The 72089-nt window shown below is 40.0% G+C and overlaps 2 protein-coding genes across 3 annotated transcripts; one reads left to right on the forward strand and one right to left on the reverse strand.

Moving 5' to 3' along the window:
• Window positions 1-11756: 11756 nt before the first annotated feature.
• Window positions 11757-14454, reverse strand: LOC107775233 (uncharacterized). The gene is made up of 4 exons (XM_075253169.1): window positions 13930-14454; window positions 13295-13626; window positions 12302-13046; window positions 11757-12218 (listed from the first exon to the last, which is right to left on the reverse strand). Exons 1-4 carry the CDS (start codon window positions 14452-14454, stop codon window positions 11757-11759), a joined length of 2064 nt encoding a protein of 687 aa, XP_075109270.1.
• Window positions 14455-15523: 1069 nt separating this feature from the next.
• Window positions 15524-49147, forward strand: LOC142181280 (uncharacterized). Of its 2 annotated transcripts, XM_075254234.1 has the most exons (3): window positions 15524-16048; window positions 37626-43716; window positions 48527-49147. In XM_075254234.1, exon 2 carries the CDS (start codon window positions 39619-39621, stop codon window positions 41485-41487), a length of 1869 nt encoding a protein of 622 aa, XP_075110335.1. In that variant the 5' UTR covers window positions 15524-16048; window positions 37626-39618; the 3' UTR covers window positions 41488-43716; window positions 48527-49147. The 2 variants fall into 2 exon arrangements, 1 of the variants encoding a protein (XP_075110335.1); XR_012709953.1 differs by lacking the exon at window positions 37626-43716.
• The last annotated feature ends 22942 nt before the right edge of the window (window positions 49148-72089 follow it).

The following is a 72089-nucleotide window of genomic DNA, read 5'->3' on the forward strand; positions in this document are numbered from 1 at the left end:
TTCAGAAAACTCTAATTAAGGAAATAGTCAGTAAGAATAAAGTACCACAACAGACAAGGTAAGCGAATAAGTTAATTTGAATAGAAAGGGTAGAAATTGAGGGTTTAAAGGAAAGTCTTCCAATCAAACCATGAAATAGGGAATCCAGAATCAATCAAAGAGAAAGTCATGATTCAGTATCCAGCATATAAATAGAGTAAGATAAGAATAACCAGACATAGCAAACATGCAGGTTAAATAACACTGATAGAAAGAGGCAAGTCTGAATAGTCAAGATGAACATAAGCACATAGAGGTGATATAAGTTAGGCTAAAAACTCAGTAGAAACATATCCGAAGCAAGATAGTCAGAGAAACTCAAACAAGCAACGATCAGTTATGCTAACACACAGAACCAAACGAAGAAAATCTAGAAAATTAGGGCTTTCAACATAGGCGAGTTGAAGAGATAGTAAAATCACAAAATCAGTTGAAATATGCAATAAATAGAAGTTTAAACGTAGAAAATCAGTTTAAACAAGGTTTAAAAAGAAGTTCCGAAACCCTAATTTTTGGAAGAAGACGAAAACACTTGAAATCACATGATTCTTGTAAAGAGTTCCAAGGACAGTGTAAAACATTAAGGAAACAAACACAACTTATTCCAGATCTATACAGATCTAGGAAATACAAGTAGAAATTAGGGTTTCAGAAGAAACCCAAAAAGAGATGAGAGAACCTGTCTAGAATCCCAAGGATCGTAACAAATATAGCATGATTTTGCTCGAAATCACACTGGAGTAGCCAAGAACAGACAAGTGACGAACCCTAGGTGCAAGCCGGCGTGGACCTGGGCCCTTGAAGACCTTAGAGAAGGCAAGCATGACATGAGAGAAGCCATTGGAGGCTTAGGAGTGGATGAGAGATCACCGGAGAAGACCGGAGAAGAGAGGTCGGTGGTTGAAGAGCTAGGGTTTGATTGAGCTGCTGAGATAGGATAGGAGATGAGAGAATATAGAGGCGACGGGTTTGGGAGAATAAATTAGGGTTAGGGGTCGTTTAGAGTTAAAAGAGGCAAGATTTAATACGGGCCGTTGATCTCTCAGATCAACGGCCATGATTTAATGGGTTCTGGGTCGGGTAAGTGGGTTTAGGGTTTGGGTCAGGTATTTTAGTCTGAAATTGGGCTGGGTATTGGGTTTGATTGAGGCTATGATTGAAATACAATCTGGCTATATTTTAAATGGCCAATTTATCCCTATATTATTTATAATAAATAACAGATAATTTTTGGAAAATAATTTTGTATACTAAAATGATTTGAAATAGATATTTAACATTTTAAAAATATAGAAGATAAATTTTATGCATATAAATGTAATATACATTAATAAGGCTAATATTGCAATTATATGTAGTTTAGCTTTAAAAATGCACAATGCAATTATAAAAATGCACTAAAAATATTTTAACAATATTTTGGCATAAATATAGAATTTAAATGGTTAAATCACTTCAATAATAATTTGAGGGATAATTATTGCGGATTTTTTGAGTAAAAGGGAAGGAAATAAATCAATTTAAAATCTTTAAAATTATAGGAAAATTATACAAACCTTGTGCATGCTTATATATGCATATAAATATGCTATTTTAAAAGTATTCATGCATGTTAAACTATATAGGGAAAAATTAGGTATCAACAACCCTCCACTCTAATCGCGATACACCTAGAATAGCCAGCATCACGGTCTTGGTGTGACAATCAAGAATAGCATAATGGGGCAACAACCTGTCACGACCCAAACCGATGGGCCGTGACAAGTGCCCGAGTCCTACTTGTCGAACACCCTTAAGCATACGTTTAAGATATAGAGATGAATAACATATGCGAGGGAAACTTGTCCAAAAGACATATGTACATATACATGCAAAAAATATAGTGGGGCGAGCCGGCAAGGCTTCTTACTATCCAACTATACATAACTGCCTGCAGGCGTCTAATAGAAATACAACTACACAAAGACGGGACCGATCCACGTCATACCCATATATCTATATATAAACATATCATACCAAAATTAAAAACAACTTTGGATCAAGTGGAGCACGCCAACTCTAGCTGATCAAGGATCCTAAGAAGGGGGACCATCGACTTGCCTACCTATACCTGAGGGTATGAAGCGCAGGCCCCGGGAAATAGGGCGTCAGTACGAATAATGTACTGAGTATGTAAGGCATGAAAAACAGTACTTGAGAGACATAGATGAAACATAGAATAAAGAAATCCATCTGTAAATCTGAATAAACTTTATAAATTCTGAAATATTTATAATGTCATGCATGTGCATATAAATGTCGTATCATGTATAGGTATAGGTGTACATAATATCATTAAGCCACTGAGGGCATCCCATCATATCATCTCGGCCACTGTGGGCAACATCATCAACATATACCAACTGATCAGGTGGTGGTGCGTATATAACGCCGTAACCTTTTCCCCATATCACACACACACACACACACACACACACACACATACATATATATATATATATATATATATATATATATATATATATATATAACGCCATCTGGTCATGGGTCAATGTGCCTGTATAAATGCATGGAGTACATAAGAAATATCTTAATAAAATTTTCTCGAAATGCCATAAAAATCAATATACATTTCGGATAAACTTTATCAAATATGTATTTTTTTGGGACTCATGAACAGAAGATAATAATTCGCATGGGGAATCAAGATTATGGACACCCCTAGTATTTTTATAAATAGAGTCATTTATGAAGGTTGCATATTTTGCTAGTTTTATTTGTATTATTTAGATCATGCCAAAAGAAAAAAGGGATAGCCTTAACATACCTAGATTAAGGAAAAATCCGTATAATATTCTTGTAGGAGAATTGATTGTAAGAAATCTCGTTGCTAATATCTTGTTTCTAACGTTCTGCTGGTGTCTTTATTTGCAAGAATTGAAAAATAAGCTTTGTTGAAAGCTTAAAAATGGCCAACGTTTTCCAGGAAATGTTAAGAAGGCTATAATTTGTTTTGGATTTGCAAAATGCTAATACCTTTGACTTGTAAAGTTCCTAAGGTTCTGATTGTTGAAAGCTTTTGAAATAACTAACATTCTTTTTGATCGTAAGGATTTGTATCATAAGAAATGATTTACCTCTTTCTTTACTAACCTAGTTGCCACCTATCCAAGACGAGTAAAGAGTCACTTGTCTTAAGTTGTGGTCAGTTGCCACATTTTTGGAGGGGGTGAGAATTATTAATCTTTATCCACTTATTAGGTAATTAGGTAATGTTCCATTACTCGATAATTAATCAATTACCCGTATAATTAAAAATTATCTCAAATTACTTAAAATTCTATTTATTTTTAATATACTTTAAACATCATACTACCATGGTCATTTGGTACCTTGCATGGTACTAGTCCATAATTATCAGGTATTATCGTTCGATCCGTATTTTATCCCAAATCGGCCACCTTCAACGAAACTCGTTTTCTTTAATTTGTGTATCTTTTATCCTTCATGACACTTACTTATCGCTTGTTATAAATAACATAAGTAAGTTAACCTCAAGATAATCTCATCCCTGAGACTACGTCAATTAACTCAAGACGAAACTTTTAATGTATGAAAACGCAAGATGTAACATCCTTCCCCCCTTAGAAACATTCGTCCTCGAATGTTTAATTCTCCGGGATCTATATGACATTGGCAGAGTCGCCTTTGTAACAACACTATTATCAATTCTCCTTGTAGAAGCTTAATAACTCAACGTCACATAGGACCATAATCATCAATAACGACAATGACCTCACACGACCAATGACAATAACTAACACAAGAATCCGTACACGTACTTAAGGTTGTGACGTCTCAGTTGGACCCTTGTCTGGAGGAGAAAATAAGTAGGGATATCTAGACTTAATGTCTTCCTCGGCCTCCCAAGTCATTTCTTCTACATTGTTGTTTCTCCAAAGTACTTTTACCAAAGCTACGTCTTTAGTCGCAATCTCCGAACTTGTCTGTCTAGTATATCAATGGGAGTTTCTTCATATAATAGTTGCTCTGTGACCTAAATGTCATCAACTGACACAATTCTAGAAGGATCTCCGATACATTTACGGAGCATAGACACATGAAAGATTGGATGTACTGATTCCAAGTCCAAAGGCAAGTCCAATTCATATGCTACCTGGCCTACCTATATGGTCCAATGTACCGAGGGATAATTTTTCCCCTTTTCCGAACCTCATAACGGCTTTCATCGGTGATACCTTTAGGAATACCCAATCGTCAACCTGAAATTCCAAGTCTCACCATCGATTATCCGCATAAGATTTCTGACGACTTTGAGTTGCTAATAGCCTTTCCTATATAACCTTAGTTTTCTTGATTGCATACTGTACCAATTATAGTCCTACTAACGTAGTTTTCCCAATATCGAACCACCCTATATGCGACCTACACTTCCGTCCGTAAAGAGCTTCGTATGGAGCCATTTGAATACTGCAATGATAATTATTATTATATGCGAATTCAATAAGCGGTAGATGTAAGCATGTGATTTTTGCCCTTCAAAAAATATTGTTCATTTTTACATTTTTAGCTTTTAATATTAGATTAGTAATTTCCTCTTTATTAATTTAAGATTAACTAATTTTGTAATTATTATAAATTGACAATTAGTTTGATTTTGTAGGTTAGATTAATTTAGGAAATAATTAATTTAATTAGGGTTTTAAAATTAAAGAAAAAGGAATAAAAAGGAAAACAAAGAAAGAGAACAAAAGAAATGGGCAGGACTTGTTTTGAAATTTGGCCAAATCAGGAGCCTATTTTTCCCTTTCTTACCCGCATAGGTCCAACTTTCCCCTCACCCGTTAAAAAAGTAAAAATGGCGTGTAGTAGCCACTAAATAAGGGTGTATTTAATTTTTATCCACTATTTAAAATGCTTATAAAAAATAGCCACTACTAAGGGGGAAAAGACACAATTACCCTTTCGCTATTTCTTGTATAATCCCAAAATCGACGAAAACCCTTATTTTCATTCGTTCAGAGTTCAGACGAGAGCGGTTCAGGGTTCCGAGTTCTGCGCTTCTTCATCTTCCTCGCATGCAAACTGCAATCTCAGTTAAACTTTTGCTCCTTCATCTTCTCCGTCATCTTCTGTCAATCGCGACTGGTAATATGTTTTTTTTATGCATTTTCGTTTTTCTTTATGTGTAAGTTGGTTCAATACCGTGTGAAGTATGTGTGAAATTTCAAAAATTAGCATTATATGTTGATTCAGTGTAGTATATTTTGTGTGATTTTGTTTTTGATAAATTTTTAGTGTGTGAAATTTGAAATGTATTTGTGGTTGATTCAATATATTTGATTATGTAGGTATATTTCGTAAACATAGTCGTAGAAATTCATAAGCTTACTGTGATTATGAATTTTCAGTTAACTGGGTTCATTAAATGTAAGGAAGAAACGACATTAAATTTTGTAGTTGGAATTCAAAGTTAAGGACTGATTGTCCTTAACTTTTGCACATGAAACTTGAAGTTAAGGACTAAGTGTCCTTAACTTTGGATATTGAAAGTATAAGTTAAGGACTGTATTTTCTTAACCTATGCACTTACAATTTAAAGTTAAGGACTGATTGTACTTAACTTTTGCACATGAAACTTGAAGTTAAGGACTAAGTGTCCTTAACTTTGGATGTTGAAAGTATAAGTTAAGGACTGTATTTCCTTAACCTTTGCACTTACAATTTAAAGTTAAGGACTTATTGTCCTTAACTTTTGCACATGAAACTTGAAGTTAAGGACTTAGTGTCCTTAACCTTGGAAGTTGAAAGTATAAGTTAAGGACTGTATTTCTTTAACGTTTGCACTTAAAATTTAAAGTTAAGGATTGTATTTGCTTAACTTTTAAACTTGAAATTTTAAGTTAAGTCCTAATCTTTGTTTGTTTTTCCTTCTTTTCTAGTGTTATAATGGAAGGCGATCATTTGTTTGATTTTGACGATTGGCGTAATTTTCTGGTATATTGGAAAGGAGATTTTCAATATAAGGAAACAATTAAAAGTTTTCTGTCGAATAGCCAATGGAAGAAATTGAGGGAAAGTATTTTTGGCAACTTCTTCAGATTACAAAGTGTGAAGTTCTCGGGTAAACTTATGCACTGTGTATTGCTTTCTGAAATTGTTAGTAATGAACCTGATTCGATGACCTTCAAGGTATTTGACCGCGATATTAAGTTTACTCGTGATGCATTCCATATTATTACTGGTTTAAAGTCTTATTCGTCGCTTGACATGAAAGGTTTAAATGAGAAAGAGAATAGGCTTTTAAGAGTCTATTTCCCTGGAAAGGACAAAATTGAGTTGGCTGATTTGTATAGTTTTATTTCTAGTCGCCCACATGGTACAACTTCATCATTTGGTGGCAGTGATGATGATGCTTTGAAGTTGGCAACACTCTATTTTGTTGAGTCGGTTTTGATGGGCAAGAGAAAAAATAGGAATGTGTCGGAGCAAATAATGAAAATTGTTGACGATGATGCACTTTGCGCTTCCTTCAACTGGGGCTCTCTTGCTTATGAGACGCTATTAAAATCATTGAAGAGTTGCTTGAAATCAAATGAGAATGATGTTGATAAGGAGAAAGAGAAAGAAAAAGATATTGATAGCTACAGTTTAGTTGGCTTTCGTTTTGCGTTTTGTGTCTGGATTATGGAAGTACTTCCTATTTTCCAAGAGAAACAATTTGTGAACTTCAAAGAAGCTGGTTATCCTCGAATGTTATGTTATTCTGAAATGAAGTCTCCATAATTTGATGCTCTTTGTAGAAAATATTTCCATAATGAAAAAGTAAGTTAATGTAATTACTATCTCTTTTTTGTTTATTTGTTTTAGTTATGTATACTTATGTTTAGTTTTTCTTATATAATAGGTGTTTAAGTTGATTGAGGTGTCACCCTTTATTCTCGTGGAAGAAGAAGATACAGAGCCTCTTTGTGTGGAGGAGCCAGTTTCACAAGATCGAGGCTCAAGGTCTTCTTCCACACAATTTGACGAAGGCGTACTTAAGGAAATTGTTAGAGTATGTGTTTCTGCCTTTGAATAGTATTAGTTTTTTATTTGATTATTTCTTGCTTACGAACACCTTTTTTTTATATTATGTTTTTTGATTCAGAGATTATCAGAGAGTTTTAAGAAGGATTTGCAAGCAGAAGTTACCAGAGTTAATCAGAAAATTGTTGTATCAGAAAAAAAGATTGAGAACGAAATCAAGGTAATTTCAGTTAGTCCAACTTTAGGATTTTGTGTCCTTAAATTTTGAACTTGGAATTGAAAGATAAGGACTTCTTGTCCTTAAGTTTTGAACTTTGAAATGAAACTTAAGGACATCATGTCCTTAAGTTTTGAACTTGGAATTCAAAGTTAAGGACTTCTTGTCCTTAACTTTTGAACTTGGAGTTCAAACTTAAGGATTGCATGTCCTTAAGTTTTGAACTTTGAGTTCAAACTTAAGGACTGCCTATCCTTAAGTTTTAAACCTGTCCTTCTCTTTGTAAGTTAGTTGCTTTCTCAGGATTTAAAGAAAACTCTAGGATCAAAGCTTGATACTTTGATGAACATGTTTGGGAAAGCTGATTAGATGAACACAAATAGAGAATCTAGTGTTCTAATTAGAAAATATGGAGTTGATGATCATTGTCGTGCTACTGAGCCTACTGGCATATTCAACCAAGATGCATGTGGTGTTGAACGTGATGATATGGATGTGCATGCAGAGGGTCAGTATGAAAGAGAATTTAGAGATGCACATCTAGATGATGAAACTGAAAATGTTACTAATATTGGGAAAGGTTAGATATAGATTTTGATTTTTTTGTTGAAATGTATATTCAATAGATTAATACATATAAACTATGCATGTGCATGCAGAAGTTGAAGATTTAGGAGATTGTCAAGAGCAGAAAAATCAACAAGAGAAAGGAGTGCAAGAGAAAATTTGTAGAGTTTGTGGATTGCAATCACAAGAGGATTTAACAAGTCCATTGGGGACAAGTGTCAGCGAGATTGTATGCAAATGCTTAGAAGGAACGTATGATCTCTCTACACTGCTATCATACAAAGAAAAATTTGGAGTTCAAACTTGTGTCAGTCAAGGTTAGATAAAATTTTCATTATATATTGTATCTTTATTTTAGTGAATTATTAGAATGGGTATTAATTGCAAATGTTACAGTATCTTTTGAAGCAGCAAGAGAAGAAGCTGGAGTGCAGTATCAAGAGAAAATTGGACTACAATCTCAAGACATAGGCAGAAGTGAGATTGGTTCGAAATCTATAGATGCAACATGTGATGATGATGATGTAGCTGGAATGATCTTGGATATTGCAAATGGTTAGGCAGTGCTTTCTTAATTTTATATATGTTTGTTTTAATTAAAAATTATTAACATGTTAGCTCTTGTAAATATTTTTGCAGAATCTTGTCAACAAGCATCTAAAGATCATGGTGAACAACTGCAAGATAAAGAAAGTGTGGAATTGCAAGAAAAAGAAAATGTTGCACGCAATATCTTAGCTGAGTTGTCTCTTGAAAAAACACAAGAAGGTACTGCGGAGAAGACAGGTACTGATTGTGCCCTAATTATTATATGTACAATTGAAATTTTGTCTCTTCATTTGACATGTTGCAGAAAACTAATATGAATATGTATATATATATATATATATATATATATATATATATATATATATATATATATATATATATATATATATATATATATATATATATATATATATATATATGTATGTATGTCGCCGGAAGAGGAAAACAAAGAGGACACCAATGATGACGATCTTAACCAATATACAAGGAAAAGAAAGAGAGACAGTATTGGTTATGATGGTCCGTCATTTTCTCTTCTTACTCCTACTCCTCCAAGTACACAAATGGACATTGATGCGACTTTGACTATGGAGGGTGAAGGAAATGTTGAAGAAGAACTTGGTCGAGGTAAAAGGAACAAGAAGTTAAGCTGGCAGTTGAAATCTCCTTTTGATAAGGAAGGAAAATCAGTAAGTTCCAAGGCAGACAATCAAAATACTCCGAAGAGTTCAGGTTGGTTAAATTCAACTTATACTCGTATGTGTATTTTTCATTATGCCACAGAAGATGAAAAATTAGTGAAAAAATTCATTGTGTGGTTGGGCAAGGAGAAAAGGAGAGGTCGCAAAAAGAGTAAGTCTCTTAATGTGTTTCACTACATCATTAACTTTTGTGATTGTAAGACTAATTTTAGGACTAACTATCCTTAACTTATAGATTCAAGTTTAAAACTTAAGGACTTCTTGTCCTTAAGATTTGAACCTGGAATTCAAAGTTAAGGGCAAAAAGTCCTTAAGTTCTAAACTTTAATCTATAAGTTAAGGACCAAGTGTCCTTAGCTTTTGAATTTGATACTCAAACTTAAGGACTGCATGTCCTTAGCTTATGAATTTTGAATTCAAACTTAAGAACAGACATTCCTTAAGTTTTAAACTTGAATCTATAAGTTAAGGACCAATTGTCCTTAGCTTTTGAACTTCTAATTCAAATTTAAAGACTGCCTGTCATTAATTTTTCAGCATGAAAGGCTAAGTTCATGATTAAATTCTAACTTGACATTTTCAAAATTTTCAGGGGACAAATTGATTTATATGCTGATGATAATAGTGTGAGGAAAAAACCATACAAATTGTATCATCAAAAAATCAGTAGCAAAATGTTTTTCCTTGAGCTTTCAGATAGCAAAATTTGTTCTTGATGATAAGGTTAGATAACTCACAAGGCATTTATTTTTTCTATTATTAATTTATCATTTTTCATTATTTTATGACTGATTTGTTATTGATTTGTTTTATTTTTTGCCTTTTTATGAAGCATATTGACATTGCTCTCTATTATCTGAGAAAGAAGGAATGCTACCACCCTCGCGATCATCCTTTTCGATGCACAACTACTGATGTTCTTTTTGATAATTATATGGCACTTCTGTATAAAGATTTCAGTGAAGATGCTAGTGATGAGTTTTGGTGTGCTGGTGATAATCAGTTATTTCTGACACCGTATGTATGGGGGGACAGCCGTAGATGTGGAATTGCATGGACTGAGGTTGACAAAATCTTTTTTCCATGTCGGCTTCCTTCAGAAGATGATAAAGCTGTGACACACTTTCTGTTGGGAGTATTGGACTTGAATCAGAAAAAGATTGATGTATACGATTCCATATACAGTGAGCCATATGAAGCAGGAATGAACTACATGCAAATGTATGCACACATGATCCCCCATTTGCTAAAGTTCTCACAGTTTGACAAAAATCACAAGTCTTTTGGGGGAATGTCTTCAACAAATTTGATATACAGTAGCAAAGATCACCACACCAAACTGGATCGTACGTGTTGTTATTTGTTATATTATTTATATGTACTTAAGATTTATTGTTTAATTCACTGCATATCTTACATTTCTCTTAGGACTGATTGGTGCATTCCTGGTCAAATTTGCTGAGTTGCTGATGATTGGAAAGGACGTGCAGCAATTCCAACCCGAAGACATAAAAGACTTTCGAAAAGAACTTGCTGCAAATCTTTGGGCACATAGTGAATGGAAAAGAAATTCTGGTTATGATACTCCACCAGAAAATGTTGATGATGATTATGAGAGTGAAAATGAAACATTCTGTCCAAAGGAGTTATAAAGAAATTATGGTGTTATTTTGTATAAAATTGTTGTAAAGGTGACATCTGAATTCTGCCAGTTTAGGATAGTTCTGAAATATTCTGTAAATTTGTGAAAAGGCACTTATATTTTGTTTTGTTGGCATAGCGTAATTTTTTGTAACAGCTATGCAAAATTACAATTTCAAAAGTTATGTCAAGGCATTTTGTTATTTATTTCATTGTTTCTCTCAACTGTTGATTTGTCCATTGAGTTTGTTAGTATTTGTTCAAGACTAAGTGTAAGTGAACTTCAAATTCAAAGTTAAGGACCAAATGTCCTTAACTTTTGAACTTGAAATTCAAAGTTAAGGATCGACAGTCCTTAAGTTTTGAACATGGGACTATAACTTAAGGACCTCATGTCCTTAACTTTTGAACTTGTATTTCAAACTTAAGGACTCCTGTAGTTAATGACAACAGTCCTCAAGTTTTTAACATGGGACTATAACTTAAGGACCTCATGTCCTTAACTTTTGAACTTGAAATTCAAAGTTAAGGATAGACAGTCCTTAAGTTTTTAACATGGGACTATAACTTAAGGACCTCATGTCCTTAACTTTTGAACTTGAAATTCAAAGTTAAGGACAGACAGTCCTTACGTTTTTAACATGGGACTATAACTTAAGGACCTCATGTCCTTAACGTTTGAACTTAAAATTCAAAGTTAAGGACATACAGTCCTTAAGTTTTTAACATGGGACTATAACTTAAGGACCTCATGTCCTTAACTTTTGAACTTGAAATTCAATGTTAAGGACAGACAGTCCTTAAGTTTTCAAAATTGCAAGTTGAACTTACTGACTCCTGTTAATAACTTTTAATTGTTGAACTCAAAAGAAATTAAAAGAACGTAACAAGATATAAATATTGAAAATCTAGGCATCCGCTCAAATTAGAATAATAATGAATACAATCTATAGCAAAAACTTAAAAGAGTCGATAAACATAAGTGTATATTTCTACTCTTCTCTATGCTTTCTTGAAAATGGATGGAGTGCCGGAGAATATATACAAGTTGTTCTATTATGACCAATTCTTCTGCAACGACCACATTTGAATGTTATTTTTGATGGCTCGGTAGCAGGAATATGCCTTTTCTTTTGCCTTCTACCTGGTGGCACTTTGAAATCTGGAGGTTTAACAATTTGTGACTTAAAACTCTCTGGTACAATCCAAGAATCAGTATGTCCTACAGGATGTATTTGTCTTTCATATGTTTTCAGCCAAGATTCCTTTAAGTACCAGTGCAAACAAAAGTCGGACTTCTTGATGTTTCTCTTCTCGATAACTGCAATTGCATGTATGCATGGTAATTCATCAAGTTGAAATTGAAAACAATCACATGTTCTTTTGTTTAAGTCCACCAAGAAAGTTATTCCTTCTTCTTCAACTATAGAACGCCATGAATCAATAGGGAAGACCTTCAATGTTGAAAAATTATAAGTGAGTACATTATGTTAAAAAATGTTAAAATCATAATATAAACATAAAACATAATACTTACGTTCAAAGTAAATGCTAAATCTATTCTTTTCTTCAATTCCTCCTCTACCCAACAAGAAACATCATAAAATGTTCCTTCTGCTTTATTTCTTCTTTCATAAAACCAATGTTGTAGCTTCACTTGAATGAGATCCATCATTCTTAGCATAAGCAGCTCCCTTGCTTCTAATAGCACTGAATTCATTGACTCAACTATGTTTGTTGTGAGCATGTCATATCTTCGTCGTGGACTACAAGAACGTGCCCATCTTTTCGGTGGTTCTTCCATCAAGTAGTCATAAGTTTTCTTATCTGCATTTGCAATATCTGACATGTATATGTCAAATTCTTTACGCCTGTATACTCTTGTAGCACTTTGGAAAAGTTTTATGACCTCACTTTTCACATTTCTTCGCTTTAGGTTCTGCTCCAAATGATAGATGCAAATCCCATGATGGCTTTCAGGATATACCTTTATAATTCCATTTGCAATAGCTTGATGCCTGTCTGATAAAAAAATCAAATTCTCATGGCTCCCAATTGCATTGCGAAGCTGACTAAAGTACCACTCATAGGAATTGTTGTTTTCAGATTCTGCTATTCCAAAGGCTAATGGGAAAATTTGGTTATTTGCATCTTTTGAAACTGAAATCATCAAAACACCACGATATTTTGACTTCAAAAAAGTTGCATCAACATCAATCACTGGTCTACAATGATTCCAACCAGCTATCGATGATCCATATGCGTAAAACATATAAAGAAACCTGAAAATACAATATAAAACAAGGTTAAAATACCTGAAGTTTAGGACAGTCAGTCCTTAACTTACATTTACAAGTTATAAAGTTAAGGACATGTTGTCCATAACTTTTATTTCAAAGTTCAAAACTTAAGGAATGGAAGTCCTTAACTTTTAATTACAAGTTCAAAACTTAAGGATAGGCAGTCCTCAACTTCTGGTTACAACTCAAAAGTTAACAAGGCTAAAGACAGCATGTCCTAAATTGTTTACCTGTTGTTGTCGTCTATCTTTATGTTAGTATAAGTTCCCTGGTTCTTACTTGTCATCATATACAAGTATGAACACAATAATTTATAATTTTCTTCGGGACTTCCTCTTATTAAAGCGGAAGCATGTTGAATAGCACGCCACGCCTTGTGATATCCAATGTCTAGTCCATGCAATTTTTGCATCTCTGCCATGACAAAAGCTGGTGTAACTTCAAATCTTGGGTCCCGAAGATTATCGATAATGTAACCACTAATCAACTTTGAAGTAGCATGCCTTTGATCTGCTTTCCTAGTGTTAACAGAGCAGTCATGCTTTTTCTCAAGCTTTACTATCTTGAATAATGTTGAGTCTTTAATTCTGAAAGCACGCACACACCAACGACACCTATCATCATTGCATGTCAACGAATATCTTGTTGAGCTTGATCTAACAACTTTGAATTCCAAATGTCCTTTGATTGCTATATTGGAAAAATAGTTAATTATGCTCTTCTTCTTGTCAAATACTGATCCGACTTTTATTTTATCCAAAGAAGCATTTTCTCTTAATATCGTAGTTGGGAATTCTTTTTATTTCAAATTTGATCTTCGTCTAGTTATTTGAGTGCAGGTTTTGTCAGCAACTACTTCGATTACCGGTGCACTCTCTAAGACTTGAATACCCAAAGCTTGTTCGTTGCCAATCTCTATAATGGTTTGTCCTTCTACTTGAATAGAATCAAATGTTTGATGCACCTCTTCATTTAATGGTTGAGCTTCAACCATATCTACTTCAACTATTTGTTGGCATCGCTCTTGATTGTCATGTTGAGTTTTTGTGTTGGCATGTTCATTGCTTGTTGATGCAAAAACTCTTTCCGAAATATCAACTATGAAACGACAGCTCTTGAAGAGTGAATGAGTTTTTAGCAACTCTATACATGTGTGAAGATCTAAATCTTTGGATACAAGCATTCCTTTGCTTGTTCCAAGGTTGATATCAAACCATATCACTATTTCAAACTTTTCTCTATCCAATTCAATAAGCTCAAATATCTGTTTAACGAAATCTTCAAACTGAATTGACTCAGGTGCTAGGAAAAGCTTTGTTTGATGATCAAGATATTTATAGCCTTCAGTCCATCTACTATTAAAAGCAACTATTATGCATATTGTTTCCATCCTACAAGTCAAGAGAATGGGAAACAAAGGACATACGTTATAAAACAATCCTTGTAGAATTAAGAACAAGTGTACTGTAAGTGCAAGACCAAGATAAGGATTGCCTGTCCTTAACTTTTGAACTAGAAATTAAAACTTAAGGACTGCATGTCCTTAACTTTTGAACCAGAAATTAAAAGCTAAGGACTGCCTGTCCTTTAACATTTAAACATGTAATTAAAGTTAAGGACTGCCAGTCCTTAACATTTAAATATGGAATTAAAAGTTAAGGACTGTCATTCCTTAACTTTTGAACCAGAAATTAAAAGCTAAGGACTGCCTGTCCTTTAACATTTAAACATGGAATTAAAAGTTAAGGAATGCTAGTCCTTAACATTTAAACATGTATTTAAAAGTTAAGGACTGTCAGTCCTTAACATTTGAACCAGAAATTAAAACATACAATTCGAAACTCAAGCTACAGGACTTTGTATACAGAAAAACAACAACAAAGTGAAGGACATTTTGTCCTTAAGTTTTTTTATTCAATTTGCAAAATGAGGCCAGTAGAATCAAAGTTAAGGACATAGTGTTCTTATTTTTTTGAATTCAATTTGCAAAATGAAGACACTATGTCCGGAATACAGAATTATCATAGGAGGCGATGTCTATAAATTTATCAATCCAGAAATTCAAAAAAATCAAATTCTTATCTAATATATAATCAAATCAATACAGATCTAAAAAAGTATAACTATAGCGAAATAAAAATCGATAGAAATACATGAAATTACAACTTACTGTTTATCTATGTCGTTTTTTTGGATTAGAATGCTGAATTTTTGAAATCGGGAAGAGAAATGGTGGTTCGTCCTCAGTTGATCGCCGCTGTGGTAACTACTGCTGCTGCTTGCTTCTTCTCTTTGTGTAACTGCTGCTTGTGTTGATAGCGTAAGTATAAGTTATACTAGAAGGGTATTTTCGTCCAATCAAGTATAAGTTTTTTAAAAAAGTGATTAAAATCTAAATACATTGAAAACAGTGACTTTTATTTTTTAGTGGCTATTTGTGTCGTTCGCCCGTTAAAAAACCTATATTCGCTTACCCCGTTACCCAAAAAAAGAGGGCTTAGACCTAGAGATATATCATAGGACCCTCCTCTTCCAAAAGGATAGAGCGTCGTTTTCCACCCAGAAACAAACCAGACCCCTCACTTCTTCGATTGAGCAGCGACCTTTCTTCTTCTTCTCTTTCGATCTCACTGACTTCTCACCCTCCATCATTGCACATCACACACACGAAAAGGGTAAAGAAAACATACTCAAATTCTGAATTTCAGATCCGAAACGATCCTAAACTCCCAAAACAGAGACAAAATCCATAAGGCAAAAAAAAAAAAATTAAATTAAAGCTGGTTTTGAATTCATTCGACTGTTGCATATCTTTGGGCCTTTGAAAGCTATTCGAACTTCTGCTCTTTTACTTCAATTTTCCGAAATTTCGAGTGGATTGGAGCTGTAAGAAGTGTTGTTCTGCTTATGAGCTGGGAATTTGACTTGTAGCTGCCTTTTCTGCCTTTATTCAGCAATCTTAAGCTCAATTCATTGTTGTCAAGGTATTTGGTCTTATCATTTTAGATTTGGTATTTGGATTTCCATGAATAAAAATATGTTGCTTTCACCTCCGAATTGATAGTTGGCCTTGATTTGTGCTCATGTTCTGTTAAATGTTAGTTTGATGGGTTATGAAATGGCAACTCCTATTCTCTATGAAATCTGGCATAATTTTGGAACTCTCATGTTAGTACAGTAAAGTTGAGTTGATCTGCTCCTATTATGTAGTGTATTATTCCAACAAATGGACTTAGTTTTTTTTTTTTTTTTTAAAAAGGAGCATCAAATACTTGAGGTTTGTTTGTGTTGGTTCGATTTTTATTTAATTTTGAGCAGAAATAACTAGAGTTTGTCAAGACTTTTCCCTTCAATTCTATCCCTCTCCAATTGCTTCTTATCTCCCAGAAAAGGAATAAGGAGAAATAGTTCGAAAAGGGGAGAGTGTATGATCAGATATGGCTAGATGGATGCACACATATTCATAAAAGCTCATAGAAGTCAATATGTAAATTTTTGTTATTTGGACGATGCTTTTAGTTTTATTAATTGGGGTTTATGTAACTTTGTCCCCATGTGAGCAAAGTTATATTTTAGGGATGTTATTGTTGTGTGCTGTTTCATTAGCAGTTCTATGTGAGAAAAGACCACTGAAGTTTGAAAAATTAAGTGGCATAATTTGACAACTTCACTTAGATACTGATTTTCGTTGCTTTTAGTTTTGTTTTTTGCATGGAAATTATACATCAGTTTTTCTCTTGTTTGGATTCATATCTCAATTGTCATGGTCCTATAATTTTATAAATTCATTCTTAAGTATCTCCACTTATTTGTTAAATTCTGCATGATGGCGGTGGAAAGTTGTAATGGTATAATTTATCATGGTTGCTTAGTTATAAATAATAAAACAGCGACAATTTATGTTTCTGTATATATAGACCTGGTATTTCCCTTTTTATTTCTGCCTTGTTCAGATAATTCGGCATTAGAAACGTCTCAATTAGTATATCTATTGTACAAATTGGTTAATTTCTTGTGCTAAAGTTGTTCTCCACAAATCTATTCCATAATTAATGGCCTCACAATAATGTCAAATTAGTTTAGAAAAATCATGAACATCGTAGCTTGCTTTATGCGCGATTAATTAACTATCGTGACTATGGGTACGGTTCCCGTGACATAGTCATGATACATAATCCCCAATTTGGGTGACCCGATCATAACAACTTTGACTAATAATAATAAAATAAATATGTCGCAAATCGCAGGTGCATTTCATGTAGCGTGGTTAGCAATGTATTCCAAAACGGCAAGTGTATGACAATCGTAACTTGTTCAAGAAATAAATTCCATAAATCCTAAAAAGTGATTTTAAATAAATAAAAGCGGTTATAAAGTTAAAAATGCACAATAAGTTTAAAACATGTAGTAAATCAGATAATTAGGCCAATTATTAATAGTTAATCGATCGTACTCGAACCACGGAACCCGGGAATGCCTAACACCTTCTTCCGGGTTAACAGAATTTCATACCTAGTTTTTCTGGTTTCGCAGACTTTTAAATAAAGTCTATTTTCCTCGATTTGGGATTTTTAAAATAAATTGGTGACTTGGGACACCATAAATTATTCCAAGTGGCGACTCTAAAATTAAATTAAATAATCCCATTTCGATTTATGTCACTTTAATTGGAAAAACTCCTTTATATCCCCCTTTCGGGTGTAAAAGGGAGGTGTGACAACTCTGACGACTCTGCTGGGGATCATAACCTAGAACTTTTCGTTCAGGGTTCAAGAATTTGAGCTTAGAATAACTGTTATACTTGGCTTTATTTATTATCTGATTTTTACATGTTTGAGCCTAATGTGCTAAATGTCACTTTTTACCGCTTTGATGTTGTTTAAACTGTATATAAATTGTTACCAAACCCTTCTTCTCTCTGAGTCTTCTAAATCTTCTGGGAAGTGCGCGCTGGCGTGACTTTTTTTCCGTTAAAGTCACACCCTAATTTAGAACGAGGATCAGATCAGTTACAAAGCCGGATGGCCTTTTGGTTACTGGTACGTTCCCCCCTCCCCCTCCCGCTCGAGTTGTCCTCTCGGGTAAGCCAGGTCTAGAACAATACACCCAGGTTTTAACCCTAGAATAACATAGCCTCATGCCGGATCCTTAGTAGGAACGCTTGTTTGCATCACGTGCATTTGACTTTGGGAACTCAACACAAGGGTTGGGTCCGTCTAGGATAGGTGTACCCAAAAATCAAAAGACCATCCTGATGCATTTTTACGTGCTACTTGAACAATTATTTGCTTCGGTTTGCATGTTGACAAGTTTCTAGGATAGGAAAGGAAAATCAAGAAAAACCAAAATTGAGGTGAAAGGGGAAATCATCCGTTTATGAAAAAACCTGGTGTTCAAAATATCTTGAAGCTCTGCCGAAATGTTTTTTAAAAAGAAGAGGAAAAGCCATTATGAAATGAGTCATATTTTTCAATTATGTCAATAACTTACCGAACTTTTTGGAAGACTTACCTGAGTCCCCAATACTTTTTGAAAGGACCTCTAGAAGTTAGCTATAAATTGGGCTTCTCTATTCGAGATAATAGATACAGGGACACCATGCAATCGTACTATCTCCTTAATATAAAGCCTTGCGTAGTCCTCTTAGGAATATGTAGTTCTAACGGGCAGTAAATGGGCTGATTTTGTAAGCCTTTCAACAATCACCCATATCGAATCGAACTTATGCTGGGTACGAGGTAAGCCTACGATGAAATCCATATTGATTATTTCCCATTTCCAAGTCGGAATCTCCATAGCCTGCAATAATCCACCGGTTTTCTGATGCTCAATCTTAACTTGCTAACAGTTAGGACACTAAGCAACAAACTCCACTATATCCTTTTTCATTCCGTCCCACCAATATACTTCCCTAATATCATGATACATCTTTATCGCTCCTGGATGGATAGTTGTTCTCCACAAATCTATTCCATAATTAATGGCCTCACAATAATCTCAAATTAGTTTAGAAAAATCATTAACATCGTAGCTTGCTTTAGGTGCGATTAATTAACTATCGTGACTATGAGTACGGTTCCTGTGTCATAGTCATGGTACATAATCCCCAATTCGGGTGACCCGATCATAACAACTTTGAATTATAATAATAAAACAAACATGTCGCAAATCGCATGTGCATTTCATGTAGCGTGGTTAGCAATGTGTTCCAAAACGGCAAGTGTACGGCAATCGTAACTTGTTCAAGAAATAAATTCCATAAATCCTAAAAAGCGATTTTAAATAAATAAAAGCGGTTATAAAGTTAAAAATGCACAATAGGTTTAAAACATGTAGTAAATCAGATAATTAGGCCAATTATTAATAGTTAAGCGACCGTGCTCGAACCACGGAACTCGGGAATGCCTAACACCTTCTCCCGGGTTAACATAATTCCTTACCGAGTTTTTTTGGTTTCGCAGACTTTTAAATAAAGTCGATTTTCCTCGATTTGGGATTTTTAAAATAAATAGGTGACTTGGGACACCATAAATTATTCTAAGTGGCGACTCTGAAATTAAATAAAATAATCCTATTTCGATTTATGTCACTTTAATTAGAAAAACTCCCTTATATCCCCTTTTCGGGTGTAAAAAGGAGGTATGACAGCTCTGACACTCTGCTGGGGATCATAACCCAGAAATTTTAGTTAAGGGTTCAAGAATTCGAGCTTTGTATACGGTGAAATCGGAGGGACCAATTCCTCGTCATTAAGGTGTTTCGGGAAGTCATCTCGAGATCTCGAGGCTGCGAGGTTATGATTGAGTTCTCTCCCTCGATGTCTATTTACGCTCGACCCAACGACGATGCCAAGGATGTGGAGTTCCTGAGGCGAGCAGATAGCACTGGCAGAGCCTGGTGTCACGTCTAGTCGTCCCATCTCCATGCCTAGTATAGATGGCTAGTATGAATTTTGCCAGGCTATTGTTGTAAAGCCACTTCTTGAGACGTTGCCCCGGCATAGGAGGCGACATTTAGTGGACATTGTCGCCACACCACAAGGAATCAAAAAAGGGTATAATGCGCCAAGCCGGGGGAGGAGGGTGAGCAACGGTGTATAATCCGAGCCCCCTCTTGAGCAGCGGTGTATAATCCGAGCCCCTTCTTGAGCAGCGGTGTATAATCCAAATATTTCCTCAGGCCGGAGGGAAGCGGTCCTATGCTTCATCGTCCCGAGCCAACATAGATGACAATAACAACAACAACAACAACTACATGAAAACAACGTAATATCGCTCGACCAGAGAAGGTCCGAAAGATAGGTCGTTGCATGCCCGATATCGCCATAAAATCTTAAGGCCATGTGCCCCTAACATGGTGAATGACAAAGAATAAAGATAGCGAGAAAGAAGGAATGGATGGGTATGGAAAAATACTTGGGTAAAAGGGTGATCCCAGGAGACCCCCATTTATAGAAAGAGGGGTAACGTAATCGACGATGTTATTATTGCCCTCAAAAAACGTAACGACAGGCGCATTCAATGCGTCCATGGGAGCTGAATCGATGGCGGAATTATGGTTCTGAAGAATGAGAAACCAGCAATGCGTTGAATGGTCCTGGAAAAGTGAGACGACGAAACGTTTCGATAATCATAGAAGCTTGCGTCATCAGTACGACATCATTACGGGAAGCCCGCAGAATGGGATGTCAAAATCGTTTCTTGTCACTTCTCTCTAAGAAACGTGGGGATTATATGTATATGGTGAAATCAGAGGGTCCAATTCCTCGTCATTAAGGCATTTCGGGAAGTCATCTCGAGATCCCGAGGCTACGAGGTTGCAGTCGAGTTCTCTCCCTCGATGTCCATTTACGCTCGACCCAATGACGATGCCAAGGATGGGGAGTTCCCGAGGCAAGCAGATAGCACTGGCAGAGTCTGATGTCACGTCTAGTCGTCCCATCTCCATGCCTTTACAAAATGCATTTTGTACTATATTGGGATTTTCCTCCTATATAAAGGGGATCCTTGCGTTCCAACTATTCTACACGAAATATACAAGAACTCTTTCTTTTCTATCTAACTCATTCCCTCGATATTATTGCTCATATTTATTGCTCATATTTATTGCTTTCATACTTGTTCTTCACTTATTGCTCATCATTGGCCATAAAGAGCCTCCTTTAATTATATCCTAACTGTTAGCCCCTTCTCGATTATCCCCCATAGCCCGAGCCCAGGCATCGACCTCGAGGCCCCTCATCGGTCAGTCCGGGGCCAGAATAGCTGACCCCCCAGTTCGATTATAATTCCATTTTAGCTCGCAATCCATCTTTTATCTTCACACATCTAGCATCAACTGCTTAAACAACTACCGTAAAAATAGATCATGTATTTATAGAGTCCCATCAACAAATTTAATTGTTATTAGCATTTTCACGGTAAATAGTTTGGCGCCCACCGTGGGGCTAAAAATAATAGTGATTATTTTCTAACACAAGTTATCTTTCACACTTTTCTTGTCCAAGATCTTTGATTTCAGGTCAAAATGTCTGGCTCAGTGAATAGAGTTGAGAACGACAACCTTGAAAACTACGGAGAAAACGGTGTGGCTGTTCCAATTATTGGCTCACCATTCAGAACCCCGATAACGTGCCTTGACCGATTCCAGCGGACGCGGGTTCGCAAGACGCACAGCAGGTCGACGAAACCTCACACACCGATAGGAGCATACAACATAGCGACCAACAGGAAGCCCCAAAAACCCCAGCTCGGGAAGAATGGGAAGTTAGCCTTCATGTTATTTTTGAAATGTTGCAGGCACAACAGTTGGCTATTGCTTAGATGCAAAGCTACGCTAAGACTCCCAGCACGGTAGCACCAGGGACTGCTCCCCCAGCCGAATAGATACCTGAGGGATCGAGCAATAATGGATCGATAGCTGACCCTGCCATCGTGAAAATGCTCGAATACCTCACCAAAAGGATCAAATTAGGAGAGAAATGATAGCAGCCAACAATAAGAAGGTCAAGACCTACAACTCCAGGGTCGACCAGATACCGGGCGCACCCCCGGTCCTGAAGGGTGTGGATTCAAAGAAGTTCATACAAAGGACGCTCCCCGAAGAAGCATCCCCGAAACCTATTCCAAAGAAGTTCAAAATGCCGAAACTCCCAAAGTACAACGGGACCTCAGATCCCAACGAACATGTCACTACCTATACGTGCGCAGTAAAGGGCAACGACATAAAAGACGACGAGATCGAGTCTGTCATACTGAAGAAGTTCGGAGAAACGCTCTCGAAGGGGGCCATGATGTGGTATCACAACCTAGCTCCCAACTCCATAGATTCGTTTGCCATGCTAGCAGACTCCTTCATAAAAGCACACGATGGTGCCATCAAAGTAGCAACAAGGAAGTCCGACGTATTTAAGATTAAGCAGAGGGAGAACGAAATGCTGCGAGAATTCGTATCTCGCTTCCAAACGGAACGAATGGAACTACCCCCAATCTCCGACGATTGGGCGGTGCAGGTCTTCACTCAAGGCCTGAATGAATGAAGCTCAGTGGCTTCAAGGCAGCTGAAAGAGAATCTGATCGAGTATCCCGCCGTAACCTGGTCGGACGTCCACAACCGGTACCAGTCAAAGATCAGGGTCGAGGATGACTAGCCGGGAGCCCCCTCGGGATCAGTATATCCGAGTAGACTCTTGGCGAAGGAGTCGAAACCAAACAAAGAGAGGTATCAACCGTACCCCGAAGATAGGAGGAATGCCCCGAGACGCAATCCGCCTCGCAACGATCGATTGGTGAACCAAGGATAGAACCCTCGGGGATTAATCAACAGAGGCGGATTCGATGGGGACACAGGGCCAATGGGGGCACCTCGCCTATCAGAATACAACTTCAACGTCGATGTATCAGACATCGTTTTTGCCATCAGCAAAATCAGGGACGCCAAATAGCCCAGGCCTATACAGTCGAATCATTCACAAAGGAACTATAACTTGATATGCGAGTTTCACAACTCGCACGGACACAGAACCGATGATTTCCGGCAACTCCGGGAGGAAGTGGCCCGGCTGCTCGATAATGGACACCTTCGGGAATTCCTCAGCGACCAAGCTAAGAACCAGTCATGAGAAAGAGAAATGACTAAAAAGTACAAAGTAGACGAATCCCAACACGTCATCCACACGATCTTTTAAGACACACCCTCGGCTGTATTCAAATAAAGGACCACATCGCGTCCGCCAAATAAACGCCGAAACTCAAGAGCGCCATCGCCACTAAGGTATAATCATCCCCCCTTTTTTCTATTTTTTACTTTACGAGAACTTTTGCGCAGGACATCGACAAAAGCAGTCAAAATGCCGATCTAGCTCGAAGACCTCGAGGTTCCGAAGCGTCCGTTGTACTCTTTTCTTTCGACCGAGTTTTTATCCCAAAATGGGCTTCTACCGGCAAGGTTTTTAACGAGGCAACGTCCACGCGCTACCTAAGGAGGACCCAACAAGCGTGCGGGGCTTCTTTTGCAATCAACCCCGAACACTGGAGGGCACCCCCCTTGAGAGGTCATCCACTCGAAAGAATCAGGGAACGACAAACAAGGTTCCAATAGGAAATGATGTACCGGGCCAAACGGTCACATGAACCATGTTCGCATAAGCCGGACTCACGACAACGAAACAACATGTACTTATGCCAAACAATCAAAGAATATCTTTCGCCGAAGCATCTCATACTCTAAAGAAAATTTAGCATTTTCACAGCAAGGATCCCTCCACCGAGAACGCCCCGAAATACTTGGAGACTAGCGTCAATAACTCGGCACCCGCATGACCCCAGGGTCAAAACTCCATACTCATAAGCCCTCAACGAGGCAGCACGGAAATCACGAAACATCTCTAAAAGGAAAAAATGTACCGAACACTCGGAGACTGGCATCGCAAACTTAGAAAGCATATGAACCCAGGGTCGGAATCTCCAAGATCGTAAGCCCTCAATGAGGCAATTCCAAGCTCACGAGTAACGGCTCCCAAGCCAAAGCAAACTCGATGACTCGGAGACTGTCACCCATCGCCATTCGTTAAAAAACCCAAGGCCGTAAGACCCCAAGCGAGATGACTCAGTTTCAAAAAACTCGTACCGAGTACCAAGAATTACACCTGTAAGACCTTAACGGCATGGAAAAACCTGTAAGACCTCAACAACATGAAAAAACTATAAGACCTCAAGCAAGACATGAATCATACTTGTACCAAGTATCAACAAAACTGTATGACCTCAAGCAAGGCATGAATCATACTTGTACCAAGTATCAACAAAACTGTAAGACCTCAAAAGGCATGAAAATTTTGTAAGACCTTACTACAGGCATAAACTCAATCCCGAAGTTTAGGCTATATGTCACATTTATAAGACTCCCGAAAGGGCATACCCTCGATGTAAATGCCTAAACTACTACACTCAGGATCAAAAATGGCTCTAGCCAAACATAAATAACTATGGTCATACGACTATATCAGCCGAATTAACGCGACTCGGAGACGCTCGACCGTTACTACAAAATCATAGGCCATTACTTCGAATCTACTTTGAAAATAACCAGTTAAACAAGCTACCCTCGACAAGCAAAAGAGCTTCGACCATGTCAGCTCCAAATCACAAGGCTTCGAGCTACTCAGCCTACGAGCCAAACCTTTCGAGGTGCTCGAACATCGCCACAAATGACTTGAAATCGAGGTTCTTCCCGAACCGACGACGGGTTATGCAAAATCATTTCAAAAAGTCCTTAACGGGAGGAAATCAAAGCCTACATATGCCTAAGGGCAAAGCGTAAGAGCCATTGTCGCCAGCCTAACTAAAGGGTCGCAACGACCAAAAGCGTAAGAGCCACTGTCGTCAGCTTAAAATTTGAAAGATTGAGGGTCAAAATGAGCTCGAGTCGTAACCCGATTCGGAGACCGGACCCAAAATAGTTAACTATACATGCCTAAGGGCAAAGTGTAAGAGCCATTGTCGCCAGCTTAATGAGCCTTAGGGCCACACATATAGAAGATCGCTTTGACCCAAGGCATAAGAGCCATTGTCGCCAGCCTGCACAAATACAAAACTTGAGGGTCGATTGAGCTCGAGTCGAAACCCGACTCGGAGACTGAACCCAAAATAGTTAAAATGCATATGCCCAAGGGCAAATGGTAAGGGCCATTGTTGCCGGCCTAACAAGCCTCAAGGTCGTACCACAGATTTAAAGATTTCTACTAGCTCAAAGGTCGAATCGACCTGGTTGAAATCTTGACAAACAAAAACACAGAATACACAAATTGCGTGGTTCCCCCTTATACATACAGGAGATAAAATACAAGCTCTGTTTACAACATACTGTGAAAGCTATATACACAAGAACAAGGCAGCAAGTAAATGACCCCCTTCTATGACTAAGGCCGGTCGCCCCTTCCTCGCCATCTTCAGCATCAGACAAAAGGAACTTGGCATCATACTCCTCCCATTGGGCTTGCTCGATCTTTTCCGAGAGATTAAAGCCCCTGGCGTGAATCTCCTCGAGAACTTCCCTCCGAGATTTGCACATCGCATACTCCTTGCTGCTGCTTGTACGATCAAGGGCTCTCTTCAGTTCAGCTTTAGCAACGACAACACTCTTCAAATAGGCTGCCACTTTCTGTCCCGCCCTGGTGTTGTTCACCACAACCTCGACCCGTACATTCACCAACTCGGCCTTCGCCTTCGAAAGCTCAGATGAAAGCTTTGCGATCATATTCGCCCGTGCAGAATCATTCGCATGAACGGTCTGGATTTGCACCTCAAGAGCAGAAACTATGGCTAGAGCACTCTCTTTGGCCGCAAAATGAGTACTTACATATGCCTGTAGCTCGTTGAATTCGCGTTTGGCTCGACCAATCCCGCCCCAGAGCTGTCCCAGCTCTTCCGCCTTGTTCTCCAACTGAAATATCAAAACATCAAGCCGCCGAGATGAAAAGGGGAGTGCAAGCCAGCATGGAAAGCAGGGTACCTATTTTTCTAGGCAGATTTCATGGCTCCGGCTCCGGACCACCTCGCGCCGCAGGGAAACCAACTCGTTTTCCTTTTTCGCACAAAGAAGCTTAAGGGATTTTTCCCTTCCCAAGGCCTCCCGCAATGGGGCCTCACAGCGAAGCAGCTCGGATTTGAGCCTATCGAAGGCCTATGAAAGAAAACTAAATAAAAAAAGAAAGGCACGTGACCGGAATAATCTTACAGCGGTCAAAAACTTACCATAATGCCGAGCCGGCGAGCTTCGCCAATGGTCGAGCCAATGCCCGATGGCTTACTACCTTCAGAAGGTTGCCGATCGACCGAATCGCTTCTTCTTAACCACTAAGAAGGAGTTGCCCCACTGCAAGCTCCTTCGTACACCAGAGCATTTTTTCATTTGTCGTCGATCCTCGATCCCGAGGCCAGCAATCTCTCCTCCTCCCCCGGAGGACACGACCTCATTTCGGAAAAATCTCCGATACCTGTGGCAGTTGAGTTAATAAGCCAACACGAAAAGCGCCATTTTCAGGAAACAAAACACCGGACAGCTACCACGATGCTCCGCCTCCCATCTCCCTTTGGATATATCTCACCACCGGCGCCTATCATAAATCGAGCAAGCTGCCAGCTTATGAGACCACTCAGCCAAATTGGGGTCCTCGTTCGACGACCAATGAGTTGCTACAAACATAGAACAAAAAGATATCATTACGGAGCCTGCCTCTGATCAAAACGATGATAGTTCAGGTGAGACACTTACGTGTGAAGTTCCATTTCTCAGCAATTGGCAAAAATTCTCCAGGGATGACATCGGTCATTTGAATCCGGACGAACTAATTCATCCATCCACGGTCCTCGTCCTCTTCGCTACAGATGATAGGAGCTCGGGTGGATCAACGCTACAAAGAGATTAAACCTCGGTAGCACAATGGCCGATATAACCTCATGAGATGGCTGAGGGTAAACTCTATCCCGGCCTTATCGGCGAAATATCTCATCACCTGCACTATTTTCCAAAGGAAGGGGTGAGCCTGCGCCAAGGTAACTAGGTATCCCCGACAGAAATCAAGCACGACCCGGTCGAGGGGACCCGATGCAAAATTATGCGTGTATACGCTCAAAAACCCCTCAGCGTATGTCATGATGCTCTCATCGGGAGAAGACACTTGTAATACTGCACCTTCTCCCCATCCACAATCTTTCTTGATCATTTCGAGGTTTTCCTCTCCCACTGATGAGATGATTCTCGACACGTGCTCCCGGTGACCCGGTACATTGGGAGGCCTCCCCAACGTGATGGCTCTTCTCAAGGCAAGACACCCCGATGCTCGCTCACCGGGCACCAGCGGTGTGTCACTATCACCAACCGAATGCGGAGCATAGGAAGAATGCTCATCTCCCTGGTGGTCAGACGTCGACATAACAGTCATGGCTACGGTAGAATAAGAGGAGAAAGATGTGGATCTGATCAAAAATTTTTGAGTTGAAGCAACGGAAGAACTAACATAAAACGCCAGGCTCTATGGAAGAGATAGTCTCTCAAGGTAGCAGAATCACTATTGGAAAGGCAAGTGAATGAATATATAGGGGCAAAGCAGCAGCTGCCCGCCTACCCAAAAGGCCAATTAATTCTGGCCGCGTGAACATCACCCTCTCATAGGGAAATGTACTAACAGAATTGCCCCGGGGCCCCCTTTACCAGATTGAGCAAATGTTGCTATCTCGCGGAATTCAAGAAACAGCGAGGCCTCGGAGGCTCCTCGATATAGCCAGCACTGACCCATTAGAAGTTGTCAGTTTAACTCTGGGGCATGGCCCGATTTGAGGGTCCCAGTCACTCCAAGAGCGGATTTCGAAAGGTTAACATCAAAGGTCGAAAGTTTAAATCCGCGAAAGCAAAGGAACAAAATAAAAACGGAATGAAGAAAAGTCCCTCTTTTCACATTGCCAAAAAAATGTATCCACAAGAGACATCTTTACAAAATCCACCCCCCGAGGACTGCATACAAAAGGAAAAAGAAAGGACGCAAAACGACTTGGGGACTACTCTTCATCACCACTATATTCGCCCTCATCTGGGACAATTAAAAGCGCCAGTTCTCTCTCCAATTCGCGGGCTTCCTCGAGATCAACTGACAGGTCGATGCCTCCGAGCTCCGATATCCCCTAGGGTTTCTCTCCTCGCCTCCGCCTTAGCATGATTAATAGCCCGAGCTAGCTTCTGCTCATCTGCTATCGATACGTCACGAGCTATTTTATGCGCCATGGCTGCATCATCCAAATAAGTGGTAGCATTTCTTTCAAACTCGGACTTGGCCGCGACCAAGGCAACAACCTCCTTGCGAGCATTCTTGAGAAGATCATGGGATGATGCCAACTCCTCAATAGCTACCTCACTTTGCTTCCTCAGCCCGAGGATCTCCACGTTCAGTCGACTAATATGTGAACCATTTTACTCAACCTGCAAAAGAAAGGTAAGCTAATTTGTGTCAAAATGTGGGAGCAAAGGTCGAGTACAAACAGGGTGAGCTACCTGCGCTGTGAGATCAGCCTTTTCCCGGAGTGCTCTCTCCAAAGCAACTCGGAGCTCTCCCAATTCTTTCTCTCCTCGGGCAAAGTGAGCCTCCGAATCCCACAACATCGAGGTAAGCTTTTTACACCCCCCTTCGCGGTAAGAAAACTCCTCGTGGAGCCGAACGAGGGCATGATCATATACATCCTTGCACTGCGACATGGCGGAAAAGTTAGAAAGATGAAGAATGACGCCCAAGACTAAAAGAAATATACGAAATATAGCTATCACATGCCGCATGAATATCTCCGCTGCCTTGACAGCGCCATAAACGTCAAGACCGACACTATCGTTAACACCGTCAAAGATGTTTGCAAGGGAGCCTCCCCCTTGGAGAGGAATCCCTGCTTTAACGGCGTTCGCTTCTTGAGCGTCCCTCAATTCCCTTGATGAGACCTGAAAGCACGAGATGAAATCATTCATGTCGCCGATTTCCCCAAAAGGCAACCCTTGCTCCTGAAAAGCTCTGGGCCCCGACCCTTCAGGATCGATGGCAGTGGTCCCCAAAACGGAAACTGCTCCAAACCCGGTCGTGCGATCTGAGACCACGTTAACACCCCTCTCAAGGGTCTCCGGTCTACAGGACCAACCTGAGTCGGCCATTCCAGACTCAGCAGCCTCCGATCGAGGCACTTGCAAGGCTCCCACACTTGGCCTCGTCTTCCAGGCCAACTGGCATTCATCGTCATCCTCATCCTCGGCGCCGGGGTTTGCCCTTGAAGTTGAAGCAGAGGTCCTAGCAGCGGCTTGATGCTCGAGTGACCTGGATATCTTTGTTGTAGAAAGGTTGATAGTCGCCTTGCCTTCTTTCTTCTTTCCCTTGCCGGCTCTGAAGCCTCTGTCCCGCCACCAGGAGCGGCCTCACCTCCATATTCTCGCCAAGTCCTGCACAAACACGATAACCATAATTTGTCATCACAAGGGACGTAGGGAGAAACGCAAATCTAAGACATAGACAGCAAATAAGCTCTACCATGATTCTTGGCCACCCATCGCTCCTTGGCCAAGTCGGTCCAAGACCGAACATGATACGGGAATGCGGCGTCCAACCGTCTGATCCACCCTAGCAAGTCCGAAACTGCCTCAGGGTACCAAGCAACGGCTGCATGGAATGACAAAGAGATCATCATTCCGGGGAAAAATGAAGAAAATTACAAAACATGGTTAAGAGAGAGTCACTTACGCTGTGTGTTCCACCTCTCCGGGAAAGGCATCCTCCGAGACAGAATGATGTCCGAGGTCCTTACCCGAACGAACCTGCTCATCTATCCTCGATCCTTCCCTCGTCGATGCTCGAGAAAAATGATTTTTTGGATCGATTATGGAGCCTGATCAAACCTCGATAAAATCGAGCACTGTACAGCCTAATCAAATGGTTGAGGGTAAAAACCTTGCCCCCAACCCCTTTGGTGAAATGACGGAGCATCAATACTATCCTCCAGATAGATGGATAGATCTGACCAAGCGTGATTCGATATTTGTCACAAAAATCAAGGATAACCGGATCTATTTCCGGAGAGGAAGATTCAGGGGGATCAGCAGGACCCAAGGTTAACGGGTAGGTATACACATGAAGGAAGCCAACCTTATGGTCCGTTATATTTTCATCAGGGCCGGGAATTTTAGCCTTCACTGCCTCGCCCCATCGGCAGTTTGTCTTCACTGTTTCGATGTTGGTCACGACATTAATGTATCGGGACATATGTTCACATCGGCCCGGTGTGGATGAAGTGGCATCGACGGTAAAATCTTTTGACATGTCAAACTTGGAGGGAGTGCACTGTTCCAAGGTGAGTAACACTTTGGCTTTCTCCTTGGACGATCGAGATGAAGATGCAACTTCATTTCGTCAAGGAACCATTCTTGAAGTCCTGGCCATAGCAATGCTAAAATTTCCTCCAGAAAGCAAGATGGAAGAGTTTAAAAGAAGAAGGGTATGGACTCATGAATTTGAAGATGCTACGAAGATGAGTATTATCAAACAATCGATGTATTTATAGGAACCGCTTGGGCAGCGGAAAGGACGAGCCAATAGCAGTTCGTGGGTTCCTCGATAATTGCATTTGATGGCAACCCTCGCGGGGTTTTTTGGGACATAGCATTTAATGCTCTTATAGGTTGACGTCACGGCAATGATGCTCTCGGAACGACGACTCAAAATTGTTTCCTATTACTTCATTCCAGGAAATGCGGAGACTATCTATATACGGTAAAATTGGGGGTCCAATTCCTCGTCATTAAGGTGTTTCGGGAAGTCATCACGAGATCTCGAGGCTGCGAGGTTGCGGTCGAGTTCTCTCCCTCGGCATCCATTTACGCTCAACCCAACAACGATGCCAAGGATGGGGAGTTCCCGAGGCGAGTAAATAGTACTGGCATAGCCTGGTGTCACGTCTAGTCGTCCCATCTCTATGCCTTTACAATTAATGCATTTTGTACTATGTTGGGATTCCCCTCCCATATAAAGGGGATCCTTGCCATTTTGTAGGCCGACTGTTGCTCCAACTATTCTACGCGAAATATACAAGAACTCTTTCTTTTCTCTCTAACTCATTCCCTCGATATTATTGCTCGTATTTATTGCCTTCATACTTGTTCTTCACTTATTGCTCGTCATTGTCCATAAAGAGCCTCCTTTAATTATATCCAAACTGTTAGCCCCTTCCCGATTATCCCCCAAAGCTCGAGCCCGAGCCCAGGCATCGACCTCGAGGCCCCTCATCGGTTAGTCCGGGGCTAGAATAGCTAACCCCTCGGTTCGATTATAATTCCATTTTAGTTTGCAGTCCATCTTTTATCTTCACACATATAGCATCAACTGCTTAAACAACTAGCATAAAAATAGATCACGTATTTTTATAGTTTCGTCAACAAATTTAATTGTTTTTACCATTTTCATGGTAAACAAGCTTAGAATAACTGTTATACTTGGCTTTATTTATTATCTGATTTTTACATGTTTGAGTCTAATGTGCTAAATGCCGCTTTTTACCACTTTGATATTGTTTGAACTGTATATAAGTTGTTACGAAACCCTTCTTCTCTCTGAGTCTTCTAAATCTTCTAGGAAGTGCACGCTGGCGTGACTTCTTTTTAGTTAGAGTCACACCCTAATTTAGAACGAGAATCAGATCAGTTACAAAGCCGGATGACCTTTTGGTTATCGGTACGTTGCCCTCCCTCGTCTCCAGTTGTCCGTTCGGGTAAGTCAGGTCTAGAACAATACAACCAGGTTTTAACCCTAGAATAACATAGCATCATGCTGGATCCCTAGTAGGAATGCTTGTTTGCATCACGTGCATTTAACTTGGGGTATTCAACACAAGGGTCGTGTCCGTCTAGGACAGGTGTACCCAAAAATCAAAAGACCATCGTAATGCATTTTTATGTGCTACTTGAACAATTATTTGCTTCGGTTTGCATGTTGACCGGTTTCTAGGATAGGGAAGGAAAATCAAGAAAAACCAAAATTGAGGTGAGGGAGGAAATCATCCGTTTATAAAAAAAAATTGGTGTTCAAAATAACACGCAACTCTGTCGAATTTTTTTTAAAAAGAAGAGGAAAAGCCATTTCGAAATGAGTCATATTTTTTAAATATATCAAAAACTTACCGAACTTTTTGGAAGACTTACCTGAGTCCCCAATACTTTTTGGAAAGACCTCCAGAAGTTAGCTATAAATTGAGCTTCTCTCTCCGAGATAATAGATACAGGGACACCATGCAGTCGTACTATCTCCTTAATATAAAGCCTTGTGTAGTCCTCTAAGGAATATGTAGTTCTAACTGGCAGAAAATGGGCTGACTTTATAAGCCTATCACCAATCACCCATATCGAATCGAACTTATGCTGGGTACGAGGTAAGTCTACGATGAAATCCATATTGATTACTTCCCATTTCCAAGTCGGAATCTCCATAGCCTGCAATAATCCACCGGGTTTCTGATGCTCAATCTTAACTTGCTAACAATTAGGACACTGAGCAACAAACTCCGCTATATCCTTTTTCATTCCATCCCACCAATATACTTCCCTGATATCATGATACATCTTTGGCGCTCCTGGATGGATAGAATAACGAGGTAGTGAGTTTCCCCCATAACCTGCCGACGTAGCCCTGCAACATTAGGTACACATAATCGTCCTCGATATCCGAGGACTCTATCTTCTGTAATCTCAAACGGTGTCTTCTCTTTCTGAGAGGTGGTATCCCTATAATGAGCTAACACAGGATCCTCGTACTGGCGTTCCTTCACTTCAGTTACTAACGAGGATGTTGATGTATCCTGAATAGTAATTCCAATATCACTTGAGTCTAGTAACTGATTTCCAAGACTAGCTAGCTGATGAATCTCATGGGCTATTCCCCTCTTCTCTGGCTGTAAATATGACAGGCTACCCATCAGTCTACGACTGAGGGCATCGGTTACCACGTTCTCTTTCCTTGGATGGTATAAAATATCAACATCATAGTCTTTATGTAGCTCCAACCATCTTCTTTGATGTAAATTCAATTCCTTTTGCCTGAAGATATACTGGAGGCTCTATGATCTGTATAGATGTCAACATGAATACCATACAAGTAGTGCCTCCACATTTTCAGTGCATGAATCACCGCGACTAACTCTAAATCGTGTGTCGGGTAGTTCTTCTCGTGTTTTCTTAGTTGTCTAGAAGCATAAGCTACAACCTTACCATGATGCATCAGCACACAACCCATCCAACGCCTAAAGCGTCTCAATAGATAACATAACCATCGGTCCCTTCTGGAGCGCTAGAACCAATGCTAAGGTTAATCTGTCCTTCAATGCCTGGAAACTTTGTTCGCAAGCATTAGTCCATTGAAACTTTGCTCCCTTCTGAGTTAACTTTGTTAAAGATGCTGAAAGGGAAGAAAATCCCTCCACAAATCACTTGTAATAACCTGCCAAACTGAGAAAGCTACAAACCTCCACCAGTGTCGTGGGTCTAGGCCAATTCTTTACTTCCTCAATCTTTTGTGTATCAACCCAAATACCTTCACTCGAAATGATATGCCAAAGGAAAACTACAGAGTTCAACCAAAATTCACATTTAGAGAATTTGCATACAACTTTCCTTTTTATAGAACTCTGAGCATAGTACGAAAATGATCTAAAAAGGGCCTGAACACACGGTTCATCAAATCCATGAATACTGTTGGAGCATTGGTCAAGCCGAACGACATAACACGAAACTTAAAGTGCCCATATTTGGTCCTGAATGTTGTCTTCGGAATATCTTCCTCCTTAACCCTTACCTGATGGTACCCGGACCTCAAGTCTATTTTTGAAAAAAACTTGGCACCTTGCAACTGATCAAATAAATTGTCAATCCTCTGGAGTGAGTACTTATTCTTGATCGTCACCTTATCCAACTGTCTATAATCAATACACATTTGTAAGGAACCATCTTTCTTCCTTACAAATAACACAGGTGCCCCCCGCGGTGATGTACCAGGCTTGATAAAGCCTTTTTCAAGCAAGTTCTTTAGTTGTTCCTTTAACTCTTTCAGTTCTGCGGGGGCCATTCTATTGGGTAGAATGGATATTGGATGAGTACCTGGTAGTAGGCCAATAGCAAACTCAATTTCTCGCTCTGGTGGAAGACCTGGAAGCTCATCGAGAAAAACATTGGGAAAATCACTAACCGCAGGGATGGACTAAATGGTTGGTGACTCTACTTCCACATCCTGAACCCAAATTAAGTGATAAATATAGCCCTTTCTATTCATCTTCCTTGCCTTGAGATAGGAAATAAATCTTCCTCTCGGCGACGCTGTATTACCTTTCCACTCCAAAACAGGCTCCCCTAGAAATTGAAATCGGACTATCTTTGATCTACAATCAATGTTGGCATGACAAGAAACCAACCAATCCATACCTATTATAACATCAAATTCTACCATATCTAACTCGATTAGATCCGCTATGGTAGATCGACTATGAACTACTATTATACAACCCATATATACTCTCTTAGCAATTACTGAATCCCCAATAGGTGGACATCTCAAAAGGTTTACCAATTCAGGTTTTATTCCAAACTTACTAGCAATCAACGGATTAACGTATGATAAGGTGGAACCTGGGTCAATCAGTGCATATACATCATATGAGGAGACTGATAATATACCTGTAACAACATCAAGCGATGACTCCTGGTCCTGTCGTCCTGCCAACGTATAAATGTGGTTCTGAGGACTGCTTGAGGTAGATGCTCTACCTCTACCTCTACCACGACTCATTGGTACTTGTGGACCTTTCCCCGGGGGCGTACTAATGATGACGAACCAACTACATATCCCACTGGCTGAGACATGCTTGCATCACCTCTCGTCGGACAATCCCTCACAACATTGCCCGATAACCACAAGTATAACAAACACCCAATCCCATACGGCACTGCCCTGTATGTTGCTTACCACATTGAGCACATCATGGCAAGGGCGGCCTCATCTGACTTGACTCACCCCTATACTGAGAACCTGAGGCCCTGAAATTCTGACCAGACCCTGAATATGTGGAACGATCAAATCTCTTACTGTCAAACTGAGGGGGTGCGCTAGCCGATGGCTGGGCTGGATATCTTGGGTACTGTTGTCTCTGACCACCTCAAAAATCACCTGAAGAACCCGAAGACCTTGCTCTCTTATTCTGGGCCCTATCATGCTCACGATTGACTCTCTATTTCTGCTTACGCTCCTCTCAATGTCCGACGGAAGTGAGATCGACGTACAATCATTAAGCAAGTGCGGCTCTAATCCCATCACGAACCGGTGAACCCGATCCTCCATCTTAGACACAATAGTGGGAGCATACCTAGCCAATGAATCAAACTAAAGACTATACTCCCGAACACTCATGTTACCTTGCCGAAGGGTCAAGAACCTATCAACTCTGGCCCGTCTAAGCTCTGATGGTAGATAATGACGAAGAAAAGCTTCTGTAAACTCCTGCCATACTGATGGAGGGGCATCCTCACCTCTGGACAATTCCCAAGACTCACACCAAGTAATAGCAACATCGCGGAGTCTATAGGAAGCTAGCTCAACTAACTCAGTCGCAGTGGCCTTCATTACCCTTAATGTCCTCTACATTCTATCAATAAATACTTGAGGGTCCTCATTTGGATCTGCTCTAGTGAATACCGAAGGGTCTATAAAGTCATGAACCCTTGCACTCACGGACTTATCTGCATGACCAATAACTATTTCCTGCGCCGAGCCTGCGCGGCTACTAATCGGGTTAATAGTTGAATAACATCTCTCATCTCCTGACCGGTGCATCTGGCTTAGGAGCTAGACGTACAAGGGCAGGAGCTGGTGATAAGTAGGGATTTTAACGAGTTTCATGCTCCTTCTTGCCTATGCTTTGATTATAAATTGTTACAAAATACTCCCTAAAGGCTCATAAGTTGTGCTTGATTGTAGGTTAGATCGACAAAGTGACGAAATGTCAAGAATGGCTCAAAAGGAGTGAAACTTGCTCAAGTATCAAAGACAAAGTAAACTGAGGGCAAACAAGCCAAGTACGGACCGCACAAAGTCGAATGCGGTCGCACTAGGTGATTCAGAGAGAAGGCAAAACCAGGCTTCAGGCAACGCAGCCGCAGTACGCATTGCGCGGTGAAGGTTCCGCGGTCGCACTACCTTTTTGTGCGGTCCGCGGAAGATAGATTCAGAGAGATGGAAAATGCCAAAGTTCAAGCCAAGTGGTCTGCGGTCATGATTGTGCGGACCGCGCCAGATGCCTCCGCGTTCGCGGTCCATTCTTCGCGGTCCGCGGAGCCCAAGTTCAGAGAGCCCTGAATTGAAGTCCAAGAGCCTAGCGCGGCCGCGGTCCATTTTGTGAGGCCCGCGCTGAACCCGCAGGGGTATTTTTGTCTAGTTTTTTCAACCTAGTATAAATAGAACATTTTACCATTTTTAGGTTATCTGATATGTCTAGAACTGAGCTGCGCTCGTGGGAACATCATCTGTAGCCATTTTTGGCATCTTAGCTTCAAATTAATGATAGATTCTTGTATTTTAATTTAGCATTTAATTAATATGCACTTGTTCTTCATCTATTTCTCTATTTTCTCCTTCAAGCATGAGTAGCTAAACCCATTAGCTAGGGTTGTGGCTCAACCTTAGTATGGGTAATTGATGGGTATTGTCATCTATTGTTAGATTGACTATGTGTGTTTGTTATTTGGGTCAATTTTATGATTTAATCTATGAATTGGTGGTTGCAAACACTGGTTTGTGCTAAGTTGACTGGGCTCTTCTTAAGAAAGAGAGCCTAAGTCTCCAAAATTGACCCAACAAGGAATTGGGATGGACTTAAGAGAATTAATAGTCCCAATTAAAGGGATAAACCTCGAGAGAGTAATTACTCAACTTGAACCCTAGTTGATTGAGCTAATTTGCCTACCCATTTGGTCTCGAGAGAGTCAATTGGGCAAAATCACTCTCTCTGCCGAGAGGTGTGAGAGTGGGTAAAATTGTGCAACGGTTATAGCATAAGCCCCAATTATGTCAATCGAACCTTAGTAATATCTACCGTCAATTAGCCACCTAGGTAATGTCACGACCCTAGTGCCCTTCTTCCCATTAGATACAACTTAGCAATTATCTCGTAGCATAATCTAGTTTCAATTAATAGTTTGATAATAGTAGTTTATAATCAAAAACCCAAAAATGTATGGAAGTGACATTTGGAACAATTACACAACTCTAGTCTAGATAGATACTCGACTCCATTCCTAGCTCCCTGTGGAAATCGATCCCGACCCTCATATCGGGTAAAAGCTATTGCGACCCTCTCTTCCTACTTTTTAGTAGTGTGGAGTTGGCTGCAATCACTTTTTGGCGCCGTTGTCGGGGAGCTAACGATTTTGGCTATCTATTTAGTTAGTTTTGTGTATTGTTCTTCTTTCCTTCTTTGTTACTTACTTGTTTGTGTCATTACTCAGGTACCAACATGGCTTTAAACAACGCTAGTGATCCTCTTGGAAACGTGATTGCGGGGGATGAGGTAGATGATCTTGAGCAAGATGAGGTGCCTCTTGCACCTCAAGGTCAACGAAGAGGTCGGAATGCCAATGCTAATCCAAATGACAATATTCCAGACCCTTCTCTGGTTCCTCCAAGAGTGGCTCCCAGAGTATTACCGAACCAGGTCTACGCAAGTGCTATTGTCCCACCCCGAATCCGGGCGGACAACTTTCAGATAACCAATGTGATATTGACCTTACTTGAGCAGCGTGGGTACTTCACGGGCACTGCAAATCAAAATGCCTACAAACATCTCAAGGGGTTCGTAGATACATGCTGGGGGAGCAAACAGACGAATGTGTCCGAGGATGCGTTGAGATTGAGACTTTTCCCATTCTCACTTCGGGGAAAGGCATTGGATTGGCTCTAGTTACTCCAATCATTCCATCACTACTTGGGATGAGTTGGCGGATAAGTTTATCGCCAAATTCTTCTCTCCTAGTCATATAGAGGCACTTCGAGATGAAATATTAGCCTTCAAGCAAGAGCCAAAGGAACCTTTGCATGAGATTTGGGAGCGGTATAGAACAATGGTGAAGGAGTGCCCAAATAATGATATGATCGAGGCCATGATCCAACAAACCTTCTACCGGGGCATAAATACTATAAATCAATGCATTGTTAACCAATTGGCCGGGGGCAATTTTATGAAACTTTCTTATGAGGAGGCATGTGATGTACTTGATGAAATGGTGGACACTTTTTCAGCATGGCAGAGAAGAGCAAATGTTCCTCAAGGTGACCCTACGGTTATCCATTTGCGCAAGGAATTACATGATCATGGGTAAGCGATAGCTGAGCTTACCAATACGATGAATCAATTGGCTAAGGCACAGTTGCAACAAGTTCAAAATCCTCGCCAAGTGAATGTCATGGAGGGTGTTAGTATGCTTGTCAACAAGAGAAGGCAAAGTAGGCAACCAAATCAAGGAAATTCTGAGCAATTTGTTGATGAATATGATGGGTGTCAAAATGATTGTTATGATGACCAAAGTGAAGAGGTACAATTTGTCAACAACTATCAAGGCAACAGAGGCAACTCTTCAAACCAACAGTGGCGACCCAAGGAAATTGGGGCAATCAACAACAAAGTGGTGGTAATTGGAACAACAACAACCGAAACAACAATTGGGGTAATCAAAACAACAACCAAGGCAATTGGAATGGAAATAACAACAATTGGGGCAACTACAACAATCAAGGCGGGTGGAACAACAATGGAAACCAAGGCAACCGGGGGCAAGGCTTTCAAAGGCCCCCAATGTACCAACAACCGAACAATCCACCCCCTTTCCCTTCTCAAGGTCCTAGTTCTTCTGGTAATGATATGAGCAAAATTGAAATGATGTTCGAGCAGATGATGAAGAGGAATGCGGATTCCGATGCACAGTTGGCTTCTCACAACACCTCTATCCGAAATTTGGAGGTGCAATTAGGCCAAATCTCTCAGTCATTGAATACTCGCCCGAAGGGTGCTCTACCAAGTGATACGGTAGTGAACCCGAAGGGTGGAAATAACAATCATGTGATGGCGGTTACAACAAGAAGTGGAGAGGCGGTGATGTGGATGTCTCTAAGCAAAAGCAAGTCGTGGATGATGACGTTGAGTTGCAAGAGGACGAAATCCCTTTGGTAGTTGAAGATGTGGTTGATGAAAATGTGAACAATGAAGTGAGGATTGATATTGAAGAAGTTGAGGTGGAAACCCCAAATGATATGAACCCGTCTAGGGAACACATAATTGACATGCCGGAGCCGGTTGTGCCAAAAGCCAAGACTCCTCTACCAAGGCCACCTCCACCTTATCCTCAAAGGCTCGCAAAGCAGAAGAATGATAATCAGTTTAAAAAGTTCATTGACATGGTGAAGAGCTTATCTATTAATGTGCCTCTGGTGTAGGCACTTGAACAAATGCCGGGTTATGCAAAATTCACGAAAGACTTGGTTACAAAGAAGTGTTTTATGGATTGTGAAACTATAAAGATGACTCACCAAGTTAGTGCTATAGTGCATTCAATGGCCCTGAAGCTTGAAGATCTCGGTGCTTTCACCATTCCTTGCACCATTGGGAGTGCGGATTTTGCCAAAGCTCTTTGTGACTTGGGAGCTAGTATCAATTTGATGCCCTACTCGGTTTTCAAAACTTTGGGTATCGGGCAACCTAGGCCAACTTCAATGAGACTTCAAATGACGGATCGATCGATGAAGCGACCTTTGGGCATTATTGATGATGTATTGGTCCGGGTGGACAAATTCATATTGCCTGCCGACTTTGTGATTTTGGATTGTGAGGTGGACTATGAGGTTCCTATTATCTTGGGCAGACCTTTCGTTGCAACTGGGAAGACATTGGTTGATGTTGAAGCGGGTGAGCTCACTTTCCGAGTGGGAGATGAAAATGTCGTTTTCAACGTTTGCAAATCTATGAAGCAACCCAATAGCACCGAGGTGTGCTCATTTGTAGACCTTGTCACAGCAGTAATTGTGGATGATACCAGTGCTATGATCAACGTGGAAGATCCTCTTGAAGTAGTGCTCTTGAACATGGATGTCAATGATGATGCTAGTAGAGTGGAGTGTGCGAATGCCCTACATGGGATGATCTCTTATTCTTATGAGCTGAGGAAATTATCTTTGGATTTTGAAAATCGGAAAACTCCACCAACAAAGCCATTAATTGAGGAGCCACCGGTGTTGGAGTTGAAGCCACTTCCTCTACACCTCAGGTATGAATTCTTGGGTTCAAATTCTACTTTACCAGTTATTCTTTCTTCTTACCTTACTAACATGCAGGTTGATGCCACTTTGGCGGTGCTTCAAAAGCGAAAAAGGGCAATTGGATGGACTCTAGCTGACATTCGGGGAATAAGCCCCGCATTTTGCATGCACAAAATCATCTTGGAGGAGGATGCAAATCCTTCCTTGGAGAATCAAAGAAGATTAAATGAGGCGATGCAAGAAGTGGTGAAGAAAGAGGTTATCAAGTGGTTAGACGTCGGTGTGGTTTATCCTATTTCTGACAGTTCTTGGACTTCTCCGGTGCAATGTGTGCCGAAGAAGGGTGGTATGACTGTGGTAACCAATGACAACACTGAACTCATTCCTACTCGCACGGTCAACGGGTGGAGAGTATGTATGGATTACCGGAAGCTAAACAAGGTCACCCAAAAAGATCATTTCCTATTGCCATTCCTTGACCAAATGCTAGATCGTCTTGACGGGCGTGCTTTCTATTGCTTTTTGGATGGTTACTTGGGGTACAATCAAATTTTAATTGCCCTGGAGGACCAAGAGAAGACAACTTTTACATGTCCTTATGGCACATTCGCTTTCTCTCGAATGCCGTTCGGATTGTGTAATGCTCCGACGACCTTCCAACGTTGCATGATGGCTATTTTAACCGACATGGTGGAAGATACCTTGGAGGTTTTCATGGATAATTTCAGCGTGGTTGGGGATTCTTTTGATGAGTGTCTGAAAAATTTGGATAGAGTATTGGCCCGGTGTGAAGACACAAACCTCGTACTCAATTGGGAAAAATGTCATTTCATGGTTGAAGAGGGTATAGTGTTGGGTCACAAAATCTGGAAGCGAGGAATTGAGGTTGACAAAGCCAAGATAGAGGTGATTTCAAGGCTTCCTCCCCCTATTTCTGTCAAAGGGGTGAGGAGTTTTCTTGGGCACATGGGTTTTTTACCGGAGGTTCATAAAAGATTTTTCCAAAGTGGTACACCCTTTGTCCAAGTTGCTAGAAAAAGATGCAAAGTTTTTGTTCGATGAGAGTTGTATGCAAGCATTTGAGCTTCTCAAGCTCAAGTTAACTTCTACCCCCATCATTACCGCACCAAATTGGAGCTTGCCTTTCGAGCTCATGTGCGATGCTAGTGACGTTGCGGTTGGGGCTGTTTTGGGCCAAAAGATCAACAAGATGTTTCATCCGGTGTACTACGCAAGCAAGACCATGAATAAGGTTCAAAGGAACTATACAATCACCGAGAAAGAGTTGTTGGCTATTGTGTTTGCTATGGAAAAGTTTCGACCTTATCTTATGGGGGCCAAAGTTATAGTGCACACCAATCATGCCGCCCTTAGGTACTTGATGACAAAGAAAGACTCCAAGGCAAGATTGTATGAGATGGGTGCTACTACTCCAAGAGTTTGATCTAGAATTTGTGGACCAGAAAGGTAGTGAGAATCAAGTGGCGGACTACTTGTCCCGTTTGGAGGAGGAGGGGAGGCCTTGTGATGGCCTTGAGATAAATGATTCATTTCCTGACGAACAACTCCTGGCGGTGTCAATGAATGATATGTCATAAGTTTGCCGATGTTGCCAATTACCTTGTGACTGGAATAATCCCGTATGAGCTCTCTTCTAACCAAAGGAAGAAGCTCAAGCGGGATAGCTTGGATTTTTATTGGGATGAGCCATACTTGTTCAAGATTTGCACGGATGGTGTGATTCGTAGATGTGTCCCGGAGGAAGAACAATTGACTATCTTGGAGGCTTGCCATTCTTCACCCTATGGTGGCTATCATGGTGGGGTGAAGACCGCCTCGAAAGTTCTTAGTTGTGGATTCTATTGGCCCACCTTGTTTAAAGATGCAGGCGAGTTTGTGAAGAGGTGTGACGATTGCCAAAGAGCGGGCAGAATTTCAGAAAGGGATGAGATGCCTTTCAATACGATTCTAGAAGTGGATATCTTTGATGTTTGGGGCATCGATTTCATGGGTCCATTTGTTAGCTCTTGTGGGAATACTTACATTCTCGTGGCGGTTGATTTTGTCTCAAAATGGGTTGAAGTCGTGGCTTTGTCTAACAATGAAGCCCGGAGTGTTGTGGCATTTCTTAAAAAGAGCATCTTCATAAGGTTTAGCATTCCTCATGCGATTATCAGTGATGGGGGTTCTCACTTTTACAACAAGGCTTTCGACATGTTGCTTTCCAAGTACGATGTCAATCATAAGGTTTCTACCCCATATTATCCTCAAGCTAGTGGTCAAGTGGAAGTCTCCAACATAGAAATTAAGAGCATCTTGTCAAATCTGTCAATGCTAATAGGACCGATTGGTCGAAAAAGTAGGATGACGCTCTATGGGCTTATCGGACGTCTTACAAAACTCCAATTGGGATGTCTCCATATCGGTTGGTGTTTGGAAAAGCTTATCATCTTCCGGTTGAGTTAGAGCACTAGGCCATGTGGGCTTTGAGGAAGTTGAATTTGGAATGGGATGTTGCTGCAAATCTTCGTGTTGAACAATTCAATGAGCTCGATAAGTTTAGATTCCATGCCTACTCAAGTTCATCCTTGTATAAAGACAAAATGAAGTGCCTTCACAACAAATATGCTCGGGGTAAAGAGTTCAAGGTTGGAGATATGGTTCTCTTATTCAATTCCCGGTTACGTTTGTTTCCGGGTAAGCTCAAGTCAAAGTAGAGTGGGCCATTTGAAGTTGTGTTCGTGACCCCATTTGGTGCTCTTGATCTAAGGAACAAAAATGATGAAGTTTCAGAGTTAATGGGCACCGGGTCAAGCATTATCTTGAAAAATTTGATGACAGCCATGTGGTGACACTTCTTCTTCTAAAGTGATGTGACGGTAACATGCGTCGTGCCGCGACGTTAAATCAAGCGCTAATTGGGAGGCAACCCATGTCTTTTTCTTCTTGTTTTCTTTGATTTTCTTTGTAGTTTAGGTTTGATTTTGGACTAATTGGTTGTGAGATGTTGCAGGGATCGTGTTGATGCAGTGCAAAACATGAGGAAAAAATTGAACAGTCTCTGAAGTTGCCAGTGCGTCCGCATTGCACTTTGTGCGGTCCGCACTGGTGAAGGCCAAGTGAGGTACTCTCTGAAGTTTGCCACCGCGACTGCATTCTATTTAGTGCGGACCGCGGTGGACCTCCACGGCCGCGGTCTGTTTTGTGCGGACTGCGGAGGTTGCCTTCTCATACTTCTTCTGAACAAACCCAGCGTAGTCTACAGTCCGTTTTGTGCGGCCGCGCTGGTAGGTAAGACTGGGTCCCACATGATTTTCTATAAATATACCACAGGGGTCACCGGTTACCCTTTTCGAAAAATTGACTCTCAGAGACCTAAGAGTTGCTGTTCATCTTCCCTATTGACTGTGATTCTTGTTTAGAGTGATTATTTGCATTTCGTATCCACATCTGGTAACATTTCAACCACTTCTTTGTGCTTAATTTTATAATTTCGTTTTTATTTCACTACCATTAGCCTGTAACTTCTTCTTCCCGTATTTCTCTATTTGTTAGCGTAGGTTAGCTTAAATGTAGTTTTTTTGTGTGCTTAAGAGGTATAATGAACTGGATAAACTGAGTAGGGACCCTAACTAGGTTTGAATTGAACTAAAATGCAAGACCAAGAACCCTAACTCAGTGCCTTGACCAAGCACCCACCGCGGATCGCGGTCAGATTCGTGCAGTCCGCGGTACCACTTTGTGCGAACCGCGGTGAGGACTTTTTAGGAAACTAACTTGTTGCCCAGTGCGGCTGCACTACATCTTGTGCGATCCACGCTGGCCCACCGCGGCCGCAATGCTACTTTGTGCGGGCCGCAGTGGTTAGATTCAGAGAAGTGGATGTTTAGACCTTGCCTCAATATGGACCGCGATTGCTTTTATGCGGTCCGCGGTGCCCCAGTGCGGCCGCACTCCTTTTTGTGCGAGCCGCGGTGCACTGTGTCTGCAACTTTTGGGCTTCTGTTCTGCAATTCATTTTCCACAACTGATTCACTGCTTGTGCTGATACTAACAAAGCTAGATGTTTGTGCTTGCAGATAATGGTCAAACAAAGAGGTAGAGGCGTAAAACAACCCGGCCGAGGTGAGTCCTCCTGAGGAGGGAAGCAAAGGATGGTAAAACTCACTCCCTAGGCTAGAAAAAACATAAAGAACATGAGGAAAACAATCAAAGCGGCTGATAGAGCCATTGACCCCGAGAGATCTCTTCGGATTCAGTCTCACTATACATCCCGTATCTGGAGAGGGCCATACATAGAGACACTTCTCCCTCTTCCCCCGATGCTCAAGCTTCAATCAACATTTCTTCTAGGTCGTCTGAGGGCTCAGCAGTAGGTTGTGGGGATGAATACTCTACCTCTCCCACAACTTCAATATCTGGAGAGGGTGCTAGAGGTGATGAGGGAGATGGGGAGTTACCTGGGGGTGGTGTGCCTCAGGTTGGGGGTGTTGACCGAACTAGAAATCCCGTTGTTTGGGAAGATAGATTCGTCAGCCAGGTGGCATTCCACAAGTTTAGGAAATGGTGGCCGTCATGAAAGTTGATTCTTGAGAGGATCTTCATTGACAGAGACCTTCTACCCCTACACCCCAATGTACATAGACAGTTTCGAGCTCGAGTGGGTTAGGAGCACTTTAAAGATAATTGTGTGAGTGTGAATGAGCACATGGTCAAGGAGTTTTATAGCAATGTGGCCCACATCTTGAAGGGCACTAAAGTGACCAAAGTGCGAAACAAAAATGTGGTATTTACCGAGAAGGCACTAAATGAATACTTGGGGTTCAATGAAGAAGATGAGTCCCTTTACAATGAAAAGTTGGCAATGGCCGAGGAGGTTCGTCCATGGTTAGCTTCATACCTGGCAATCCCGGGTACTGTTCCAAAGTGGTTGCAAGCAGGGGCCAAAATACTTTGGAGGACCTTTAACTTTGAGGCTAGGGGGTGGTTGACTTTTGTGTGCAGTCGGCTTGACCCCACTACCCATAATCAGACTATTCCACTTGCCCGGCTGTTCTTGTTGCATCTCTTATGGCGGGATACCCTATCAACGTGGGCAATGTGATGTCCCGCGTTATTTCTGCAGTGGGGGTTGAGCATGACCGGAACTACCCTTTTCCCAACACCCTCACTATGTATTTCCGGGACCTAGAGGTGGAGAAGACCTTTTGACATCAAGGTCAAACCTGTGGCTCTATTTTCGTGGTATAGTTTGAAGGGGTCAGACAACTCGAAGGACAAGAATTACAAACTGCATGCTTCTGCCCCAACTAGCAAGTCTGAAGAGTCGGTTGTTGTAGAGCCCTCCACTGAGCCTACCTCCACAATTGCTGACATGCCTCTTAGACCTTCTACTACTGTTGGTCCCTCTATTTCAGCTGGCCCGGGGATTCCATCTTCCCGGGCCCATCCTATCACCGCCCACCAGCTGAGCCAGACGCTTCATAGCTTGAACAACTGGATGGCGACTGCTTCGTCCAAGTTGTCTACATTGACCTCTACCATTGCGGCTCAGTCGGCACCACAGCCAATGTAGGTGCCCCAGTCTATCGAGGATTCACTTAAGGAGATTCTTGCCAACCAGCAGAAGATCCTTGATTCTCAGGTTGCCTTAGCTAAGGCAGTGGATTTACATGGCAAGGCCCTGAAAGAATTTGCCAGGGAGCACAAGAAGCTGCGCAAAACACGGGCTTCCAAGGAGTCTGTGAAGGCGCTGAGGGCGGATGTGGACAAACTGAAGGTAGACCAACTGCCTTTAGACTTGCTATTTGAGGATCCAGCTCCAGCAGCAGAGCCACAGCAGGAGCAGACATAGAGGCTTCCAAAGAAGAAGAGGAAGCTCCCTAGTGTAGATGAGGCGATCATCCAGTTGGCGGACCCACCGGAGGCTTCCTCCAGTCAGCCATAGGATGTTCCTGATATTCAGCCCGTCCAAGTCCAGGCCCCAGTCTCAGCAGCTAAGTAGCAGGAGACCGACAACCAGTCTGAGGTTCCTATGCATACAGAGGAACCGAGGACCACTGATGATGCTATGCAGACGGACACGGCTTAGGGAGTCCTCATATCCTTCCCTTATACTTTTTGGTGCTTATTTGTTTAGTTGACATTGGGGACAATGCCAGCTTTTATTTGAGGGGGTGCGCCCTACATTTTGTTTTTGGAAGATTGTATATATATACTGATTTAGTTTATGCCTTTTTGATTTTTTTTAACCCCTCCCAAATTAGGAGGATCTATAGTGTTTCCACACTTCCCCTCCATGGTGACTCGAACCCAGGATTTTTTTGATTTTCTATTGGTCTGTATATAACTTTACAGTTGGCTACTTTTATCGCATTTTTTATCTTCCCTTTGGTCTGTATATAAAGTTACATTATTGTATATATTCATCCCCTGTTGTATGTTCAAATCCCCTATTGTACATATTCATTCTATTTTCTATTTTCGTAAAAAAAATCGTTTTTAGCTTCTTAGATAGGCTTGTAGCTTTTTGTTTCGTTTTTGGCGTTTTTAATAAGCCTTTGGTTTTCTTAATGCCACGGTTCTTTCCAAAGGTGGAGTATTGTGTGAACCGGGTGGCTCTTCCCCATGATGGATGGCGTGACAATCTTCTTAAGGGTTTGAGTCCGTTTTTGTTTTTATTTCTTTGTAGCTTGTAGTTAAGGGTACCTCAAGCAAAGTTTCACTTGGGCCTAACAGATTTGCCTTTGATCCCATGGTCAAAGACAAAAATGTTGTGTTTAGGATGGTGAAAGTCGTGACCTTGAGACTCTTGTGTTGACCAAACAATCATCATGTGGTCTTTCGAGACCATTGTGTGCTCAAATCGTGTCTAAGGTTTATTGTGGGCCCCCGACTCTATGTCTTTAGCAATCCTTGAGCTTGTGTGGTGAGAAATTGAATTATGAGTCCAAGTCCTGAGCCAATGGTCTAGAACTTGCCCTGAATGTCTGTTGAGGCGAAATCTTGAATGAAATTTGGCTTGAGAAGTGATTATAGGTTCTCCTTGATCCAAATGATAGTTGAACAATTCCATAACCCACCAATGATATAATCCCTAGTTAAACCCTTTTGAGTCTTAAACCTTTTTCTTTCAAGAACCAATACTATAAGCCTATACCCGTTCTAAAATATACCCTCTCTTGGTACCCGATCTTTCCTTGAGCAATGGCAAAAGTCTAAGTTTGGAGGGAGAGACGAGAAAGGGAACAAAGTGGTAAAAGGTACAAAAAAGGGGAAGGCAATGAAAAAGAAAAGAAAAGAAGACAAAAAGAAAGCCCAATGTGAAAAAGAATAAAAAGGGATTCAAGAAAAACAAAAGACAAAAAGGTGTAGAAAAAGTTGAAAAAGGAGAAACGCTTTGAAGTGCATAAGAAAGAGTGACATTATGTCTCTCTAACCCCTTAAAACGAAGTGAGATACTCAAAGAGTCAAGAGAATTGTGCCAAATGAATCAAAAGAAGTGCTTAAGGGAAGATGGAACCCATTTAAACCAAAAACTTTTTCTATCCTGAACCAAAAGCCTTCACATTGACTCCTCAAAACCCCTATATGAGGGGCAAACATATGGTAATTAGAGCCGGACTTGTGGCCCTTCCTTGAGAGAGATGAGTGAATTCCCATTAACCTCGGTTTGTGTGCTAATACTCTAAAAGGTGAGGTTTGCTTAGGGAGAGTTGATGATGTGTGAGTTTGGGTTCCACAATGACCAAAGTAATTGAGAGAGTTCCTTGATGTAATGAGTTAACTCTTGATGCTCTTTTGTCACACTTGATCCATAGTTTTTCAAAGTTTAAATGTTGTTAATAATTCATTCGTATTGAAGGCAATTGTTAGTCCTAATTGATGCTTGTTGAGGTTACTTTAGGATAGCTGGAAATACTTGGATCTTCCTTTAAGGGGTGGGTCTTATTTTGTTTGCTTGAGGACAAGCAAAGGCTTAAGTTTGGGGGAGTTGATAAGTAGTGATTTTAACGAATTTCATGCTCCTTCTTGCCTATGCTTTGATTATAAATTGTTACAAAATAGTCCCTAAAGGCTCATAAGTTATGCTTGATTGCAGGTTTGATCGACAAAGTGACCAAATGTTAAAGAATGGCTCAAAAGGAGTGAAACCTGCTCAACTATCAAAGACAAAGTGAACTGAGGGCAAACAAGCCAAGTGCGGACAACACAAAGTCGAATGCGGCCGCACTAGGTGATTCAGAGAGATGGCAAAACCAGGCTTCAGGCAACGCGACCGCAGTACGCATTGCGCGGTCCGCGGTGAAGCTTCCGCGGCCGCACTACCTTTTTGTGTGGTCCGCGGAAGATAGATTCAGAGAGATGGAAAATGCCAAAGTTCAAGCCATGCGGTCCGCGCCAGCTGCCTCCGCGGCAGCGGTCCATTCTTCGCGGTCCGCGGAGCCCAAGTTTAGAGAGCCCAGAATTGAAGTCCAAGAGCCTAGCGCAGCCGCGGTCCATTTTGTGCGGCCCGCGCTGAACCCGCAAGGGTATTTTTGTCCAGTTTTTCCAGCCTAGTATAAATAGAACATTTTATCATTTTAGGTTATCTGATATATCTAGAACTAAGCTGCGCTCGTGAGAACATCATCTGTAGCCATTTTTGGCATCTTAGCTTCAAATTAACGATAAATTCTTGTATTTTAATTTAGCATTTAATTAATATGCCTTGTTCTTCATCTATTTCTCTATTTTCTCCTTCAAGCATGAGTAGTTAAACTCATTACCTAGGGTTGTGGCTGAACCTTAGTGTGGGTAATTGATGGGTGTTTCCATCTATTGTTAGATTGACTATGGATGTTTGTTATTTGGATCAATTTTATGGTTTAATCTATGAATTGGTGGTTGCAAACACTGGTTTGTGCTAAGTTGACTTGGCTCTTCTTGAGAAAGAGAACCTAAGTCTCCAAAATTGACCCAACAAGGAATTGAGATGGACTCAAGAGAATTGATAGTTCCAATTAAAAGGTTAAACCTCGAGAGAGTAATTACCCAACTTGAACCCTAATTGCTTGAGCTAATTTGCCTACCCATTTGGTCTCGAGAGAGTCAATTGGGCAAAATCACTCCCTCTACCGAGAGATATGAGAGTGGGTAAAATTGTGCAACGGTTATAGCATAAGCCCCTATTATGTCAATCGAACCTTAGTAACATCTATCCGTCAATTAGCCACCTAGGCAATGTCACGACCCTAGTGCCATTCTTCCCATTGATACAATTTAGCAATTATCTCGTAGCATAATCTAGTTTCAATTAATAGTTTGATAATAGTAGTTTATAATCAAAAACCCAAAAATGTATGAAAGTGACATTTGGAACAATTACACTACTCTAGTCTAGATAGATACTCGAATCCATTCCTAGCTCCCTGTGGAAATCGATCCCAACCCTCATATCGGGTAAAAGCTATTGCGACCCTCTCTTCCTACCTTTTAGTAGTGTGGAGTTGGCTGCGATCAGCTGGAGCTGTTGCCCCTCGAAACTCTTCTGGAAAGGGCGGGGTATGAAAAGTTTGAGATGGAATCTCAGTATGAGACTCTCCCCGAACCCTGGTAACTCGTGGCGCTTTACTAGTATTCTCATCAGCCACGGACTTTCCCCTCTGGGCGGCTGTAGTCTTTGGAAGCATTGCTGAAAATATTACATATCGTTAGGAACATGAATTCTTATATTGCACTATCTAAGATAAGAAGAGATGATAACATCCTATATGTCATGTAGCACCCTATCTATAAGTGTGGTGCACAACATACCCATAAACAGGACTCTACTAGACACGATATGTAGACAAACCTAGGACAGAACTGCTATGATACCACTTTTATCACGACCCAAACCGATGGGCCGCGACTTGTGCCTAAGTCCTACCTGTCGAACACCCTTAAGCATACATTTAAGATATAGACATGAATAAAATATGCGAGCGAAACCTGTCCGAAAGACATATGTACATATACATGTGGAAAATACAGTGGAGCGAGCCAGCAAGGCTTCTTACTATCTAACTATACATAACTGTCTACAGACCTCTAATAGAAATACAACTGTACAAAGACAAGACTGAGCCACGTCATACCCATATATATATATATATATATATATATATATATATATATATATATACAAGCATATCATACCAAAATCAAAAATAGCTCCGGATCAAGTGGAGCATGCCAACTCTCGCTGATCAAGGATCCTAAGAAGGGGGACCGTCGACTTGCCTACCTGCACCTGCGGGTTTTAAACACAGTCCCCGGGAAATATGGCGTCAGTATGAATAATTTATTGAGTATGTAAGGAATGATCAGTACATGAGAGACATAGATGAAACATAGAATAAAGAAATCCATCTGTAACTCTGAACAAATATTATAAATTCTAAAACATTTATAATGTCATGTACGTCCATATAAATGTCATGTCATGCATAGGTATATGTGTACATAATATCATCAAGCCTCTAAGGGCGTCCCATCATATCGTCTCGGCCACTGTGGGAAACATCGTCAACATATACCAACTAATTAGGTGGTGGTGCGTATGTAACGCCGTAACTTTTTCCCATATATATATAACGCCATCTGGTCAGAGGTCAATATACATGTATAAATGCATGAAATGCATAAGAAATATGTTAATAAGATTTTCTCAGAATGCTATAAAAATCAATATACATTTCGGATAAATTTTATCAAATATGTATTTTTCTGGGACCCATGAACAAAAGATAATAATTCACATGGGGAGTCAAGAATATAGACACCCCTAATATTTCTATGAATAGAGTCATTTGTGAAAGTTGCATATTTTGCTCGTTTCATTTGTATTATTTGGATCATGCCAAAAGAACAAAGGAATAGCCTTAACATACTTGGAGTAGGAAAAAATTCTTATAATATTCTTGTAGGAGAATTGATTGCAAGAAATCTTGTTGCTAATGTCTTGTTTCTAACGTTCTGTTGGTGTCTTTATTTGCAAGAATTGAAAAATAAGCTTTGTTGAAAGCTTGAAAATGGCCAACGTTTTCCAGGAAATGTTAAGAAGGCTAACGTTTGTTTTGGATTTGCAAAATGCTAATACCTTTGACTCGTAAAGTTCCTAAGGTTCTGATTGTTGAAAGCTTTTTAAATAACTAACGTTCTTTTTTATTATAAGGATTTGTATCATAAGAAATGATGTGTCTCTTTCTTTACTAACCTAGTTGTCACCTATCCAAGAAGACTAAAGAGTCACTTGTCTTAAGTTGTGGCCAGTTGCCACGTTTTTGGAGGGGTGGGAATTATTAATATTTATCCACTTATTAGGTAATTAGGTAATTTTTTGTTACCCGATAATTAACCAATTACCCGCATAATTAAAAAATTGTCTCAAATTACTTAAAATTCTATTTATTTTTAATATACTTTATACATCACTACCGTGGTCATATTATACCTTCCATGGTACTAGTCCATAATTATCGAGTATTATCGCTTGACCCGTATTTTATCCCAAATCGGTCACTTTCAACGAAACTAGTTTTCTTTCATTTGTGTACCCTTTATCCTTCATAACACTTACTTATTGCTTGTTATAAATAGTATAAGTACGTTAACCTCAAGATAATCTCATCTCTGAGACTACGTCAATTAACTGAAAACGAAACTTTTAACGTATGAAAATTCGAGATGTAACACAACCAATCCATGCCCAAGATAACATCAAAATCTACCTTGCTGAGCAATAATAAATCGACTCTGGTCTCAAAACCACTAAGAGCAATCAAGCACGACCGATATACGCGGTCCACAACAAGGGGATCTCCCACAATAGTAGAAATATAAACAGGAAAACGCAACGAATCTCGAGATATGCCTATTTACGGGACAAAATAAGATGACACATAGGAATAAGTGGAGACTGGATCAAATTAAACCGACGCATCTCTATGACAGACCGGAACAATACCTGTAATGATAGAGTCAGAAGCAACTACCTTTGTACGAGTAGGAAGAGCATAATATCTGGCCTAACATCCCCCTCTAGGGCGACCACCACCTCCCCGACCTCCACCTCGAGCTGGTTGAGTAGGTGGAGTGGTACCTACTACTGTAACCATATTCTGAGGACTCAGTGGAGCATGTGGTGCCTGAGAAGTCTGTGTAGGTGCACCCCTCCTAAGTCTGGGGCAGTCTCTCACCATATGGTGAGTGTCGCCACACTCAAAACAAGCTCTCGGAAGGCATGACTGTTGTGGCTAGCTTGGGCAAGGTCTACTGGTCTGATCGCTGAAAGCACCCCGTACAGGAGGTACACTAGATACTGACGGTTCATAATAGGCTCCTGGGGCTTAGGAGTAGCCGGAATACCACTAGCGGCTGGAAGTGCTTAATGAACATGGCGACTCACATAGCCCCTACCAAGTCGAACTGCAGTTGGGGCACGAGTACCAGTATAAGTGCCAGACTTTCGAGACCTTTTGGCCTCCCTCTCCTCTCTCTCCCGAGCAAACATTCTCTCCACTCCCCTAGCAATACTCACAACCTTCTGGTACGAGATATACATCTCCAACTCCCGGTCCATGCTAATCTTGATATTGGGATGGAGCCCCTCGATAAACCGATGGACCCTCTCTCAAACTGTAGCAACCAAGGCCGGTGCATGCCTAGCCAAATCACTGCAACAAACTGCATACTCTGACACAGTCATAGCACCCTGGCCCAACTACTCAAACTCGGCGCGTTATGCATCTCTGAGGCTTTGGGGAACATACTCCCTTAAAAACATATCCGAGAACTGAGTCCAAGAAAGTGAAGCTGCCTCAGCCGGACTGTCCCAACTCATAAGCATGCCAACATTGATAGGTTGCTCCTCTAAAGTGAAAGAAACCCCACTCGACTCCGCTACGCCTAGAGTATAGAGGATAAGATGGCACTCCTCAAGAGTACTCTGGGCATCCTCTGACGCCAAACCACCGAAAGTAGGAGGGTGGTACTTCTTGTATCTCTCGAGCATATGCTTCTCCTCCTCAGAAACTGCTGCCCTACCCTCGGGTTGAACTGGGGCTACTGACGACACCGGTATAACCTTTAGAATTTGATCGACCTAAACCCGTTGCTCTGGGGTACGGGCGGCGGGAGTCTGCACTCCTCCCCTGGCCTGAGATGTGGCAGGAGCAAGGGGAATCAACCCTGCTTGAGCAAGAGTACCGAACCTGCTCAGGAATTGTGCAAGGGTCTCCTAAAGAGCTGGTATAGTAATAGGCGTCTCAGGTGCCTGTGCTCCGACTGGAGCTATTGGTGGCTCCTCTATGGCAGCTTGTACGAGTGCTATAGATGAACCACATGGACATCCTTGGCCACTACCCCCGCCTCGGCCTCTGGCGGCTCTAGTAGGGGGTGCGGGTGCCTATTCATTTGATCTAACTATACGTGTCCTCACCATCTGTGAGAGAATAGAAGACTGAAGTTTAGAATTTCGAAGTCAACAATTTTGCATGACAAGGAATCAAAAGAAGTGAAATTTTCCTAACAATTACATATCCTCCCGAAGATAAGTACAGACGTTTCCATACCGATCCACGAGACTTTACTAAACCTGCTTGTGACTCACGATACCTATGAACTTAGAACTCTGATACCAACTTGTCATGACCCAAGTTCTTCCTCTGTGAAATGTCATGACGACACCTAGTCTGTACGACTAGGTAAGCCTAACAATTTACGGAAAAATGAATTAAAGATACAAAATTTGCCAACTAACAGGTAAATATAATAAAAGAGTTTAAAATGCCGCTTGGCATATACAATAATAATGTGCTCGAACTGAAACATAGCACTGTCAAAACCCGAACTCATGAATCACAAGCTAAATAAGTACATAGTGTTCTAACTCCAGAAGTCTAAACGAAGAATAATACATAAAGTCTATAACTGAAGGGAGAATAGAGATGGACTTCTAGGTCTGCAGACGTGGCATATACCTCAAAGTCTCTAGATCGCCTCACCTCACGGATTGTATGGCTGAGCAGAAGAACCTGGATCTGCACACGAAAAAGATGTGCAGGAAAGGGCATGATTACACCACAACGGTACCCAGTAAGTGCCAAACCTAACCTCGATCGAGTAGTGATGAGATCAGGACCGGGCCCTACTGGTTATACATATATAACAAGGTAAAACAGTATGAAGTATGGCAGTATAGTTAAAATACTAACAGTCAATGAAAACTAAAATCACAGAAAGAAATTACTCAGTACACAGAAATAGCAACAGGGGTCTCCCAGGATAATGTCCCGTAGTCCCAAACGTAAATATACAGAGGATCTCCCGGTATACCGTCCCGTAGTCCAAATCGTAAATGTGCAGGGGGATCTTCCGAAATACCGTTTCGTAGTCCCAAAGTAAATATCCGGTACAGGGGAATCTCCTGGGATACCGTCCCGTAGTCCCAAATATAATATGCAGGGGGATCTCCCGGAATACCGTTCCATAGTCCCAAAGTAAACATGCAGGGGGATCTCCCGGAATACCGTTCTGTAGTCCCAAATATAAATACACAACACAATCAATACACACAACAGTATCAATAAGAAATATACAGTTCTATTCCGGTTCATATCAAAGAGTCAAGTAAGTCCTACCCTAAACATGTTACATAGAGTCCAGGTAGGCAGTTAAAGTAGATAAGGCAGTTAAGGCACGTAGCATGCTTTCCTACGCTAAACAGGAGGCTACATATACTAGTATTGCTCAATTTAAAAGAAAACATATATACTTACTTAATGAAAATGGGGTTTTTCAACAATTGGCACGTGTACGCACTCGTCACCTCACGTACACGACATTCATATAACAACAGTACCAAAATCCTAAGGGGAGTTCCCCCACAAAAGGTTAGACAAGCCACTTAGCTCGAACAAAGATCAAAATCAATCCGATATCACGCTCTTGCCACGAGTATCCAACTCTGAGTGGCCCAAATCTAGTCAAATCAATTACATAATGTAAATAAAACTACAAGCAACTAGTTTAGCTAATGAAATCGAAGCTAAGGCAAGAAAATAGGAAAACGCCCAAACTCCTCCCCGAGCCCACGTCTTGAAATCGGGTAAAATTACCAATTATGATTACCCATTCACTCACGAGTTCGCTCGTACAAAAATCATCCCAATCCGACGTCCAATTCCTATTCAAAACTCAGATTTTTCATTGGGGAACTTTTTTCCCCCATTTCCAAACTTCCACCATCAAATTCCTTAATTAGATGAGGAAAATAACAATAGATTAATGTATTAGAACCAAATTAGAGTTAGAATTTGTTACCCAATAGTTCTCCTTCAAAATCTCTAAAGAAATCGCTTCCCACCGAACTCCAAAAGTCCCAAAATTGAAAATGGGATAAAACCCTCTATTTGGACCTTTTTTGCCAGAGATCCCGCTTCTGCAAGAGGTCCACCGCATCTGCGGTACCGCACCTATGGAAAAGCCATCGTAGGTGCGGAAATCACTTATCCAGGTTAGGGCCGCATCTGCGTTACTAGGTTGCATCTGCGGTTCCGCATATGCGATTCCCCAGCCGCATATACGGTCCCTGATGCACAAGTCCAATTCCGCTTCTGCGGTTCACTCAGTCGCTTCTGTGGCACCGCATCTGCGGTCCAAAATCCGCAGGTGCGAAAACAACAAGTTCAACACTTCAGAAATTTGCCTAAGTCCAAATTATCATCCGTTAAGCATCCAAAACTCACCCGAGGCCCCCGGTACCTCAACCAAACATACCAACCAATCCTAAAATATCATACAAACTTAGTCGAGCCCTCAAATCACATCCAACAATGCTAAAACCATAAATCACTCTCCAATCCAAACCTAATGAACTTGAATTTCCAAAATTCTATAACCGATGCCGAAATCAACCAAACCATGTCTGATTGACCCCAAATTTTGCACACAAGTCATATTCAACACTACAGACCTATTCTAACATCTGGAATTGGATTCCGACCCTGATATCAAAATTTCACTACCGGCCTGAAACTCCAAAAATTCAACTTTTGCCATTTCAAGCCTAAATAAGATACGGACCTCCAAAACACAATCTGGACACGCCTCTAAGCCCGAAATAATCCACTGGAGCTAACAAAATTGACAGAATTCCATTCCGGAGCCGTCTTCACACTGCTCTGACTACGGTCCAAATTTTATGACTTAAGCTCTCATTTAGTGACTGAGTGGAAACTCAAGATGAACCATCCCGGTAATTCAAAATAACAGAAATAGACACGAGGGAAGCCGTCAAATAGGGGATCGAGGCATTAGTTCTCAAAACGACCAGCTACATCATTACATCATATGTCCGGATCGAGTTTGGGATAACCCGGGAGCGTTTTGGCACCTAATAGTGAAAGTTGATTGCTTAAGGATTTTGAAGTTCTTCAAATTTTATTTGGAGCGGGTTTTTGTGATATCGAGGTCTGAATGGAATTTCAAGATGGGAAATAGTTCCATAATGTCATTTAAGACTTTCTCGCAAAATTTGGTGTCAATCCGAGTAGTATAAGTGTGTTTCGTCACATTGAAAGTAAATTGAAGAACTTGAAGTTCATAAGTTTGAATCAAATGGTTTTAGGGTGTGATTCCTAGTTTTAATGTTGTTTCCAGCATTTCGAGGTTCAAACGAGTTCGTTTTATCATTACAAACTTGTGGGTGTGTTCGGGCGGGGCCCTAGGGGCCCCGAGAGCCAATCGGACGAGGCTCGGACCAAGTTGGTAATTTTGGGCAAAGGATGAATGCCCAACTTCTATCATAACTGCACCTGCAGTTGGTCAGCCGAAGATGCGAGCTTGCAGGTGTGGATTTAGTCTCGTAGATGCGGCCATAGGTGGCCAGCCTAGAAACTACAGAAGCGACCCCCTCTCTGCAGAAGCGGGGGGCCTTCCGCAGAAGAGACCTAGCAGGCCTAGTGAAGTTCTACAGAAGCGGCCCATTTTCCATAGATGCTGTTGGCGCAAGTGCGGCCCAACCGCATATGCGAAACTGCTGAAGGCAGTGGCCTTCATTATAACGGGTTTATGTCATTTTTGACACATTTTACTCCATTCCTGGGTGATTTGGAAGCTTCAAAAAGGGAGATTTCAACCTAACCTTGTGAGGCAAGTTATTTCTACTTAATACGAGATTAATACATAGTTTATGAGTAGATTACAACATGTAAATAGTGAAAATTATGGGTTTAGAGTAAAACCTAGGGTTTTGACAAGAATGAGATTTAGCTACGAAATTTGTTTATAGAATGTAATAGGAATCATATATTCTTGATCCTTATGTTATGGGTAACAACTTTCTTCGAAAATTTCCGGAATCCGGGCATGAGGGACCTGGGATAAATTTTAGGAACCTTGCATTTAGGATTGAAAAATTAGTTTGTTAGTTAGAATATGAACTGTTGAGCATATATTGACTAGTTCTTACCTCATTTGAATAGTTTTGGATCGTTCTGCTTTGATTTGAGGGTTTGAGCGCATTCTTGAGTTTGGAAGTAAGCTTTGAGACGAGGTAAGTCTACTTTCTAACTTTGTAAGAGGGAATTAAACCCATAGGTGAATTAAATAAATGTATGTAACTATTTGTAGGGGCTACATACGTACGTGGTGATGAGAGTCCATACGTAGCAACTATTATGCTAATTATCTAGGTAGTTTAGGACTCGTATCATGCTATACTTGCAAATGTTTGCATCCTTACTTGCTACTAAGATCACTTAGGTCATGCTAGAAATTGGTAAGCAAATATAGACGGCTATACTCACTTACTTGAGAATTTGTATGAATTACTTGGCTATAAATGGATAATGTGTACTTCCTTGATAATAATTGTTATTTGTGGATCGGGCCGATTGCCTCGGTAGTAAATAGATGCATCTATGGTTTGCACCATTTGACCCTCTGGCGGTGCACAATTTATTATTATATCGGACCGGGCCATACGACCTCGGCACAATGTGCACATGTTATTTATGTGGAACTTTCCGTTATTTACACTTCTTAAATGCTTTGAAATGTAACTCATTACATGATATGACTAAAATTGATATGTTGTTAAGAAAAAATATCTTATTTCTCCTTGTTCTTGTACTGTCATATATTTATGCTATTCATGCTTAGTATAACACTTAAATTGTATTATTATTGGCCCTAGTAGGTGTCAAGTCAACCCCTCGTCACTACTTTTTCGAGGTTAGACTGGATACTTGTTGGGTCCATGTTGTTTATGTACTCATACTACTCTTCTGTACTTAACTGTACAGAATCTGAGGCAAGTGCATCTAGCTACCCGTCTGGCGCGCATCTCTGATACCTGATCGAGATCTCACGATGAGTTTCCCCCTTCTGAGCCGTTCAGCAGCATGTCGGAGTCTCTCCTTTTGATATTACTGTCTATTATATTTCAGGCAATTTCCCATCCCTTCATTATAGGAAACACGGAGAATATCTGTATGCGGCAAAATCAGAAGACGTGATTTCTCGCTGTCGGGATATTTCGGAAGCATGCCTCGGGACCCTGAGGGCAGGAGGCCGTGACCAAGTTCCCGACCTCGGGGCTCGTCATAGCCTGACTCGAAGGAAATGAAGACCGAAGCCAGGACGGAGGGGGAAGCCCCCAAGGCACATGGCTTCGTCTGACAGGCCCGGCCTATCCAGAACCTATGTTGAGGCATCACATCAAACCATCTCATCTCCGTACTTTGTGTTTAATCTCTATATATTTGTACCATACCGTGTTCCCTCGCCTATATAAGGGGAACCCATACCACTTTGTAAAAGGGTGGATGTTGCTCTATTTCTCCACAAGTGCAATAATATTTCTCTCTCTTTTCTTCTAAGTGGTTCATTCTCACCGGCCCGAGATCGCTTTGGCATTTATCATTCTCTTATCGGTTCTTTATTATATAGCTTAATATTGGATGAAAGAGCCCTATCTAATTATACCTTTAACTGTTATCCCATCCCCGATTGTCCCTGATAGTTCGAGATCGATACCAACGCCGACTCCGAGGTCTTGTCGACCATCTCTGCACCCGGGGAACAGGCCCCTTTGGTTTGATTACTGCCCAGTCTTAGCTCGCATTTTATCATTACATTTTACATTCTTAGCATTAACTGCTTTAACAACTAACTCAGGAATAGATCACGTATTTTTAGAATCATATTTACATATTTAATTGTTGTTACCATTTTCACGGTAAACAATGGTCATGGCAAGTGAAGGAGCAATAGACCTCAAGGCCAAGCCTAGTGGGTTAAGTCAGGAAAGAACAGCATGCGCACTAAGTGGGTAGCAATTGACGTGCTTTGGGATTCATGTGAAACACAAAGGTTCAGTATATGTCAATACATGAGCACAATGCAATAGATGAATGGTATTGGGTTTGAACGGATCAGAGTTATTTTCCGTGATAAGGGTGATAGAGGAAGTGGTCAGTCAATAAAAAGGCAAGGTCTTTCGAGTTGAAATCGAAGTTATCATGGGAAGTGAAGGAGCAATCGCCCTCAAAGTCAAGGTCACAAACCAACCACCATGTTTAAACTCACAAATTTTCTTTATTTGAAATAGGGGTGAACACTATGTCCAAATCAAATCTTGGAAGCTTGAATTTTTCAAATGTCATGCCCAAATTATGTCAGCACAAAGGCGGTTTGAGAAGGGAAAGAAATTTGTTCGATCTGCAGGAACCCTCCATGAGGAAAAGCATGATTTAGGGGCAAGAAATTTTGTTCGTTCTGCAGAGATCCTCCAAGAAGAGAGCGCGGCTCAGGTAAGTTCATTCTTGGCTTCTCAGGACCCTCCTGGATAATGAGACTTAATTTAAAATTTTCAGGGTCTTCCTAGATAATCGGATTTAAAAAAAAGATGGGTGGGGGGGGGGTTCTCAAGACCCTCCTAGATAATTGGACCTAGTTAAATTTCAAGACCTTTATAGATAATAAAATTTAGTGTAAGTTCTACTTTGGGGAAGTATAATCTAGCATTTAAAGTTTTTCACTTTTGAGATGAGACTTGGTTTGAAATTTTCAGGATAAAGGAATCTAGTTAAGAATTTATTGTGATAACAAGAATCGGTTAACACTCACAGATGTTCCCAATATCAAACTAGGGCAGAAAAATTTCTTTTGTTTTGTCTGTTTTGTTGAAATCAGACACCCACCTGGAGAACAAGGGAAGACAACACGAGTTTCGAGAATAGAAAGCAGTCCAGGATCAAGCAGTCAGGCACCTACCTAGAGAACAAAGGGAAGCAGTTCAAGTTTCAAGGGAAAACTGTTCAAGTGCTGGAAATCAGGCGCCCACCTGGTGAACAAAGGGAAGCAGTTCAAGTTTCGAGGAAAAACAGTTCAAGTGTTGGAAATCAGGCGCCCACCTGGAGAACAAAGGGAAAACAACTCAAGTTTTGGAGGAAAGGATGACAATTCAAGTATTGGAAATCAGGCGCCCACCTGGAGAACAAAGGGAAAACAATTTAAGTTTCAGAGGAAAGAAAGACAATTCAAATGTTGGTAATCAGGCACCCACCTGGATAACAAAGGGAAGCAGTTCAAGTTTCAAGAGAAAATGCCCTTGTACTTGTGAGACTAGTTCCTGGCACACACATTAGTAGACTATTATTTGTGGATTGTATTTCTATTATTATGACTCCCTTTAGTCTTTCCCGATTCAATTGCATTATAAATTTGTTAATGTTAGGTTGTTTTAAATTTAAGTTAAGTAAATGTTGTGATTGTTTATTAAAATAAATGAGAACTCACTAGTTGATTAGGGTTGGCTTGCCTATCAACGGCGTTAGGTGCCATCACGACCTATAACGGAACTTGGGTCGTGACATAAATGGTCATTTAACTAGAGGTGGAAATAGATACTTTTTTACTTTTATAGATGATCATTCTATATATATACATGTTTACTTAATGGAAATAAAAGATCAAGCATTTGATACGTTTAAGAGTTACAAAGTATTAGTTGAAAATCAATTGGAAAAGAAGATTAAACTCCTACATAGTGATCGAGGAGGCGAATATCTTTCCAATATATTTTCTGTATTTTGTGAAGAAAATGGTTTGGTTCACCAAGTTAGTGCACCATATACCCCACAACAAAATGGTCTTGCTGAAAGAAAAAATAATACGTTGGTAGATATGGTTAATTCAATGCTTTTACATGCAAAATTACCAACAAATTTGTGGGGGGAAGCTTTGTCAATGACTTGTTTTGTGCACAATGAGTACCTTCAAAGAAGTTTAAGGTTTCACCATATGAATTATAGAAAGGAAGAAAGCCTAACTTAAATTTATTAAGGGTATGAGGCTGTTTAGCCTATTATAGAATTTCAGATCCTAAAAGAACTAAGTTAGGACCTAGAGGAATTAAAAGCATATTTGTAGGATATGTTGAGAATTCAAAGGCATACAGGTTATTGGACATTAAGTCTAAATATATTGTGGAATCTAAAGATGTTAAGTTCTTGGAAACAAAGTTTATTGGTGATTCAAATAATTCACACGAGGATACAGAAATTACTAAACAAGATGGTAATGCAGCAAGCATTGATGATAATGCAGTAACTCAAGAAAATTGTACATAACCTAGTTCTTTTTCTAACAACAAAAGAAAGGCAATTAAATTTTCTATAGTACCAAGAAAAAGTCAAAGAGTTAGAAAAGAAACAAATATAGGTTCTAACTTTATTTCTTCTCAAACGCTAGTCTTTCTAGTAGAAGGAAGTATAGATAAATTTTTAATAAAATACCTATTATTTTAGATTTAGAAGAGGATCCTAAAACCTATAGTGAGACTATGGCTTTGTGGGACTCTGCTTTCTGGAAAGAAGTTGGAAATGATGAAATGAATTCTCTTTTATCAAAGGTACATAGGTATTGGCAGATTTACGTTCTAATACTAAACGTAATGGGTGTAAATTGAATTTTAGAAGAAAATACAATACTAATGGTTCTCTAAAACTTTTAAATCTAGACTAGTAGCCAAAGGATTTAGACAAAAGGCAGGAGTAGATTATTTTGACATATATGCTCATGTGGCCAGGATTACCTCAATAAGAGTATTGTATGCTTTGGCATCAATATATAATCTAAATGTCCATCAAATGGATGTTAAGATGGTATTCTTTAATGGTGATCTTGATGAAGAAGTTTATATGGAGCAACTCGAAGGGTTTGTGGTTCCTGAAAATGAAAAGAAAGTTTGTAAATTAGTTAAGTCCTTGTATGGATTAAAACAAGCCCCAAATTAAAATAATGGCATGAAAAATTTAATAGTGTTATATTATCAAATGATTTTAAAAATAACAGAAAGATAAATGCATTTATTCCAAATTCACAAAGGATTATGGGGTGATAGTATGTCTTTATGTTGATGACATGCTAATCATATGAACTAACATGCAAGGCATAAATGAAACTAAGAAGTATTTAACTTCTCAATTTAAAATGAAAGATTTGGGAGAAGTTGATACTATCTTAATTGCTAAAGTTAAAAGACATAGTGGGGGTTTTGCCTTATGTCAGTCTCACTATATTGACAAGGTTCTTTCCAAATTTAATCATTTGGGTATTAAAGAATTTAATACTCTATTTGATGATTCTAGCAAGATGGTTGAGAATCCCAGAAGATCTGTTAGTCAATTAGATTATGCTGGTGCAATTGGTAGTTTAATGTATGCTATGCACACAGTATGCCAAATATTGCCTTTACAGTTTGTAAATTGTCAAGATATACTCACAATCCAAGTGGTGATCACTGGAAAGATATAGTGAGGGTACTTGGTTATCTGAAAAGGACAAAAAATTTGCCTTGTATTAAAAGATTTCCTTCAGTGTTAGAAGGATATTGTGATGCTAGTTGGATAACTAGTGTTGGTGATAACATATCAACGTATGGGTGGATATTCACTTTAGGTAGAGGAACAATTTCATGGGCTTCTAAGAAACAGACGTGTATTACACATTCCACAATGGAATCTGAGTTTATTGCTTTAGCGGCTGCGGGAAGAGAGGCAGAATAGCTGAGAAATCTATTGTTAGATATAGATTTGTGGCCACAACCAATGCCAGTTGTCCTCTTGCACTATGATAGTGAAGCAACTATGTGTAAGGCGTTTAGCAAAATATACAATGGAAAATCTAGACATATTGCTTTAAGACATGAGTACATAAGACAACTAATTTCGGATGGAATTATTACTCTTGTGTACATCAAGTCTAAAGACAACCTTGCTGACACATTCACTAAAAACTCGCAAGGGATATGATAATAAGCACAGAAAGTGCTATGGGCTAAGGTAATTTAAATTTGTCACTAGTAACGGGAACTTTACCTTTCTTATTGTTTAACAATATTAAAGGTTTAAAAGGTAATAACAAGCTATAGTTGTAACGGATAACAGGTACTGGAAATTAGCATCTAGCAAAAGGAGGGCAAGTACAAAAAATACTCTTAATGAAGAAGAGGAGGAGTTCGGTTTAAGAACTAAAGAAGTCCGTGTTAAGGACTTTGTTAAATCTTTACCTATATAAACGCAAGAAGTTGTACCGACCCGACCGGTCGTTTTGAGCTCTAGCATGTCGTTCAATGGTTTGAGGCCATGAGTAGCTTCATTTCGGGTATTATGACTTGTACACATAGTCGGAATTGGAATTTCGGAAATTCAGAGTTGATTTGGAAAGAAAATTCTTATTTTGGAAGCCTTAAGTTGGAAGAATTGACTAAGGTTTGATTTTTGAGTAAACAACCTCGGAATTGGGATTTAAAGGTTCCAGCGGGTTTGTATGATGCTTCCGGACATGGGCGTATGTTCAGGCCAGATTTTGGATGACCCGGTAGTATTTCGGCCACTATTGTGGAAGCTAGCATTTTTGGAAGAATTTTATAAATTTGGGTTGAAGTGTATTTCAATGTTATCGATGTCCGTTTAGGATTTTAAGTTAGGGAATAGCCCTGCATGGTGATTCTAGTATTGGAAGCACGTTCGAATATGGATTTGGAGGTTCGTAGGTCATTTCGGGGTCATTGGCGAAAGATAGAAATTTGAAAGTTTTTGAGAAGTTTGACCGGAAGTGGAGCTTTTGATATCGGGGTCGGATGGGATTTTCGAAAGTTAGAGTAGGTTCAGTGTCATTTATGACTTGTGTGCAAAAATTGGGGTCAATCGGACGTGGTTTGATAGGTTTCGGCATCGGTTGTAGAAATTTGAAGTTTCAAGTTCATTGAGTTTTGATTGGAGGGTGAATTATATTTTTAGCCTTTTTTTATGTAATTTGAAGGATCGACAAAGTTTGTATGGTGTTTTAAGACTTGTTTGTATGTTTAGTTGAGGTCCCGGGGGCCTCGGGTGTGTTACGGAGTGAGTTTTGAGCGAGTTCGGGCATTTCGACACTCAGATATTCTTCTAGAACGTTGAAGGTGTGAACCGCACAATTCCCTATGCTGAGGCACATTTTTGAGTGCTGAAGCAGATGAAAAAGTGATGCAACAAACGAAAAAGTGCGGACCGCAGAGGAAACGTGTGGACCGCACAATTTTGTCTGCGGCCGCACTTCTGGTGGTTCTGCAGGATCACTGGTCTGACTTCAGACGCTAATGTCTTTTGATCTACAAAAAATTTGAAGATGATTCAAAAATATGTTGTATCGCTTTGTGTCTATTTTCCAAAAAGGTAAAGAAATCATCATTTGGACATTTTTAGGGAAAGTTATGGTTAAAACACTGAAGCCTAGTATTGGAGAAGCTGTGAAGTGCGGCCACACCATTTTTGTGCGATCGCACTTGGAATTGTTTGGACTGCACATTGATAGGTCAGATTGGGTAATATATAACCGAGATTTAGGGCATTATTTCATTTTGGACTTTGGGAGCTCGATTTGATATTTTTGTGGGGTTTTCAAAAAATTCATCGGTGTAAGTGATTCTAACTCGGATTTGGTTAATATACATGAATATATTATTGTTTTCATCATCAAATTAGTATTTTGAGATGGAAATTTGGGGAAAATTGTAGAAATTTCATAAAATGAATTTTTGAGATTTGAATGTCGATTCGAAGTCGGATTTGAGTGAAACCAGTATGGTTGAACTCGAAATTAAATGATTTGTCAGATTTTGTGAATTTTGTTAGGTTTCGAGGTGCGGGCCCCGGGTGGAGTTTTAGGATGATTTTGGGCTTTTGATTAACGATTCAACATTTATCGATGGGTTTGTTTTCTTTGGTATTATTTGATGTATTTGAGTTGCTTTTGAAAGTTTTGAGGCATTGGGCATCTGTTTGAGGTGTTAGAGTGGCTTTGGAACTGGTTATGAAACTTCGGAGTGAGGTAAGTCTCATTTCTAACCTTGTAAGAGGGAATTAATCCCATTGGTGAAATAAATTAATATGTGCTTTTAATTTTGGGGGATACGTAAGTACGAGGTGACGAGAATCCGTACGTAGCTGCTAGTCATGCCTATGTTTGGGTAGTGTAGGTTTACATCATGCCTTGTTGATATTGCTGTCAATTTATGTTTATTGTTTGCCTTAGAAGAAGCAAGATTGAGGTTGAGTCATAATTGTCTTGAAAGAATTGAAATTTGAAGAATTAAAGATTTAAAAGGTCTAATTTGAACTTCGAAACTTCGAAAAAATTAAGGAATATTATAATAGCTTAAGAAATCTATGTGTAACCGTGTCGCATGTAGGTTTCGCGAGTGGGGTAATTTCCTTAAAAAGCTTCAAGTTGAATTTCCCTTATTTTGAAAAGAATCAAGAAAGTGATAAATATTAAATTTATATTTGATCGAGTCGCAGGTACGATTCGCGAGTAGGGTAATTTCTTAAATTTATATTTGACCGCGTCACATGTATGATTCGCGAGCGGGGTAATAAATGCATCTATGATTCGTGTCGTTTGACCCTTGGCAATGCACAATTTACATTTATGTTGGATTGGGCCGAACATCCTCGGTGGTATTCGTGTGTGATAATAGAATTGGAAGTCCCTTCTGTAATTGGTATAAATTCATTGTTTGTGGATCACATGTTTTGAAGTAAGGAAGCGATTTAAGCTCTTAATTATGTGGAAGACTTGTTCAGTTATTTCTTGCCCTAAGTCTTATTGTTGTATATTATGCTCAATTATAATTTCACATTATCATATTATTGGACCACTAATAAGTGTCGGAGTTGACCTCTTGTCACTACTTCTTCGATGTTAGACTGGATATGTACTGGGTACGCGTTATTTTCGTAATCATACTACACTTGCTGTACATTTTGTTATACAGGCACATGTATGTCTAGTGGCCTTGTGGGCGCAACGACGTGATTGATACGGGGACTTAAGTGTGCTGCAGCTTATGAGACAATCCGCAGTTAGCAGAGTCTCCTTCAGAGTACTTGTACTTTCTTTTCTGTCCAAATTTGTATTTCGGACAGTCATTATATATTCATTTTTACTTCCTAGTAAATGCTCATGCATTTGCGACACCGGGTTCTGGGATGATTATGGGATACTCAGTATTAAAATTGGAAAATATTATTATTTACTCTGTAAAGTTCACTTGATACTAGTTAAATTGAAAGAAATTTTATGATTTATAAAATATAAAAAGAGAATTTAATTAACTATTAAGTGTTGGCTTGCCTGACAACGGTGTCTAGCGCTATCACAACCTTTAACGGATTTTGGGTCGTGACAGATATGGTGTCGCTTCGATCAAAGTTTGGAATACAAAACTTGATAAGTGTTTATGAATTTTGGAAGTAGCACAAGGCCATAATCGGATGCTAAAACTCACGGTGAACAAGTTGTGGAGTTGGTACGATTTATGTGTATAAAGCTTTTCCGTCTTGTCATATAGGAATTGTGGTTTAATAGAACTTGATCTAACCATTAATTTCGACAAAGTCTTGAATAGTTTATACAAGTAGTAGGTTTTAATCGAAAGATACCTACTATATGCATGAATCTATAAACAACATCAATCACTAACTAAGTGGGAGATTGTTAGAGTAGCTAATGTTTGATGGAGTAATTGAGAAGATGTTGTTTTGTCCCTCGTTGGAAAAAGAACGAAAGGAAGAGATGTTTAAAAGCATTTCTTTGTCTTTTAAGTTTGAATATTTTTAAGGGGTATTTTGGAGGGAAATTGAAATTTGACTATATTATTAATAGTCAAGATTGGGCACTTCGGCTTTAGGCCAATTAAGTAGCCCGGAATTAATATTTTAGTCGCCTTTTTATTTAATTAATTAAAACGTTTTTGCCTTTTAATTTCAGAAAACGTTTTTAACAACTTTGTTTTAAATTTTAAAAAGGTAACTATTGGTTTTAAAAGGTGCATGTTATGAAGAGATGAGTTTGTTGAATTAACAGACTCCTAGAGGTATTATAAATACCCATATCATCTCCAAAACAAAAGATATCTGAAACCTTTATCTCTTTCTCTTCTACTTATTTTCTACAACTCACAAATATTCTATTCTTGTGGGAAATTCGAGTTAATTGCTGAAACTCGGATTTCAGAGGCTTTATAGAAATCTGAAGGAATTCTGTCATAATCCCTGCAACAACGAAATTGGGAGGCTTAAATTCCTTAAAGATAGTGACTACACTATGAAAGCCTAATTATTTCGTCCTGTATTTTGTTATTTTTTCTAACAAAAACTAACTGTTATATATGTACGGTTTGCCGAGTTTTACTCCAAAATTGGCAGATTAGAAGAGATTTGCTCATTTGTAGAGAACTAGAAGAATTTTGGGAAGCCTAAGGGATATATACGCCACAGTTAATTAAAGATCCTTGAGAATAGTGACTTTTATTCGCCTCAAACTTAACCTATTATTGTAATTCTCTTCAATAATGTGCTTACTAGAATTTTTTTGCAACTTATACAGAAAGGGAGAATCACCGGTACCCTATATTACCTTCAAATTTTAGTAGTAAGAAATAATTAGAAGATGGTTAATTTAAGGATTCTGTGCATGAAAACAGGACATGCGAACTTTCACTTTGAATTTCACGAAATACAGAAAATGGAGATTAAATTTAAGATGTCAAAGCACATTTAAACATTTTCTAACTTAATTTTGCTCATTTAAATTCTAAAGATCGAAATACACGTTTATCATATACTTCCTCCTTCCACTTTTACTTATCGATTATACTAAAAATAAATTTTCTACTTTTACTTGTCCACTATACTAAATCAAGAGAGAGACAATTTCTTTTTTCATATTTTACCCTTATCATTAACTACTTATTCCCCAAATTATTTTCTAAGACCTTTTGAAATACTATCAGTATTAGGGATTATATGGTAAAATACATACTATAATAATTATTTTTTAAGGGGCGTAAAAGGTCCAAAGTAGACAAGTAAAAGTGAACGGAGGGAGTATATAGGAGTATGACATAATAATTATCTAGCGCACTAAAGTAATTACACTCCACAAACATGCATTTACGAGAAATTTTGTTTTGTGTCTCACATTCCACGTCATACTCATGTGAGGCCCTTAATTACTTGACAAGTGGATTCATGGGTGTCACGCCCCAAACTTGAAGAGGCGTGGCCGGCATCCGGTGTCATACTCGGCCCGAGTGGACCACTCTGTAACTGTGAACTCTGGAGGGGTAACCCTCAACTTAGGTCGATGAGGTCATATTCTGAATCGTCTAAAAATAACGTCTCTCTCAATTGTGGGGTAAACATACGCAAAAGTCGATATATATAATTGTGCAATATGATGAAGCCGCCATGAACATCTACTGATATAAAAAATATACAGGACTCGTCTACAAGCCTCTAGAGATAACTGAACTGCACCATGGTCGGGAAAGGACCTCGACCTACCCATCAAACCTGTATATATAAAATGGACTCCAAGGTCTAGACCTGGTAACTCCAAAGAAGTGGAGCTTACCCACTAAGCTGATGTTTGACTCTGTCTACTGGAGGGTTTGTCCAACTGTCAATCAGGACCTACAGGCATGAAATGCAGCGTCCCGGCAAAAGGGTTGTCAGTACGAAATAATGTACCGAGTATGTAAGGCAACAGAATAACTGAAAGCTCAAACTGAACTGATAATATAATAACTGAAAGTAACTGAGAGTCAAAGATAATCTGAAGATATGCTTACTGGCTAATACTGAATCAACTCTTTCAATATAGTAAGTAAAATAGTTGTCCAACTTTATATGACTCGGTATGTGTAACTGCTCTGTTGTAGTAGACTTGCTCATAGGCGCTCGGCCATACTAAGTTCTGTATCTGGGCCATTCAGGGCTAGCTCATAAGCACTCTGCCAAGTAGGCTCGGTATATAACTCACCATCTAATCAGAGGTTTCCCAATAGGGACTTGTCCATCAATTATGGCTCGATGGTAGTGAAAATACTGTAATATTGTATATATATAGACTCTCTACTCTCTTGGCTAAAAGAAGACAAAACCAAACTGAATATGAAGTCCTAATAAGGGGGAGTGTTGTAACTTATGAGACTAGGAAAATGTACATAAATTCAGGAATATGAACTTCTCTTTATGTCTCATTATCAAACACATGTAGTTACTGGATCATGTCAAAATGAAGGAAAGGTTTGGCCTTAACATACCTTAACCTCGTTGAATCCTTAATACCTTCCAAGCAATTCTTTAAACAACTCAACTCAATCTACCACATCATAAGGAGATTCAAAATCAATGATGAGTGAAGGTTAAGTTCGCAACTTAAACTAGCAGCTCGTTTACGTAAATTTGGGCAACATCTCCCCTGTAACAAGACCATACTCCAATACCATATACCAACAACACTAAGAACAAAATAATAACAACATGTATGCATCATTTTCCAGCCTTATCTCCATCACAATATATCACAAAACAGCTCACACACCCAAATCACTTCATACATAAAACGACAACAAAAGTAGTGTCAAACAACCTAAAAATATAATGACGAATAACCAGCCCACCATTCCATCATTATATGATATTTATTCACACATTTTATCCTCCAAAACTCCATAAAACATCAGCAAAATAGACAGCCCAAAAGCAACACGAAACAGCCCACAAAACAGTCCACTACAAGTTGAATAACTCGAACACACGGCTTCCGATCACCGCCCCGTGAGTTATAACTATTAGGAATTGAATTTATCAACATTACTTGATATTTAAAGCTTAAATACCAAAAGTAGATGTTTTCTTAACTATGAAGTACCTTCCAAAAATCAAACTACAAAGAAAAAAAGAGGCGATATAGTGATAATTACGTCGTAGAGATCGTTCTAGTGTTATCGCTTCTTGATTTCGTACCCAGGATGTTAATATTCTTGAAAACCCTTCTGGAGAGCTTGAGGATAAGTTTAGGGGTCTTATTATGGTCGTGTTATGTGGAAAAGGGAAGAACGAGGCGACGTAAGGCCTATATATATTCTTTTTTGAAAATTCAAAGAGGTTCTAGCTTGGCACCTTATTATTGGCTCTTCTTCAGATTCTTATATCTTTTTATCCGGATATCGTATGAATGAACGATTAAGAGCATTAGAAACTACATTCCAAGATCTTAAATTTGGTATATAATATGTTCCAAAAAGACCTCATATAACACACAAATATCATAAGATAAAAATAACTCATAACATAACTTCCTTATCATTTTGAGCACCCTAGTCTCACCCTAAAAATACATGTTATAACATTCCCAACTTGTCGACTTTCGACGAAACTTATTTTCTTTAATTGGTTTAGCTTCTATGCCTTCCAAACCTCTTGGTACTTGCAGTCCATGATCTTAAATATTTATAACCTCCAAGTTAACATGATTAACTTACTTTATGTACTTCCAAAGATAATCTCATTTCAGAGCTTACATCAATTGACTTATGACGTACTCTCACATATGAAACTATGGGGTGTAACATCATTCCCCCCTTTGGAACATTCATCCTCGAATGTTGACTGATGCACTTATCAGTTTCATAACCAATAGCTCTTACGAATAATTTAGTATTATCCTTGACATCTAGGCAAATGTTCTGTGAATAAATCTGAAGGCCAGGGAATTCCCCCCCCCCCTTAGGTCTCTTTCTCACACCACAACTTGTTGCCAGAATTCTTCCAATCTTGTAACTGTTGAAACCTTCTGTCATACACTCTCTATGACTTTGTCCTTGTATGTGTGCCTATGCGACTCTTCCGTCCTTTTTCCTTAAGCTTTAACCAATCTCTAGGCCTCACTTCGGGAATATATACAGAACTATGACAAGTTGTTCTCCCGGTATATATAGGTGTATTGAAGTTCTTCGCTAGGTACTTTGTCGAACTTACGACTATTGCTATATCTTATTTCGTAGCCTTGTATATCTACCCTTATGGCTTTACTATATCTAGGTAGGTTATACTATATCATAACACTTACTTCGGTTTATTATTACCGAGGTTTGCTATCCAACTCCAGGTTACTGTCTCGCTAGTTATCCTATATGTATAAATCTAAGTCCTTTAGTTCTTCCCCATTACTGTTCATCTTAAGAATGATGGCCTAATCTCATCTAATACTTTGGAATTCTTATCAGCCTATTGTTGATTCAC

This window comes from Nicotiana tabacum, chromosome 5 (assembly GCF_000715075.1).
Source record: "Nicotiana tabacum cultivar K326 chromosome 5, ASM71507v2, whole genome shotgun sequence".
Classification (NCBI taxonomy): Eukaryota; Viridiplantae; Streptophyta; class Magnoliopsida; order Solanales; family Solanaceae; genus Nicotiana; species Nicotiana tabacum.

Bases quoted from the DNA above. Each gene is read 5' to 3' on its own strand.
- LOC107775233 (XM_075253169.1), bottom strand. From the start codon at position 14,454: ATGGAAACAATATGCATAATAGTTGCTTTTAATAGTAGATGGACTGAA. The intron at 13,627-13,929 runs GTAATCGAAGTA...ACATTATTCAAG, and splicing joins AAGTCTTAGAGAGTGCACCG to ATAGTAAAGCTTGAGAAAAA. The intron at 13,047-13,294 runs GTAAACAATTTA...TTGTATTTTCAG, and splicing joins AAGATAGACGACAACAACAG to GTTTCTTTATATGTTTTACG.
- LOC142181280 (XM_075254234.1), top strand. From the start codon at position 39,619: ATGCCGGGTTATGCAAAATTCACGAAAGACTTGGTTACAAAGAAGTGT.